The sequence below is a fragment of the Lampris incognitus genome, chromosome 14 (genome assembly GCF_029633865.1).
Source record: "Lampris incognitus isolate fLamInc1 chromosome 14, fLamInc1.hap2, whole genome shotgun sequence".
Taxonomy (NCBI): Eukaryota; Metazoa; Chordata; class Actinopteri; order Lampriformes; family Lampridae; genus Lampris; species Lampris incognitus.
The window spans coordinates 29,722,793-29,794,881 of NC_079224.1; the positions used below are offsets into that span (position 1 = coordinate 29,722,793).

The window sequence follows — 72,089 nt, forward strand, 5'->3', positions numbered from 1 at the left end:
GTCAAGCATCCTGAGCTAGACAACACTGACTGGCTCCTGCAGTTTCACTATCTCGTGGACATAACTGGCCATCTGAACCAGCTCAATGTGAAAATGCAAGGTATTGGAAATACAATCTCATCCCTTCAACAAGCAGTGTTTGCATTTGAAAGTAAGCTGGAAGTCTTTCTCAGGGACATTGAAACAGGTCGTCTTCTGCACTTTGAAAGACTGCAACAATTTAGAGATGCATGCTTAGCAAGTGACTCCACTCAACATCTGGATCTCCAGCAGCTAGCTGGCTTTACGTCCAATCTCCTGCAGTCATTCAAAGCACGTTTTGGAGAATTTCGTGCGCGCACTGGTCTTTTCAAGTTCATCACTCATCCACATGAGTGTGCAGTGGACAAAATCGACCTGACATGCATCCCCGGGGTCTCTTGGAAAGTCTTGGGCGACAGCGAACAGAGATGGCGAGGGAACACAAGCGGACAGAAATGAAAAATCTTCAACCTGAAGACCAGCTGATTCTTAAAACTTGGAACGAGCTTCCTGTGACATACCACACAATGCAGCGTGTGAGTATTGCCGTATTGACCATGTTTGGCTCTACATATGCATGTGAGCAGTCATTCTCGCATATGAGGAACATTAAGACCAACCTACGCTCACGTTTAACTGATGGAAGCCTCAACGCCTGCATGAAGCTCAACCTCACCACGTATGAACCAGACTACAAGGCCATCAGCAAAACCATGCAGCACCAGAAGTCGCATTAAAAGTAAGACATATTTAATTTATTATACGTTAAAAATACTATATGGCTCTCAATGAAATATATTTAGAAATATTTGGCTTTTATGGCTCTCCCAGTCAAAAAGGTTCCTGACCCCTGCTCTAGTTAATGGTCACACCCATATTTGGATATGAAACTGGTCGTTGGTTTCGGTCGTTATGCCACTGTATTGTTTATAAGGATGGAGATACCTGCAGTCAGTTTAGACTGAAAGGGTCACTTAGATGGGTGATGAAACATAGTATCTGTCAACGAAGTTGTATCCAGATGAACTGATTCAGCCTTCTTTGATTTTCTTACCTGGATTACTGAGCATGCATCAAGACATTCCACTAGATACTAACTAACTACACAGCTGGTAACTATGCTTATTATTGATAGCTGTCCGGGAAGCAACGGGGGTAAAATGGTTTCACTATTTCCTCCGATAACAAGGCAACCTGCTGCTTCTCCTAAACTCTGGCCCCCAACTGGGAGGGAGGAAGGGGAGTCACAGTTTGTTTAGACCTTATTCACACAGAGAAGCTGACCTATGTCTGGATGTTGCTGGACCAGGTTCACCCTGTTCCCACTGGCTTCATTTCACTTAAAAAATACCCCAATATTTTACTACAGAGGTTGCAGAATGAGCTGTGTTCATCTGATTTTACTGCTGTATTATGGGAAACTTCTTGGGTTTTCCACTACTGAGATGCAATTTGGACCGATTACATTTTTGTTTTGTTTTTTTTGTTTGTTTTTTTTTGAGGCAGGGTGGCCTAGATGTTAGAGGCGCCACCTTGTCTCAGAGAGATTATGGGTTGTCGCGGGAACAGCAAATATATATAAATATATATATATATATATATGTGTGTGTGTGTCTCCACCATCAGCCATGTGGTGCTGCTGAAGTGTCCTTGTACAAGACCTTGAACTCTAACCTTCTTACTCATCCAGGTTTCAGTTATTTGGAAACCCCCCTAAAGCAGTTTCCATAATATCATTTTTAAAAATACCGAGAGCATACAGCAGAATGACACCCTACAGTCTGGACTGCTTTTCACAATGAGACTAAAATAACCATAAATGGCTTAAGAACCAACAATGTCAACAGTGATGCTATTCACACACACCTTTAACATGTTAACTGTATTGCACATTAACTGTGTTGTATGTCTGCTTTTTTATATATATTATTTTCTATATATCTTTATTATATTTTTCTAAATTATTTGTATATTCTGTATATATTTTCTTGTTTGTTTGCTCTTGTTGTTCTTGTATTGTATATTAACTATGTTGTATGTTTATTTTATTTTATAATCCTAGGACGCCTAACAACATCAGGCAAAGGGACTGCCGATAGAAACTAGCCTAGCAGGTAACTAAGGTACATTTACATTTGTTTTGAATGTTGATTAATGTACACTGTTCCTTCCCAAATAAACGTCTAAACTACCTAAGGAAAAAAAGCATTGTAAAGCTCCATTCAAAATGACATCGAAATGAAAGCTCTAAACCAAATGCGACCCAACATAGAACAAGCCATATGAGAGGGCCTCGAGGTAAGCCTCCGAATGAATCTGATATGGTTCATTCTTTTCATGATGATGTGACTGCCAAGTTATTAAAAAAAAAATTTTTTTTTAAATCAACCAAACAAAAAGTAACAAGAAACAAGAATGTGTAAAACAACAAGTTTCATTAATGTGCCTCTTAAAAAGTATCACAGTGTTGGCAGTTGAGAGCACTAGTGTGAGCGTGTGTGTGTGTGTGTGGGGGGGTGATGGTGGGGGGGGTAAGAACACATGAAATTGAGAACAACACCATAGGGCAGAATGAAAAGCAGTAGAAAGGAGAAGTGAATTTGGTAAGCAGCCAAATCTGAAACATCTGTTAGCTCTTCCCCAGTGTGTGCATGTGTCAATGCAAAACAAGAGGGGCTCGCATGTGTGACACTGACTGTGCATGTGCAAGGGTTTGTGTCTGCATTTCAGAAGACAGGCTTGTGCGTGTTTATGTCTCTCTCCCGTGTGTGTGTGTGTGTGTGTGTGTGTGTGTGTGTGTCTCCTGCAGAGGGTTTAAATCTCCAGCTGCTAGTGTGTGTTTGTGTGCGTTAGTGTGTCTCTGTGTGTGTGCATCCGGCACAGCGTGCATGACAGCTGCCCTCTCAGTCAGTTGGACGGTCAGTAAGAAGACTCAAACCACACACTCCAACATGCACCTGCTTCCACTGAAACCAAAGGTAGATTGCTCTCACTTTCTGTGTATGTGTGTGTGTGTGTGTGTGTGTGTGTGTGTGTGTGTGTGTGTGGACAGCTGACCTCTTCCCAACTCGTTGCACACATGCAAGTACAAATACTTGCACATGCACCAAAATATTAGCACATGCAAGACTAAGGCACTCACACCACACACACACACACACACACACACACACACACACACACACACACACACACACACACACACACACACACACACACACGCAAAAACAAAAAACTCTGCAGGAAAGAGGCTGTGGTTGAATGGGTGACTGTTTGGGAACTTGCTGGACTATTGTGAATAGACCAGGCCTGAGGCTAAATGACTTTGAGGTTAGCACATTTTTACGAAACCATTAAGTGAATACGACAAAAGCCTCCTCCTAATGTCTGACGTTACACTATGAAGAAACTTTATGAAAATACAATTCATACAATTCAATTCATGTTCCACTGAATGTCCAAATTCAGTAAATATAGCAAGTTAAAATTCTTCTATATTTGTTGTTATAAATTAAGGGTGCCATTTAGAGATTTAAAATGTAATTCTTAACAGTAGCTCTGAATGAGAAAAAAACAAAATCGGAACACCTTTATTGAGATTTTGGCCCTGTCCCAGTAAACCTCTGTATGCCATATGATCAGTAAAATTTTCAAATAAGGTCACAATTTTGATATTGTTTGGTGAATTTGTATGAAATTTAAAGAGACATTAAGCCTTCAATTAGATTTTTGGAGCTAAAAATTTGTTTTTTTTCCCTGGGTGGTAAAATTCTGCCCCAGTGATGAATTCAATGAAAATGTGGTGCTATTCACTGCTGCTTTGAGGAAGAAAGTCCATATTGTCTTTTTCACACATCGTAGTCAATCTAGTTGATTTGCTTAAATCATATGAAGGCAATCATATGATACCCCATACTGCAGTGCCAACACACATGGGGTGTTTCGTGTTAGCCCACTAAAATATGAGTTGAGTAAAAAGACCAATGAGGCGTTTGCCAACTACTGCTGCCTTCAGTCTAATCCACACCACCATCACGGTCTTCTATAGCTACACCCCATGTTCAGGGATGGATAGTAATGGATTACTTGTAATTGGGATTACATAATCAGATTACAAAAATAAGTAACTGTTTCTCTCCCACATGCTACGTCCTCCCGGCGAAAATTCTCACTGTCAGGTGAAAAGAAGCAGCTGGCAACTCCACATGTATTGGAGGAGGCATGTGGTAGTCTGCTGTCCACCCCAGATCGGTAGAGGTGGTGGCGAAGCGATCGGGACTGCTCAGAAGAGTTGGGAAATTGACCAGTTACAATTGGGGAGAAAAGGGGGAGGGGGAATCTTAAAAAGAAAAGAAAAAGTAACAGCCAAGATCTCATCTCATCAACAGCCGCTTCTCTGGGGTCAGGTCATTGGGGACAACCAAGATTACATTTGAAAAAATGTGTAATTAGATTATAGTTACATTGTCAAGTATTACTTGATTACATTTTTGATTCTGTCTTTAAAATATGCCAATTTTAAAATTATGAAAATTATGAAGCTTTTTTTATGACAGCCAACACTCTACTAACTCATGAACATGGATTACATAATCAGATTACAAAAACAAGTAACTGTAATCGGCGAAGATTACATTTGAAAAATATGTAATTAGATTATAGTTACATTGTCAAGGATTACTTGATTACATTTTCGATTACCTCTTTAAAATAAGGCAATTTTGAAATTATGAAACTTTTTTCCATGATACCCAATACTCTTATTAACTCATGAAAAGGGCGTCTGACATTCGGGGTTGCTTTGACAAGTGCTCCACTTTGTGGTAGTGATGGGCAGCGCAGCTCTTCTCAGTGTACTGAATAATTAGAATCAGTTTAATAAAATGATTAATTCAAAAGATTTGTTCACCAAATCATTCAGTGCTTGACTGCAGCTCAATCTGTGTAGTCGCACTCACTGAACTTAAACACGGCTGAACATTTTGAACAAGTGCTCCTCTTGCCTCTCTATAGTATAACTCCTCTCTGTGGCCTTTGATTAAAAAACATCAGCAACAAAACATTTTTTTGTGGACCCCCCCCCCCCTCTTCTCCGGCCAACTACTCCACTCTTCCAAGCTGTCCCGGTCGCTGCTCCACCCCCTCTGCCGATCCGGGGAGGGCTGCAGACTACCACATGCCTCCTCCGATACATGTGGAGTCACCAGCCGCTTCTTTTCACCTGACAGTGAGGAGTTTCGCAAGGGGGACGTAGCACATGGGAGGATCATGCTGTTCCCCCCAGTTCCCCCTCCCCCCGAACAGGCACCCGGAGCGACCAGAGGAGGTGCTAGTGCAGCGACCAGGACACATACCCACATCCGGCTTCCCACCCACAGACACGGCCTGTAGGGATGCCCGACCAAGACGGAGGTAACACAGGGATTCGAACGCCGAACACCTGCAGACATTTATGCCAGCATATTTTTGTAAGGGTTATTTGATTTGACCAATTCTAAATGCCAAATATGTTCTACTGTATATCAAAGTAAGTTACTCCTCTCAGGTTGCCAGTGTTGTTAATGGTGACTTAACTAATATTTGTTTTTGTTTTTTAATGATAATTTATGGATAATAGAGTTTCTAATCCTTTTTGTTTATATTGAAAATGGAAGATGAACATTTTGAGCAAGTGCTCCTCTTGCGTTACAAGAGCAAAGTCCCCAATGTGGCCTATGATTAAAAACACCAGCATCAAAAAACAGACACAAAAGAAACAGCAGTTCCACATGTTGTAGAATACACACAGTGCACATATAGCTTGTGCCAGTACTGTTTGTAAGGGTAATTTGACTTGACCAACTTTAAATGGTGAATATGCAAAATGCATTTTATTTGCACTGAAAATGGTTTGAGATGTTAAAAGAGAAAGACGAATATTTGTGGAACTCAAATGTTTGTGGCTGCATCCATTTTTTTAGTATAAGGTGCAATATTTTCAATGTTTGGTTTTGGAGTAATCCAAAAGTATCCAGATTAATTAATTTTTTGTAATCAAATGGATTATGTTACCAATTACAAAAATTGCGGTATAATTTGTATTCAGCAACTGACTACATTTAAAAGTAATCTGACCCAACCCTGCCTGTGTTTAATCCTTTTTCTAAGTGTGCATGGGAGGAGACTGGATAAAATTGATTATTCACTTGCTCTGTTCTTTATAATATCATTTTTTCCCCCACAAAGATAATCTATTGTAAGTTATAAAAAAATCATATTAACTCGTGGCCCAGATTTTAAGTTCTGGGACACAGGGTGAACTGAATATGTTTCAGTTCACCCTGTTCCTGAAACATAATTCCCCTAGTCCATAAATCATCACATAATAAAGAAACTGCTACATCTAGATCTTTTCTGCAACATGGCTGGAAGAAGAGTTCTCTCATCACATTTACTCTGTTTTCACAGAAATTTCAGTATTCAGCCATTCAATCCTGTTGCCAAAATTATAATTGCAAAAAAAGATAATCAAATCTTTTTTCCATTTATAGAAAAGACACGTTTAGCAGTATCTACTATGCAACATGTGGTCTCAAGCTAGCTAGTCCCTCAGTAAGAGCTAATTTGAGGCTAAATCTGCAACTCGGTCATACATTTTAGGGAAACCGGGTGCAATGCGACACGATCAAAATCTCAAATGTGAAATATCAACCTTGCTAGATTGCACGACTGGCAGAAATTCTGATAACACTGTGTTGGACTTGAAGCTGCGCCAGCTGACAGAGATGCAGTGCAAAGGGGGTGTGTCGCTTACAAGTAATGCTTTTAGACAACAACAAGCTTTTACTGTGACACTGGCAAGGTTGTGTACAACCCCCCCCCCCCAAAAAAAACAAACAAAAAATAAACAAGTAAATTAAAAACGCTTGTGTTTACAATCATATTACCAGCCCCATGCAGGCATGCTGTCTTTTCTATGTGATGCTCAAAACTGTTTAGTCACTGGGATTGGCCCAGTAACACCACACATGCAAGTCCAAAAAAAATCTGCAACTGTGAGCTCTCTGTCACAGCCCATAGACGGACATAATCCTATCAAGAAGACATGCAACATAGTTAAAAAAAAAAAAATTCCCCCTTTTTCTCCCCCAATTGTACTCTGCCAATTGCCCCACTCTTCCGAGCCGTTCCGGTCACTGCTCCACCGCCACGCTGATCCGGGGAGGGCTGCAGACTACCACGTCTCCTCCGATACATGTGGAGTCACCAGCCGCTTCTTTTCACCTGTCAGTGAGGAGTTTCACCAGGGGGATGTAGCACATGGGAGGATCATGCTATTCCCCCCAGTCCCCCCCCCCAAAAAACAGGTGCCCCAAGCGACCAGAGGAGGTGCTAGTGCAGCGACCAGGACACATTATCCACATCCAGCTTCCCACCAGCAGACACAGCCAATCGTGTCTGTAGGGATGCCCGACCAAGCTGGAGGTAACACTAGGATTTGAACCGGCAAGCCCCATGTTGGTAGGCAACGGAATAGACTGCACGCCACCCGGACGCCTCACATGCAAGATATCTGTCTGTGTTGCAAAACCATGACGGTTAAAATCATTAAAGACCCCCCTCCAATGAATATCGAGTTTTTAACCTTGTTAGCATGTACTACATGTGTTGTTGTGTAATGTTACAAGACATATCAGGAGCAAAATAATCAGTCAACATCTGCTTTGAAACTGCCGTGTACCAAGGACAGCTGCCGATTTAAAGGACAAACCACACAAAAAGGAATATAGTATATCTGTCTGAAAGAACTTGAAAAGGCAAACAACGTACCAGCGATTTCGACGGTGTCCTTACAGAACGCATCGATACTGATTCCACATTTGCAGACCAGCTAAAAGAAGTCGATCAACATGTGACCTCACTCCAGTTTGAGCCGCTAAGGTGAAAATGTCCACAGTATACTGGGCATCATGGTCGTGGGATGGTCTGTTAGCATGAGAGACTGTCCAGCAGCCCAAAGGCTATAGATTAAAAAATGCCCACAACTGCTAATGTGCCCTTGAGCAAGACACATTCAAGTGAGTTATCACACTTGATGGATTATGGGGGCTGCTCCAAACATCCTATATTCTAGGGGGGGGCATTCACACTGTATACAAATCACTTACAACCATGTGACTCAGAGCCCTGAGACTGCAGCTTCTGTTAGAAAACCGAGAGAGAGAGAGAAGGAAACGGAAAGAGAGAGAGAGAGGGAGTCACTCAGCAAGAGAAAGAATGAGAGAACAGAAAGTCAGAGGGAAGGGTGAGAGAGACAGAGCGATAAGGAGGGAGAGAGGACAGATAGAAAGCGATTCAGAAACACATTGAAAGATTAAGGGATGGATAGACAGAAATGCAAAGTAAAGAGAGACCAAAAACAATGCAAAAGAAAAAAGAAACCTCTCTCTCTCTCGGGAGACTGCTCAGAAGTTCTAACTCTACAGCTGTTTGACTGCATTGCTTTTCCTCTTCATTTGACTGACAGACACTGGAGGAAGACAGACTTCGGCCCTCCCTGCTTGAATCAGATCAGATCTGGACAACACAAGCCTGGACCAAGCCTTTTGATGCAAGACCACGTCGACAGATTCGAGGTCAGCGTATCTTGCTCCCCTCGATGTATTCCTTTCGCTAGACCCAGTTTTGTCATCTCAGATGGATCGTTTTACTGTAAAACAATAACCATGGGCGACAGTAAGGTGGTCTTTGATAAGTTATTACATGCAGGCTCTCTCTCTCTCTCTCTCTCTCTCTCACACACACACACACACATACACACACACACACACACAGATATGGATTGAGGGAGAGCGAGAGTAGGCGATTGGGTGGAGACAAAGAGAGGGAGACCTACTTCCTGACTATGATTAATTTGTGTTACTAAGCAACCCGATGGTAACAGAATGATCTGCAGCCCCCCCCCCCCACACACACACAGCCCTCTACGGTCAGTCACTATAACCACCGGGGCTCCCTGTTCGTTCAGTCTGCCCTCCTGCTGCAGGCTCGCCACAACCTCACAGTCTTTTCAGGAATCAACACACATCCTCATACATGGATGATGCTATACCTTCGGCAGCTGCTGAAAAAAATAACCACGCCATTTTCTGTTTTTTCCCCCCCACTGTTAAAACGCTACTAACAACTGTTGATGAAGGCTGAGAACAATGGACGCCGTGACAAAGCGCGCTACTGTTGATATATGGTGAAATTTAAAAAACTAGTACCGCACAAGCCCGTTCTTCACACGAAAGTCATATTTCTATTAATCAATAAATCTTCAGCCATTAAAAACAAGCTAAGTTTTCAATTGAAGGTTTTATCTCTGCTGTCTATTGATGCGGAGGCAGCTTTGTTTACTGTGATTCGAGTAAAATTAAACTCTAAATCATTTTCTGTCCACATGCCTTACAACTGATGAAACCTATCAATACTGGACAGGATTGCAAGTTTGGCCAAGATAACTTCACCAAACCACTTTCAATGGGAAAAAGTTATGCTACCCTCTTTCAGTTGGGGTTTTCTCCCCTGCCAGCACACTGCCACTTGGTGATGCATTACAGAGAATCTCAACATAATCTAACATCAGCAAGCAGAAACCGAAATAAGATTAAACCCTGTCAGAGTCAGACACCCCCACCCCCCATTTTCAGAGGCCCGCCTCACGCCAAAGATCGTCAGTTTTTTCAAAACTACTGGGGGGAGACAAGCTGAAATCATGTCCTTACCCTTTAAATTGAAGGCGCAGGATAGTTTTTTTCCTCAGTAGCTATTCAACAGGGCTAGACTGACAGCGGGACCGGAATGGATGAGAGTTTCACATGGACTACGAGGCTGTGAAGGTTTCTGCACCAGTGGGGATTTCACTAAAGTGAATCACTACTGTATTGACATCTGACCAGGGATCAGGAACACTACGTCGTTTCATTTCACGTACTTGCATACATGAAAGGAAACAAAATATTGTTTCCCCCAGCCCACAGAAGTGCAACACAAAGGCAAAAACACATATCCAAAAATGACAAAAACACATATATCAAACTACAAAAAAAAAAAAAAAAATCACTGTCCAAGAGAACGAACGCAGGATGACTGTCGGAACTGCCGGTCTGCATGGGCTAGCAGTTAGCTTAGCCTGCCCCGCTTCCACGTCCTGCCAGAGCGCCCTCTGTGTTACCGCTTCGGGCACAGCTCCGGGCAGGGCCGTGGTACCTGGGCCCACAGGACGCAGCACACCAAGTTCTCCCAGCCAATCCAGCGCTAGTTCTCCCAGCCATCAAACGAAGACACAAACTTAGACAAAGACACTGTATGGACAGTACTGGGTGAGGCTGCCACAAACGTGAATTCGCACCGCCATTTTGCCACACCGGAAGCGGATGGGCTATGAAAATTTAAAAAAACATTAATTAAAAATAACACAAGTTAAAAACAAATTAAATTTGATTGCACAGCATGTAACCAGATTTGCACATGGTGCCAATCGACTACAATCACACACTCTGGTTAGTCAGCTGATATGAACTTAGCCTCAACTAATGAGACCATGGAAGTTTTATGATATGACCTGGATGACAAACTTTTATTTTCAACATTTTGTTTCTCTTTTCAAAACGGTAACATGACAAAACACAACTGAATGTGACCAACAAACGGAAAGTAGATAGAGAGAAATTTCCTCACAGCACTTCAACAATCGATTACATTCATGGCCTGTCCGTCTCGTTCATACTTATAAGTCCATTTACAAACGAGGTCAAAGGTCAGGGGACAAAGACGAGCAGTGCTCCCAGAAGTAGGTTAAGGTTTTATTCAACGAGGCGTCAGCTGTTTCAGTTTTCAACTTCTGACCTCCTGTTGCTACGATCTAACGCTATGATAAAGGCCTCATTTCCATCTCATGAGCAAGTGAAAATGTGGAAATCTTGACTGCACTTTTCACCTCTGGTAGTGGGGGACCGCACACACGACCGCACACACACTCACCCCCGGACAGGCAGCATGGCCGGGGCATTACTGAGGTTATCCAGGGGACTTGGGTTCAATTCCTGTACTGCCACATCTGTCAAAACATCTGTCAAAACATCTAAAGTGAAATGCTTAATTCTACCTGCTACACCTGCCCAATACTGTTTTAAGTGAGTTAATAAAGGATATCAAAATTGAATAACTGAAAAAAGTTATCTCTGTGAGGTTTCACTTGATGTGGACTGTGAGACAGAAATGAGAGCTCATGCGATATTTACTACCTGTTTGTTCTACCAAGGTTCTGCAGATTTGAGATAGGGGCACAAACGAATCTTCACTAGAAAGAATGTTTACCAATTTTTAAATTACTATAATTAAGGCAAAGTGGCCTAGAATATCAATACATTTTAATGTAGACATCAACATTTTTTTCTGCCTCTTGATTGAAGTCTCCAATTCATTTTCTTTTTAATCTTACTAAATTCACTCACCTACAGCTTCCATTTCAAATGGAAAGTTTTGGTCTAAGGGCTGAAAGTGGGGATGAAATTGCAAAGCTTTCCATTTCCTTCCCAAAGGAGGGATCCCACCTCTGTTGCTCTTGCTGAGGTTTATCCCAGGTACATGAACTTCTGCACTTGAGAGCAGGAAGCCCTGTTACGTTAGTTACAGTAATGTACTTCCAGAGACCAGATTTAGCAAGGAAAAGTCATTTTAAACTTGATGGAAAGCAAGGTTTCTCACTCTTTTTTCATTTGAACATATCAAACTACACATAACTGCACTGTAAGAGCCCCGTATTAGAAAAAGACATCACAGTTTTTAAAGGCTTAAACGACTGCCCCATTGGACTGTGTTGAAACTTAGGAAGTTTTTGTCACTACTGTTAATGAAAACAAACATATTATTAATACTAAAATGGTAATTATTACTTTTGCTCTTTCTGGGGTTTTTCCCTTTTTTTCCTGATATGGTTTTTCCTTATCTGAGTGATGGGTCTAAGGATAGGGCATGTCATACATTGTACAGATTGTAGTTGCCATCTTTAACCCTTCTGGGCCAAACTTGGGATTTGGGGCTTTACAAATAACCTTGACTTGACATTGTGATTTTTAAATTTTTTATTTAACCTTTATTTAACAAGGAAAAGACTCATTGAGATTAAAAATATTTTACAAGTGTCCTGCTGAAAACAGCCAGTAGCACAGTTGACAGGGTTGCAGACACAAACATGTAACAATTTACAATAAAAATGAAAAAAATACAGAATCATAAAACATCAAAAATATTCATACAAGTCATCAACATCAGGGACCATACAGGGGCAATGTAAATCAGTCAAAACATCTGCAGCCAGATGTGCCAGCCTCCAAATCATTACTTTAAATGCATACATTGAGACCAGTTCATGAAGATTCAGGTCATTTTGCAACTGATCCCAGGCAGAGGTAATAGTATACTTAAACGCCCTTTTTCCCAATTCAGTATGGGCTTTAGAGACTGATAGTACCGGGAGCAGATACAATAATGTGCCGTGCTTTTCTGAAGGATGTAGATCTGTAGGTAAAATGGAAGCAAACCAAGAACAGCCTTATAAATAAAAATGTGCCAATGGTTTTCTACGAGTGAACAAGGCAGACCATCCAACCCGAGCAAGGAACAATGGTGAATAAGGGCTTTTAAATTTGTAATAAACATCAGTGCTCCAATGGTAGACAGTATCCAGCGAATGTAGGCATTGTGGAGATGCATGCATGTACATAACATTGCCATAGTCCAGCACAGAAAAAAGTGACAGCAACAAGTCTCATTTTAGCCTCAAAGAAAAAGCCAGACTTGTTTCTAAAATACTACTACTACTACTTTCGGCTGCTCCCGTTAGGGGTCACCACAGCAGATCATCCGTTTCCATTTCTTCCTGTCTTCTGCATCTTCCTCTGTCACACCAGCCACCTGCATGTCCTCTCTCACCACATCTATAAACCTCCTCTTTATCCTTCCTCTTTTTCTCTTCCCTGGCAGCTCCACATTCAGCATCCTTCTCCCAATATACCCAGCATCTCTCCTCCATACATGTCCAAGCCATCTCAATCTTGCCCTTGTTTCTAAAATAAAAACCCAAATTTCAACTTCAGTTGCTGAATGTGAGGCTTAAAAGAGAGCGAATCATCAATTATGATTCCTAGGTATTTGTTTTGAGGTACAAATGGAATGTCAGAGCCCTGAAAAGTGGTGATAGATGGAAGGCTCAGCGGTTTTGTCTTTGCATTTGAAAACCTCAGTTCAGTTTTGTCAGCATTCAAAACAAGTTTTAAATCATACAGGGTGATTTGTACAGTATTGAAAGCAAGTTGTAGGTGACAAAGAGCCTGGTTTGGTGAAGATGCAGAGCAGTATATCACAGTGTCATCGACATAAGTGGAAATTTGCGCTGGAAATGTTTCGATCAAGACAGTTGATGTATATAGTGAATAGGAGTGGTCCCAGGACCAATTCTTGGGGCATGCCCTTGAATACACTAAGGGTGCTAGAGGTGATACCTTCAGCCAGCACACACTGAGATCCGCCTGATAGATAATTTTCATACCAACAGTTTGTTCTGACAGTCCTACACCAAAAGACTTTGCTTCAATATTGCATGATCCACAGTATCAAAAGCTTTAGATAAGTCAATGAAAAAGGCTGCAGAGTGTGCTTATTGTCTAAAGATTCAATAAAATCATTAACTACTTTTAAGGCCACTGTAGTTGTGCTGGGCCTTTTCCTAAAACCTGATTGAAAATCAGATAAAATGTTGTTGGCAAATAAGACCTCTTTCAGTTGTTCGCTCACAAGGAATTCCAGAACCTTAATCAGAACAAACAATTTGGACACAGGCCTACAATTGTTTAAAGCTGTAGGACCTACCCCTTTTAACAGGGGGAGACCAAAGGCGAATTTCCTTATCAGAGAATTTTCGTTAGTGTCCAGGGAGAGATTAAAAAAATGTGTCAGAGGTGGTGCGATAAAATCAGCTGCTAGTTTTAGAAAGTAAGGTTCCAAGTTCAGGCCCTGCTGATTTTCTAGTGTCTATGCCAATGACAAGGAGGCTTCGGAGGCTGCGTAGATCCAGGTGAGGAGAGCTGGAGGAGAGCAGTAGTGCGGTTCACCAACAGCCGCGAGCAGAAGCATGCATGGGCGGTCACAGCAGCTTCGGTGGAGGAGGTAGGGACAAGTTTAATCCAAATCAAATGAATGATGATTTCAATGCACACAGTGTTTGAAGACGCTCTGATCAATATATAGATGTCATAGATTGCAGCAACGCACCTTAAACAAGTACAACACAGCAACAGGGTGATGGCAATATATTGCAATACTTTCACTGCACATTATTAAAGAGAGCAATTAGCAGACACAGATTTAAAAAACTGTAATCACAAAAAGACTGACACGTTGTCACACACAGACTGACGTGCTGCCATCTTGGATTGGTGGATCAATCATAAATCAAACTCTTTAGATGGAAGGTACGTGAAACAAATGTATACTTTAGTGTTCACCGCTTTAAAGAGCACACTTACAGAACTTAAAACCGAACGTCATCTTTATTCTCGATTGTTGTCAGCCACAGCCACATCGTACAGACCACCGTTATCACGACAACCCACTGGTCGTCTCCCCCCAGAACGAAAAACGACCCCCTGGCGAAACTCCTCACTGTCAGGTGAAAAGAAGCGGCTGGCGACTCCACATATATCGGAGGAGACATGTGGTAGTCTGCAGCCCTCCCCGGATCAGCAGAGGGGGTGGAGCAGCAACCGGAATGGCTCGGAAGAGTGGGGTAATTGGCCAAATTCAATTGAGTAGAAAAAAAAAGGGGGGGGGACAAAAAACAACGAAACCAATCAGTAACCAGCTCTCCCCCCCTCTGCTCCACCAACCACAGGCACGCACACTGACCGACATCAGATGCATTCCCGTGACTGGCAGAGAGCAAGGGGACGACAGACCGACTCTGCTAATCAGCACTCCCAACAGCACAGGGTCGCTACAATATGTTACTGCAGCCCGCGTTTTTTTATTGAGGTCCATTTAGAAAACTGGTGACCATTTGGTTGAATAACATTCAAAAAAAAAATCCTCGTTCCACCAACAAAACTTGGGCAGAACACCGTAACAATTAGCACCCATCGTGGCCCCAGTTCTGCGAAAGCTTGTTATGTTATTAGCCTGTATTACCTCGCGTGCTGCGCTCTCTCTCCCACTCTGATTCCCCCTGTCGCAGAACCGCAGCCAACGCCAGCTAACCAAATTAGCACTTGTTATGCAACCTGCCTGGACTTGGCTCGGGGCTCTGCTGGATAAATTCTGCTCAGCCTCCACTATGGTTTACACACAGTGAGGGCTACACACACACACACACACACACACACACACACACACACACACACACACACACACCTGGTTTGTTTTTAATACATTTGTTTTGCTCCTCTTATTTCACACCGCTTTGTGAAAAGAACATATAAAAGGTACTTAACCATCATGTTCTGTTCACTAATGAATGTGTTTTTCGCCAGTCACATTAATCCAGGCCACCTTCGGATTTTACAGCAATAGAATTGTCAAATCTGTTTGAAAATACTCAATATATCTCGTCTTCATTGTGAGTATTAATAATATAAACAATATTTACAGTCAATAGTTATCTGAAACGGGTCATTTTGACCTGCCAGAACTCAAGGGTGAAAGGATAGATTAACTATTTTTGAACTCAGTCCTCATTAAACCATCATGAGACACCATTTACAATAGCACAGACTAAAATTTTAATAATCCTTCAGTATTGAGAAACTTAACACTTTGCAGATTTTTCAACCTGGCTTGCAATACAGTCCAATGGCGCAATCGTTTAAGCCTAAAAAAACCCCAAAACAAAACATGAATATATCTCCTTTTTGAAAACAGGAAGCTCGCAGTACAGTCACGTGTGTCTTCATTTATCTTGTTCATTCAGTATGTTTTGAATAGCAGAAGAGGGCTAGGAAATCCAATAGTTGTTTGGATGATTTGGAGCGTTTTATTGTTGGCACGGTACGGCCGAACCATTTGTGAATTTCCATACTTGAGGGCAGGAAGCCCTGTTACGTTACTTACAGTAATGTACTTCCAGAAACCAGATTTAGCAAGGGAAAAGTAATTTTAAACTTGATGGATAGCATGGTTTCTAACTTTTTTTTATCTGACCCTATCAAAATACACACAACTGCGCCGTAAGATTCCCATCTCGGAAAAAGACAAGGTTTTTGAGGGTTTTAAAACGATTGGACCATTGGACTGTGTTAAAACTTAGGAAGTTTTTGTCTGTACAACTAAATAAAACCCAATGTTTTAATGAAGTCTAGTTAATTAAAAGCAAACCTGTATATTCCTACTAGGCAGAAGATTTGTTTGATACTTATCGACAAGTCATCTCACTTGACTGTGTTATTATTATGTGATTTATTATACAACAATCTTTTAGGTCCTGCTTATCATATTGCCTTTTGTAGTAGTTGCATTGTTATTTGTTTTTTGTTTTTTTTTCTTGCGGGGTTTAAATTACAATTTCATTTCATTTAGGACATACGTCCGAGAGTTGACACAACACAAGCAAGGATCTAGTCAGGGGGCAACAATGCAAGTAAGTGTCAAAAAAACTAGGCTCAAGTCCAATAGGACATAGGTGTCAACAGGCAGTGCACAAAGGCAATGCATAGGGTGCATAGAAGTGAATATTTTTTTTCTAAGACCATCAGGTGTGGAGGTGTTCGAGAAAGAGCTGGGTCTTTAGCTTCTTCTTAAAGATGGAGAGGGACTCCGGATTGAATGGAGTTTGGTAACTCGTTCCACTACCAGGGAACTACAGAAGAGAAGAGTCTGGCTAGTGACTTAGGGCCCCGTTGTGGTGGAAGTGCCAGGCGCCTTTCATTGGCAGGAGCGGGACTGAGTGTAGACCTGAATGAGGGAGTTCAGGTAGGCAGGAGCTGTTTTTGTTGCTGTTTTGTAAGCAAGCATTAAGGTTTTGAATTTGATGTGGGCAGCAACTGGGAGCCAGTGGAGGGATATGAAAAGCGGAGTGACATGTACTGTTTTGGGTTGGTTGAAGACCAGACATGGTGCCACGTTTTGGATCATTTGCAGAGGTTTGAAAGTGCATGCAGGGAGACCTGCCAGTAAGGAGCTGCAGTAGTCAATGCGTGATATAACAAGAGCCTGTACAAGGAGTTGTGCTGTATGCTCAGACACATAGGGTATAATTTTCCTGATGTTGTACAGGGAAAATTAGCACGACTGAGCAATCAAGGCTATGTGAACCTTAAAGGTTAGTTGGTCATCAATCATGACACCCAGGTTTCAGGCAGACTCTGTGAGCTGGATTTTGATCTGTTGTTGTTAGGATGGACTGGCTGAGATGACAAGGAGCTCAGTCTTAGATAGGTTAAGTTGAAGGCGTTCTTTCATCCATGCAGAGTTATCAGCAAGGCATGACGATATCTGTGCCGAGACTGTGTGGTTATCTGGCAGGATTGATAGGAAGAGCTGGGTATTGTCAGCATAGCAATGGTATGAGAAACCATGGGGGTGGATGATTGCACCAAGTGAGGAGCAGTATATTGAGAAGAGGAGGGGACCAAGCACTCACCCTTGAGGTACTCTTGTGGATAAGCCATGCGGTTTGGACACTTTTCCCCTCCAAGATACTCTAAAAGATCTCCCCAAGAGGTAGGACTTGAACCAGCGGAGGGCAGATCCTGAAATACCAAGCTCAATGAGCGTGGAGAGGAGGATTCGGTGGTTAACCATGTTTAAGGCAGCTGACAGATCAGGCAGCAGTAAAGCTGAGGACTGACCAGCAGCTCTAGCCAAACAGTGATTCTATTACCGACAGGAGTGCAGTCTCAGTAGAGTGACCCCACTTATAGCCAGACTAATTTGGATCATACAGATTGTTCTCAGAATGGAATTCAGAGACTTGGTTAAGACTGTACGCTCAAGTATTTTTGAAAGAAAGGGTAGGAGTAAAACCGATCTGTAGTTTTCAATCTGGGCTGGGATGAGTGTAGGTTTTTTAAGCAGTAGAGTGACCCGAGCTTGCATAAATGCGGTGGGGAACACACCTGTTGTAAGTGAGGAGTTGATGATGTGTATGACTACAGGGTTAAGTGCGGGGGAAATGGTCTGTAGGAGGTTGGATGGTATCCGGTTCAGTGGACAGATAGTGGGACGGGAGTCCAGCAGAAACTTGGAGACTTCCTCCCTGGTCAAGAGGGAGAATGAGGTGAGTGAGGCACTGTTAGCTGGTAGCGGCAGATAGAGTTCGTCAGGCCCAGAGAACTGGTTACTGATGGCAGAAACTTTATCAGTAAAGTACGAGGTGAAACATGTCAGGAGTGAGCAGAGAGGAGGTCGGAGGAGGAGGCGGACTGAGGAGTGAGTTAAAAGCAAAAAACATTTTTCGGGCATCAGTGGCGCTACAGATCTTGTTCTGACAGTAAATGGTCTTAGCTGTTTTTAAGCTGGAGGAGAATGATGCTAGGAGATGCTGATAGTCACTAAGGTCAGTGAACTCTCTATTTTTATCACATTTTCTCTCTGCCGCTCTGAACCCCGCCCTTTGCTCTCTGATGACCTCAGTAAGCCATAGACTACAGGGGGCAGTACGAGCAGGTTTGGATGCTAGAGGGTTAAGAGAGGAGGCTAGTGAGGAACAGAGTGTGTCTGTAGCTTTGTTGACAGGGAGTGAAGAGAATTCATTATGAGGAGGCATGGAAGCCAAGACATCACCGGGGAGCTGGGTCAGTGTAGGGGACCGGAAGTTTCAGCGGAAGGAGATCCTTTGTGGAGGAATATGAGGATGTTCCAGTAAGGAGGCTGTAAATTGAATAAAGAAGTGGTCTGACAGATGTAGGGGGCTGACAGTTAGATTTGCTGTTGAGCAGTTCCAAGTCAAGATCAGATCAAGAGTATTGCCCGGTTTGTGTGTGGGAGGGGTAGGGACCTGTCTGAGGTCAAAGAAGGACAGAAAAGACAGGAGGTCAGTCGCTTGGGTTTTTTCAGTAAGGATATTCATGTCTCTCATGGCAATCAGTGGTGTGTCATCGTCAGGAATGGCTGAGAGTAACAAATAAATCTGCAATGTTGCACTATTTTCAGTCTGCTTGCTGCTGCATAATACAATATTCTTGCAGGGATAAATCTAGTTTACCTCAACTTTAAAAAGGGTAATATCAACAATCTGTCGTACTGACTGAGTGACCACAGCAATGAAAAGTTGAATATGTATGTTGAGAAACATGCGTTAACTACCGTCCACTGTCTCTCTGCCCCACTGCTCCGTAAGGGAGGGCTGGTTGGCCTTTCACCATGTGCAACTACATGTGGTGCAACTCTTCAAGCTGTCTGGATATCTCTCTATCAAACGTAGTGTTAATGATCGATTCATTCAAAATGTGTTCACATGTCTATTTGGTGCCATTTACTCTTGACACACCATTTACACATCTGCATCCAGATGCAACTTATCTACATTGTCTTTTTTGTTTTTACACCTGTTATTACATACATCTCTGATGATCAGAAAACCGATTACATTGCTCAAGCTCAATTTTGTGAAATATAAAATTCTGTCTTCTGTTTGTAGCCTAATTTTGACCCATCTTTGTTGGGACTGCTAACTAGATCAGCGTTTCTCAAACCTATCCTGGCGGACCACTTGTCCTGCATGTTTTAGATCTCTCCCTGCTCTAACACAGCTGATTCAAATGATCAACTCGTTATGAGCTCCCGAAGCTGCCTAATAACAAAACTGATCATTTAAATCAGCTGTGTTGGAGCAGGGAGAGATCTAAAACATGCAGGACAAGTGGTCCGCCAGGAGAGGTTTGAGAAATGCTGAACTAGATGACCCGAGTGCATGACAAAACAAGGGGTAAATGGAGTAAACGGGGGTCTTGGTGCATGGCTAAAGCTTAACTCCAACACGTCTCCAGGTCTATGAAAGTACTGTCACTGCAGCCGACATCTGAGGAGAGGCAGCACGGGTCATCCTCTGACAGCCTCTAAAACAAAGCTGAAAATTTCAGATGTAAGACAGAAACATAAAATGAAATCTCTGCTTTCTGGTGAGTGCCTCTGAGGACAACACAAGAGTAGATCTCTCCAGGTTTATGCCTAGTCCACAAGTACACGAGTATTTTTAAAAACATATCACAGAAAGTTGAATCAGTTCATCTGGACACAACGTTTACTGTAAAATGGTGACAGATGTACTCTTAGCCCCCCCCCTCCCAGTTCAGGGATGGTCGTTCCCTCTTTACACAGATGGCCTCTTTGACTCCCTGTTCAAACTAGCGTTCCTCCCTACAATCCTTCCATCGTACAATGCTGTGATTGCAACTATTCCCCAATCCTCTGTGAATAGTACATATGGCCATTGAAACTCTAGTTAATGCTCACGACAATTTGCATATGAAACCGATTGTTGGTTTCAGTCGTTATGCCACTGTATTGTTTATAAGGGTGGGGATGCCTGCAGTCAATTTAGACTGAAGAGGTCACTTAGATGAGTGATGAAACGTTACCCTCGCAATAAACGCTATGTCCAGATGAACTGATTCAACTATCAGTGATACGTTTTCAAAAATACCCGTGCACATGTGTACTATGCATTAGAGTAAGGAGTTTTGGTGCAGGTCTGCAGCTTTCTGTGTCTCTTCCACTTTGCATCTACCATCTATATCTCCACTGTCCTTCATGATAAAGTAGAGAAAGAAACATGCTCACAATACACACAGGAAAAATAAAAAAAGACAATCAATGTGTCCTTGAGCAAGACGCTGTTCCAATACTGTTTCTCTTACTGCGATCAGTTCCTTTTAAGAACAGCCACACAACGTGTTAAAGTCCATGAGCTAGTCTTTTACTTTAAAATGTGAAATATAAATAGATACAGGTGAATCAGCATGGGAACAGACTGGGCCTTGTTGGGGCCCGTACAGAGTGGCTAATAGTCTACTTAGTAAGAAGAATGTTCATTAAATGTAAAACCTTACTGTAATACAAGGAAGTCAAATCTGTCAAAACGTAATGATTTTTTTGCTCGTTTGCTTGTTTCTTCATATGAAAATGAAGAAACTGAACTATCATCATATCTTTCTAACCCCGATATGCGGCCTCCAAATTATGTTTGTTTCGAAGTGACTGAATATCTTTGTTTGACATTCCTGAAATAAAAAGAATGCATATATATCCTTGGATAAATGAATAAAATCACATTCATGCTTTCAAAGTCATGTTTTAAAAGTGTCGCTTATTTCCCCAAAAGTTGGAGAATTCATGTTAGGACAACATACTTTGCTCATAGAATGATACTCCATTACTTACACTTGTAATGACTGCAGTGGCAGGTGAGGTGACGCAGAGAGGCTTTAAGAAGAGTGGCAACATGCCTGTGTGTGTGTGTGTGTTTGGTAGTTAATCAGCACTTCGTCACAGGAGGATCAGACCCTTAAGAAGAATTCCTCTGCTACGTCACAGAAAGCCAGATGGCAGCCATACACAGATGAGCCAAAACATTATGACCACCTGCCAAATATGCAGTTGGTCCTCTGTGCGCCGCCAAAACAGAGCTGACCTGTCGAGGCATGGACTCTCCAAGACCCCTGAAGGGGCCCTGTGGTATTTGGCACCAAAACATTAGCAGCAGGTCTTTCAAGTCCTGTAAGTTGTGAGGTAGAGCCACCGTGGATCGTACTTGTCAGTCCAGAACATCTCATAGATGCTCAATCAGATTGAGATCTGGAGAATCTGAAGGCCAGAGCAACAACTTGAACACTTCATAATGTTCTTCAAATTATTCCCGAACAATGTGTGTAGTGTGGCAGGGCGCATTATCCCGCTGAAAGAGGCCACTGTCATCAGGGAATACCATTGCCATGAAGGGGTATACCTGGTCTGCAATGATGCTTAGGTAGGTGGCACATGACAAATTGACATCCATATGAATGGCCGGACCCAGGGCTTCCCAGCAGAACATTGCCCAGAGCATCACACTCCCTCCACCGGCTTGTTGTCTTCCTACAGTGCATCCTAGTGTCATGGCTTCCCCAGGTAATCGGTGCACACCTACACAGCCATCCTCGTGATCTAAAAACAGGACTCATCAGACCAGCCGACCTTCTTCCACTGCTCCAAGGTCCAGTTCCAATGCTCATGTGCCCATTACAGACAGTTTTGGTGGTGGACAGGGGACATCATGGACACTGACCAGTCTTCGGCTACGCAGCTCCATACACAGCAGGGTGTCATGCACTGTGTGTTGTGACACATTCCTCCCATAACCATCATTAAAATGTTCTGTGACTTGAGCCACAGTAGACCCTCTGTCGGTTCATGTGCGCTTGTGCATGTGTGTGTGTGTGTGTGTGTGTGTGTGTGTGTGTGAACTTTGTAAGCGGTGGCAGTGAGCAAGCCAGATATACAATCAACAAACTGGCAGAGGAAAAAAAAAAGCTCAAATATAACACCCACACACATACACCTCCCATTACTAACATTAAATTCACAAAGGAATCAACAGGAATGTAAACAAAACTGCAAAGAGCCGAGGGAAATTAAAAAAAAACAAATTCAATCCTACAGATGAAAAAAAGAAACTGAAAGCAGCGTGTTACTGCACAGGACTGTCTGAGGTTACTATCTATATGTGTTGGCACCAACAGGTTTTGCTACTGCAGACTTGTCATTATCTCAAAACAAACTTCACTGACACCGTCTAGTACTTGCACTAATTTCTGCACACAGAAATTCAGCATGCAATAAACAGAGAACATCAACCTAATTTATTACAGTTCATTACTTTGGACCCCCCCTGCCAAAGAGTTCATATTTCAACTGTTTTGTTCGTTTGTCCGTCAGCGAGATATTTCAAAATTGGATGAATGGGTTACCATGCAAAACCAACCATAACAAAAAACTGGCCAGAGAAATGAATGGTGAAATTGGAATCCCCAAGAGTGAAGAGGACTGATGATGTTGCAATTCAGCTATCAGCGAAACGTCTCAGCTATCAGCGTTAGCGCATTGCTCAAAACCAGTGGTTCTCAAATTGTGGTAGGTGTACCAGCGGTGGTACACCAGATAACTGGAACTTCTGGACGTTCACTACATAATCTCTGAAAATTGGCAAAGGAAAAAAAATGTTGGTAAAAGATTGGCTACATAAATGTAATGATTATTATTATCATTATTATTAAAGCCTAATCAGAACCATTAAAATATTTGAAAATTCCATATTTGTGATTTAATGAACCAGTATAATCATAGTGTTCCCATAGTGTTGGAGGTGTGATTATATTTGTCAACAAAGAAATGCATTTACTTGTGTCCTTTTCTTCTTTCGTCATGATGAGAGATTGTAGTCCGTTGGAAGTGTGTGTGTGTGTGTGTGTGTGTGTGTGTGTGTGTGTGTGTGTGTGTGTGTGTGTGTGTGTATACGCACGCGCGCGCACATGCTCATGTTGGCCATTGAGATTTTTCTGTAACTTCCTGTTCATGGTCCAAAAGACTGAGAGCCACTGCTCTGAACATTAAGATACAGAGGAACACACCACCCCTCTATGCTACACTTTGAGTTATAATAGGATAACGCTTTCTTTTTTAAAAAAAAATAATGAATCTGGGTGTTGTTTTCATAGTTTTTGCCATCATGCATGTAGTTCATAATTTTATGCACTGGCTTTGACGTGGAGATCTGGGACATGGGACCTCCACCCGACAGCTTTACAACGGAGACAGACTCAGTCCAGTTTGACCCAATTATAAAAACCACACATTTGGAAGTGAAAATGGAAGTAAAATAAAAGTGCAAGTTCCAATTTATTGCCCGAAGTGTCCAATATCATTAACAATGGTCCATCCTATCACTGGTAGGTAGTCGTGTCCATCAATAAACTACCTGGCTAGCACAACTGAGAAGTCATAGATAATGGGAAGTCGTGTACACACACAGTCTAACGGAGGCACTAGGTTTTCTTGTGGTTGTTGTTGTTTTTGTCACTGTTGTTGAGAGGGCAGGTTTAAGTTTTGCATTCCAATACTCCTTAAGACACTGTTGCGAAACCCCGCTTAGCTATGGTCCTATGTCCAAAATGAAGCCATAAAAATGACATCATAACCAACATGCATGATGTTAAAAACTACAAAACTAAAGCCCAGGTTGTTAAAAAAAAATACAGACTTATCCTTTAACACACAGACTGTTGACAAAGCCAATAGACACAAAGTCGTCCTTTGTCAAGCAAAAGTCGTATGTATTCTCTACTGTTGAGGATTTGCCTCCTAACATCCCCTTGAGCTGTTTGAGGTCCTGTTGGTTCTGTGCCATATCTGTTGCTTTGTCCTGGGAAACTGTAATATGCCAATGGATCTCTGCACCACTGCAACCAAGACATCAACGCCTGTACACTTAATCCAATCTGTGATTAAAAACGATTCTTGAGTAAACCTTTGATTAATTGCATTATTATACCAGGCCTTTTGATTAGCTTTAGTGGGAAGCATGAGTCAATATTGGGAACGGAGCGGGGATCTGCTCTGCGGTCTTCCTTGCAACCGGCATAGGTTTCCCTCTTTAATGTGGATTTGGGGGCTGGGGATAAGTTGAAGAGGACCACAGAACTGCACAGTCAAGCCTCTGCCTGCCACCCTCCTCCTCCTCTCCTCCCCCTCCTCCTCCTCCTGTCATTGGTCAGGGCATGATCCCCACCCTCACGTGACAGGGCTAAACAAGGCTCCCTCTCTGGGCCAGTTGCCAATCTCCTGTTAAGATCTTAGTGTTAAGTACATTCCTGCACTCTTGTTGCAGCTCTGTAAGGCAGCCACACAATGGCAGGACTTTCACTGGACAGCCACCCCCCCCTTACGCCACCCCCCTTACCCCACTCCCCAGTGTTGTTTGAAATATATTGGGGGGGGGGGGTAAACCTCTTGTGAAAAACGCTTAACGCAAGACATGCACAAGTTATAAGCCAAGAATGATATACGCCACAATGGGAGGGGGGGGGTCGGATCCACATTTTTTAAACCCACTCTTCACATGCATGCATGAGTATTAAAAATGATCAAATACAGAAGAAAACATATGAGCTTGTACAATGTTGGTGCGGTGATGTTAAGAGTGTCGTGTCTGCAAAACAAAAATACACACACATGGAAAACAGCCTCAGCAGTATAAAAAAAAGCAGACAATACAAAAAAACTCTTGCCTTTTCTATCATTCCACTTGCCTAAAGGAATTAGCCTCCAAAGCAGCGGGATTAATAATACACGGCCTGGCAACTCGGCGCGAGTGTCGCAATTCCTCTCAAAGTTCACTTTGAGGCGCAGAGAACAGCAAATAATCTTTTAAAAGCCGAAAACATCACGCTGCGAGTCCCGAAAGATAACATTTGCATAAGAGTTATGGGGCCATGTTGCTATACACCTGTCACGTAGCGAACGTATCGGCTCTGCCTCCCTCTGACCGGCCCAACGCATCGGACGTGCAAATGAGGGGAAATTCTTTCACATTTACGTGCAGCCGGGCATGTGACAAGTGTTTGTTTTTGTTATGAATTGATTGTGTCTGTACACGGATATGTGTGTGTGTGTGTGTGTGTGTGTGTTTAATTAACGAAACAAAAACAAACATTACATATCCTTAACGGCAAAGTGTCGGTCGTGCCGATGCCGACCGCCTGATGACGTCACCGCCCAGAGCCGATGGAGCGTTTTAGTTGAGGAAGTCCGAATAACACAATATTATTTCCCTCGGATAGAAAACGCACAAACCAATAACCCCCCCCCCTCCTCCTCCCCCTAAGGTGAAAGAAACGGAAGTGCCGAAACCACACTGACGTGTGCGTCTCCCAGCGACCGCGAAAATGTTCGTTTGCGTGTCAAGAGGAGAGTGGAGTCGACCCGACGTCAAAGTTAAAAACACTTGTCCGACTACCTGCGGTGCCGGAGCCGGACCCGTGGGCGGACCGGCCGGACCGCGTTGGACAGATACACACACAGGTTTGAACGCTACGCTAACCCCCCATACCCCCCCCATGCAGTAGCCCTGCAAATGATGCAGGGACGGACACAGCGGATTAGACACGACTGAAGCATGGAAGCAGAAGCCTCCACCGAATCAGCCGTGTCATCAAATGGAAAGTAACGCAGTCAGTCAAGCCCGTTTGGAGACGCCGCTCGCTGTGGCTCGCAGCGGATAAAACATGTGTTTGGAAACAAAACAAGACCAAAAAAAGTAAAAGGTAAACAAAAAAAATAAATAGAAACCTAAAAACACCGGTGACAATCTGAAAATAACCCAGCACGGTTAGTTTGATACGAGTCGTGCTTATGTCACATGCAAGGGGAAAATGGCTCCTATATAAAAACAACAACAACTTACCCCCCCAAGCTCAAGTCCCGTTTAGTTGCTGGTCTGCGAAGTCAGGAGCTTCGGAAACGCTGATAGGCAACGTTCACAGCCGCCGCCGCCATATTCCTCAGGCTGAGTGGGTACTCGGTTGTTTATCTTTACCAATGGTCCTCCCCCACGCAGGCATGACATTAGCACTCATCTTATTACCACAATAGACTTGGCTGCCTCTCTCTCTCTCTCTCTCTCTCTTTCGCGCGCGCGCACACAGACACAGACACACAGACACAGACACAGACACAGACACACACACACACACACACACACACACACAGACACACAGACACACACACGGGAAAACCGTAGTGATGACAGCGCAGGCTCCTGGCAGCACGGAGATTTACACATCAGCCCGCGCGGATGTTTTGACAGTTCTGAAAACATCCAAAAGTCTGCGAAAACGCTCGTGATGTCAACACGTCAGCGCGGGCTTCGATGGAGAAGTCAATGGAAGTGGTGGGCGGAGGACGAGTAGCTGCTGGCGATGTAATAGAGCCCAATGACTTTAGTCAGTTTTAAAAAACGCTGTCATACATGAGAAATGACTGGTTTTTGTGATATACTTAGTAAAAAACAAAACAAACAAAAAGCGCCAGTGTGAGGGTTACATCCCAAAGCTGTTACTTACACAATCAACTGTGGTCGGACATGTTCTGCTGTAACGTACAGGTCAAATATGTACTTCGCAAAAAAATAATAATCATATATTGATCAGTTCTACGCATATGGGGTCATGTTGTTTTTATTCTGTTACTTGGATTATGTGCACCTGTCAAATCGCCTCTAGTCTCAATCAAATAATCGACCATCGTCTTCATCAGCGTCACTATCTAAACTTAAACCTTGGCCGATATTGCCACCTAGTGACAACATAATAACGTAGTAGACCACAAACTTGGGGGGGGGGCTGTCGATGCATTTTTCAATTCAATTCAATTCAATTCAATTCAATTTTATTGTCATTAAAAACAATGCGCAGGCACATGTTAAAAATGAAAGTGCCCTCATTTAATCAACCTTATTCTATATTCATATCACAAATCTCTCGAATAACTAGATTTTCATTATTCCAATTTGAACATCAAGACAGAAAGGGAATGCACAAAATGCAAGGGTGGACGACCGTTTTCTCTTTGAATCCAGATTGACGTCAACCCCTTCAGACACGACGGAAGGATGTAGATAAAAGGGAACGATTAAAGGATTTTAAAAGTCAAGCCAAGTCAAGTAAATTTTATTTGTATAACCAATTATCACAAATTTGCCTCAGGGGGCTTTACAGCAATACAACATCCTGTCCTTAGACCTTCGCATTGGATAAGGAACAACTCCCTAAAAAAACTCTTAACAGGGAGAAAAAATAGGACGAAACCTCAGGGAGAGCAACAGAGGAGGGATCTCTCCCCAGGATGGACAACGTGCAACGGATGCTGTGTGTACACAATTTACAGAATACAACACTGAAAGAAGATAACAGAATTATAATGCAATTATAAGATATATGAAGAATATGATGAGGAAGAACCCTGCAAAGGGTCCGTAATGTTTTATACATTCAATGGAAGGGCTTGAAGCAGCCAAGCTCAACTGCCGGGGGCCAGTATGTAAGAGCAACATCCTCCATTCTCTGTCATCAGATTTCGTTGCCAAATCACAGGCACTCTACATACAGAGCATAGGGAATGTTGGTAACTCTAGCATGAAATATTGAAATCTGACAGGTGAACAAATATCCACTATCCTGGTCAAATCAAGTCCATCTAGTCGACGCTTTCGTCGGGTTTCAGTCAACATCAGAGTTTACACTTCCATCGGTTGAGGTGTGAGGAGTCGCCTACTGCAAAGAAACCAAAGGAGGTGTGTAAACATGTTGAGCATGCTTGGATTGCTTATGTTGTTCCCCTCTTCAGAGGGCCTTGACAGTGCCAAAAACATATATGTACAGAGTGAAATTATTGTAAATCCAATCCTTGACCCCCCAGAACGACTTAATTCACCACAATGTACGATAAACGTAAGCCCATAGGGCTTAGTCCTCGGGAGCCCAAAGTACTGCTGATTTTCCAGTCTGCCAGTTAATTAATTATGTTCACCTTTTGTGTCAGGTACTCAGTTCCTTAAAGTCGGACGTTGTTAGACCTGCCACAGAAGGCGAACACGATTAACACCAACGGAATAGAAATGCAGCGTTACTGTGGGGGGGGGGGGGGCTGTGGGAAATGGAGTTGAGAAGCACTGATTTGAGAATTGGACTTACATTTATTGTACATGGGGATGAAGTTATTCTGGGGATTAATCTACAAGATGAAACAGGCTTTTATGAGGGCTAAATTTAAAGGAGTCGATCTCAACTCCAGTCCTCAGGTCCCCTTAACCCTAACGTTTAGAAACATCGTGCATGCCGACTACAATAAACGTAGGTTAACTATACCAGGTTTTGGTCTGCTACACCTCCAGTAAACACAACAGGAGACACAAGAGATGACATACCCAGTGTGATCTTCTCCTCCCTCTCCAGTTTTTTCAGGTGATGGGTCAGGTTCACTTCTGCTGCTTTGTGTAGGTGCTCGGGGGTCTCCTGGAAGAGAAGAGATACGTTTCAGTTGCAGGATGCAAGACTACTTGTTCTTCAAAAGCCAGGTATGTGTCAAAAACCCCATCTAGGATCTATCTTCAAAACACTCCTCATGGCCAACAAACCACTCCATGGCAGTGCTTCATCTTGATTTAAGCCCCCTCCTGCAGCCATATCCAAAAGTTAGCTCTTAAACTGGGGATGACATCTGGTGTCTTGGATGTCTGCCAGCCCTCCCCACACACAGCCCTGGGATGCTCCTGCACTCCCTGAAGACTTTTACTTACGAGGCCAAATTTCAAAGTTTTATGTGTGGGTAACTTCTGAGATATTCTTTGAAAAGTTGTTCCAAACGCGTTTGTTTCCTTCCTCTAGGGATGAAAAAATGGAAACAACGGGTAAATTTTTAGAGAAATATGTGAGACAGAGAAAATAATACTACTGCTGTTATTTGTTACTGTTTATCTACTACTACTACTACTACTACTATTTCTTTCAGCTGCTCCCGTTAGGGGTCGCCACAGCGGATCATCCGTTTCCATCTCTTCCTGTCCTCTGCATCTTCCTCTGTCACATCAGTCACCTGCATGTCCTCTCTCACCACATCCATAAACCTCCTCTTTGGCCTTCCTCTTTTCCTCTTCCCTGGCAGCTCCATATTCAGCATCCTTCTCCCAATATACCCAGCATCTCTCCTCCACACATGTCCGAGCCATCTCAATCTTGCCTCTCTTGCTTTGTCTCCAAACCATCCAACCTGAGCTGTCCCTCTAATATAACTGTTCCTAATCCTGTCCTTCTTCGTCACTCCCAAAGAAAATCTTAGCATCTTCAACTCTGCCACCTCCAGCTCCGCCTCCGGTCTTTTCATCAGTGCCACTGTTTCCAAACCATATAACATAGCTGGTCTCACTACCATCTTGTAAACCTTCCCTTTAACTCTTGCTGGTACCCTTCTGTCACAAATCACTCCTGACACTCTTCTCCACCCACTCCACCCTGCCTGCACTCCCTGTTACTTTGGACAGTTGACCCCAAGTATTTAAACTCATACGCCTTCGTCAACTCCACTCCTTGCATCCTCACCATTCCACTGTCCTCCCTCTCATTCACGAATAGGTATTCCGTCTTGCTCCTACTGACTTTCATTCCTCTTCACTCCAGTGCATACCTCCACCTCTCCAGGCTCTCCTGAACTTGCACCCTACTCTTGCTACAGATCACAGATTATTTGTTACTATTTATAATCATAATAATTAACAGTAGTAGGGGCATCCAGGTAGCGTGGCAGTCTATTCCGTTGCGTACCAGCAGGATCTTCGGTTCGAATCCCCATATTACCTCCGGCTTGGTCGGGCATCCCTACTGTGGGTGGGAACCCGGATGTGGGTATGTGTCCTGGTCGCTGCACTAGTGCCTCTTCTGGTCGGTCAGAGTGCCTGTTCAGGGGGGGAGGGGGAACTGGGGGGAACAGCATGATCCTCCCACGCGCTACGTCCCCTTGGCAAAACTCCTCACTGTCAGGTGAAAAGAAGTGACTGGCGACTCAACATGTATCGGAGGAGGCATGTGGTAGTCTGCAGCCCTCCCTGGATCGGCAGAGGGGGTGGAGCAGTGACCGGGGCATCTCGGAAGAGTAGGGTAATTGGCCGGGTACAATTGGGGAGAAAAAGGGGAGAAATCAAAATAAATAAATAAAAATGATCTGTAGTAGTAGTAGTAGTAGTAGTAGACACAACTGGTCCCATTACTTCAGACTGGCCTAGTATTTACTCGACTTTCACATGTACACTGTGGATTTCCTCAACAGACACACTGGTTTCAGCGACAACTCACAAGATGTATGCCGACGAAGAAGAGCTGATGAAGGTTTGCCCTCACCTTGTAAACAACTTTGACCAGCTCCATGGATGAGAGGCTCCGCCCATCAGCGGCCTGGATGACGGACAGGATCTGTTGCTCTCTCTGCTTCCTGTGGTTGATGTATTCTCTGATCTTAGAGGCCGCGCTGAGCACAACGGGTCCGTGACCTGTAGGACGAACCCGGCAAGACCGAAACAGGCTTGAGCATCGAGACTGTGGTCGTACTGGGGATCTCTCGTCAAATCGTACGCAACTCTTTAAATGTAAAGCAGCACATTAGTGAGAAGAGAGTATAAATATAAATAGAAATAATAACAGTTTTTGTAAACCATACATAAAAAAGGAACAGCAAACTCTTCCCGGGATAAATAAAAGTTTGAAAATATTTTTGCTGTTTTCTGCCTCATAATGTCTTTGTTAGTAAGAAAATTTATTACCTCTTATAGCTTTTCTTTTGCACTTTCTTACAAGTTCATGTTATGTTTAAGTGTCACATGTGAGCGCCCCCCCATCCCCAAGTCGACTTCCTGATACTTGCTTGACACTTTAAAAACTTATGTAATAAAAAAGATTCTAGTTCAGAATGAGTCTTGGCACAAAGTATTTCCTACTCCAGTTCTAGGAGATCTCAGACTGATATATAAGAGGTCAGTTGTAGTCTAACAAAGGTTTTCTTGGCTATTAACATTTCACAAAATAAAGCACCTAACTTACACAGGAAGTTGAATTTGGACAGTTGACGATAAGTGATTTTTTGCAACCAGCTAGTGTGTATGAGCAGAAATTTTAAAAACAACGAATTGATCTACATTAGGTCAGTTAAAAAATGTAGCATATCTACAATACCGTAGGTCTCAGAAATTAATGATCAGGGTGTATTCATTCAATTATAAAATATAATTATGTATCTATGCACACTAGTTTCAAAATCAATGATGCATATATATATATACACATACACACGTGTATATATATATATATATATGACAATAAATTGAATTGAATATGAGTATATGTCTATATATATGTATATGTGTGTATATATACTATATGTGTGTGTGTGTGTGTGTGTGTGTGTGTGTGTGTATATAAGGGTGGGGATAGTATATATCGTATATATCAAACACTACGGTTTGGAGATAACTGACCAGGGTATATGAGGTCGGCTCTGTGGTCCAGCAGTCTCTGCAATGAATTCATGTAGTCATAGAGGTCCTCGAACACGGCCGTGCCCTCCCCCAGAATGCAGTCTCCAGAGAAGATGGTCTTCTCCTCCTCCAGGATCAGGGCCATGTGGTCATCTGTGTGGCCTGGTGTGAACAGGACCCTGGGAATGAGAGTTTTCCCTCATTTGAATTTCGGATCTCAAGATAGACAGTGTCATCTGTTGTAGTGTATTGTACCTGCCTGCTCTTCACTGTGTGAATGTGAACCCTATGAGACTTTTACTGTGAGTTTGGGCTGTTAAAGTCAACTTGCCTTGCCTCATACATGTGTGTGTGGGTCTGCAAGGTGCCTACACACACACACACACACACACACACACACACACACACACACACACACACACACACACACACACACACACACACACACACAGTTGAAAGTCCTATTTCCCTGACTTTGTGATGTAATTGCTCTGTGTCTCGTTATCCTTGCCTCTATCTAATACAATGGGGTTTTTTGGGGGGACGGGTGGCATTTTCTGTATAGCCGCTTATAAAAATCCCATTTGTTGAGACCTGCTGTTCAAACATGAACTCGACTTTGATTCAACTTGACTGAAAGATGAACTGACTTCAGCGTGGCCCCCTCAGTCTGGATGATGTCTCCGTCCTTTAGATAGGTATACGTCTTGTCTCCAAGCTTTTCCTCGGCGCGGTCTGAGCGAGGGAGCTTGCTGACTTGGACCTGTGAACCTGCAGGAAGAAGACAGACAGACAGACACACACACACACACACACACACACACACACACACACACACACACACACACACACACACACACACGGATACAATTGCATGTCGTAAAGCTCCCACAGTGAGAGACTAGCAGCTGGTGTGATTTCCTTTACTCTTATTTGTCTGTGAATGTTCTCATTCATCCAGGTCATGGTTATCCAAAGGAACTGAATCGAGTGCAACTGGACTTGGTATATATCCATGAAGACGTTTTGCCTCTCATCCAAGAGGCTTCATCAGTTCGTGCCTTTCTGACTAGACCAAGCTAGTCTGACTGGCTGGTGATGAAACTCAGATATTTATCCTCTTTGGAGTCGTTATCAGAGCTATTGATGTCCATGGCTCTTTGTGGCATGGACACATGGCACATCAATAGCTCTGATAACGATGGGCGTGGCTAAACATCGGAACACAAAAGAGCCACGCATATCAATAGCTCTGATAACGACGGGCGTTGCTAACATCCGAACACAAAGAGCCATGGACATCAATAGCTCTGATAACGACTCCAAAGAGGATAAATATCTGAGTCTCATCACCAGCCAGTCAGACTAGCTTGGTCTAGTCAGAAAGGCACGAACTGATGAAGCCTCTTGGATGAGAGGCGGAACGTCTTCACGGATATATACCAAGTCCAGTTGCACTCGATTCAATTCCTTTGGACTTTACTCTTATTATTCCCACGGTTCTATCACCCGGCAAGTTGCGTGATCCATTTTTTTGTACAATTGTACTTCACTGTTTTTGCTGCTCGTCTTGCCCAGGACACATATGGAAGAGACATTTTTGATCTTTTCTGATTCAATAAAGAATAGATAAAAAATTCAGTTCATTCAGCCAGCACTGACCCCTGTGAGCACGGAGCTGCTCCTAAGAGGATAAGGGGGAGCGCTTTAGACAGGCATGGAGACAGTGGGTTGGACTGGGTTCATCAGGGTGGAGGGCCCCGTGTCACGTCTTATCATCAGACCCAGAATTCCTAGCCCCCCCAGCCGGTGTGCTTTCAACTAAGGACCATTCTGCATCTTCTCTGTTGAGTATTATGTAAATGATAACAGGCAGTAGGCGTATTATCATTATTATTAAAATCTAACCTTGCCTGTGATTCTTAAAGCCTTATTTATTCATTCATTTATTTATTTATAGGACCCCCCCCCTTTCTCCCCAATTGTACTTGGCCTCCTGCGATACATGTGGAGTCGCCAGCCATTTCTTTTCACCTGACAGTGAGACGTTTCGCCAGGGGGACGTAGCGTGTGGGAGGATCACGCTATTCCCCCCAGTCCCCCCCCCCCGAACAGGCACCCCGACAGACCAGAGGAGGCGCTAGTGCAGCGATCAGGACACATACCCACATCCGGCTCCCCACCCGCAGACACGGCCAATTGTGTTTGCTGGGACACCCGATCAAGCTGGAGGTAACACAGGGATTCGAACCGGCGATTCCCGTGTTGGTAGGCAACGGAATAGACTGCTACACCACCCGGATGCCCTCTTCAAGCCTTATTGACAAATTTTCTCACAAATGCCATAACCCTCCCTTGTATTCAAATACCTCATGAACACAAATATAGCACAGAAAGCTACAGTATCTGAACAGAGAATTTTGGAGATGTTGCAGTGAATCTAGAGAAACTGTGGCATCTTATCCCAACTCTGCAATGCGTTTTTGTTTTTACAACAATTTTGTCAGACTAACTTCAAATGTCAGTCGAAATAATACTCTTGTAAGAGCGAGGAAGGAATGCTTATTTTCTCATTGATTCCGTTTAAAACATGATACAAACAGTATTTGAAAAAAAAGTTTCGAAACCCCGGTTGTCCCAAAAGTAGCGTGACACTTAAATGACCACAAAACTCCCAAGTGCCATTAAGGATATCCCCAAAACTACACTTATGCAATTGTTTAATGGTTGTCCTCAGGTATCGTCACACTCACCGGTGATGTCCCGGCAGATATCTGTGACGCCGCCTGTGTGGTCATGATGCCAGTGGGTGACGATGATCTCCTGGATGGCTGTGCTGAACTGGCTCAGTGCCTGTTTCAGACTGCTGATGTACTCGGGCACAGCAGGCTCCCCTGTGTCAATCAATACACGCCTGGAAAACATGAAGACAAACATAACAGAAGCCAGGTGGACACTGTTATATTCTTTTTTATTCTGAAAAATAGTAAATAAATAAATGACTGGTTTTGACATTTTGCACGTTTTTCCCCAATTGTATCTGGCCAATTACCCCACTCTTGCGAGCCGCCCCGGTTGCTGCTCCACCCCCTCTGCTGATCTGGGGAGGGCTGCAGACCACCACATGGTTCCTCCGATACATGTGGAGTCACCAGCCGCTTCCTTTCACCTGACAGAGAGGAGTTTCGCCAGGGGGACGTAGCATGTGGGAGGATCACACTATTCCCCCTACTTCCCCCTCCACCATGAACAGGCGCCCCAACCGACCAGAGGAGGCGCTAGTACAGCGACCAGGACACACACTCACATCCAGCTTCCCACCCGCAGACATGGCCAATTGTATCTGTAGGGACGCCCGACCAAGCCGGAGGTAACACAGGGATTTGAACCGGCAATCCCTGTGTTGGTAGGCAACAGAATAGACCACTACGCTACCCGGATGCCCCCATTTTGCACTTTTACCAGTGCGTCATTAAGAAAATTCGACAATCACGTTCATGATGTTATTAATGATTAAAAAAAATCCAGGTAAAACAACCCCATCCCTAACTGAAATACTGCAGCAAGTTCTCCCATCCTGGCCAGGATGTGGGGCTGTGGGCATGCAAACAAGTACACCTGCCATAGTACCCTGCATCTAGTAAGATCAGTTAAACCCCCGGCCACTGCACGGCAGCTGCCCACTGCTCCTAGCTACACAGCTAGGGTGGGTTAAATGCAGAAAAAGAATTGCCCAACGGGGATTAATAAAGTAGTAATAAAAAAAAAAGAAATGCTGGTTATTGTTGATTATGGGGTTTGGTGGTGCAGTGCTTGCACTGTTGTCTCAGCAACAAGGTCCTAGGTTCGATTCTCGTCTGGGGTAGGTTGACACTGGGGGAGTTGCATGTTCTCCCCAGGCCTTTCGGTGTACAGCGGCTGTCTGTGTGTACTCTGCATGTTCTCCCTGTGCTTCAGGTGGGTTGTCTCTCGACTACGGGCCTTTCTGTGCGGAGTCTGAATGTTCTCCCTGTGCTCACATGGCTTTCCTCCAACGTCGAAAAGAACCACAATAAAAGAAAAAGAAAAAAAAACATGCATAATGCTTTCCTGTCCAGGATATCCATCTGGAATTGGTCCCCGGGCGCTGAAGGAAAGCCCTGGCTGCCCCTGGAGGAAGAACAGCAGGATGGGAAAAATGCAGAAGGAACATTTCTTCAGCCACCACTGTGTGTGTGTGTGTGTGTGTGTGTGTGTGTGTGTGTGTGTGTGTGTGTGTGTGTGTGTGTGTGTGTGTATGTGTGTGTGTAGCTGTAAGCCGAATACAGTCCCTCTTCTCTTCCCCTCACTATAATATAGATACTTTGGGAGGTAGCATCACCATTTGGATATCAAACTATACTGAATATCTAATTCCCTGGTAAATTAGTGGAAGTTCCTGTTGAGTTTTGGGATGCATAAGCCACTGAGTTATGGAAAAATATGTCTGCTTTGTGATTTTACATGGCGAAAGATAATTGATGTGCATCGCATGCTACGCCTTTAAAATAAAAGTTCACTAACTGAGATCAATGTAAATTATTGATCAGGGTAGGCTGGTTAGCTAAACCCCTGAAATGCATTGAAAGCGTTTCATTCCAAAACGCTATTGCTCATTGTAAATTTGGAATAGCTCCTGATGTACATTGTTCAGTATCATAAGGAAAGTTCAGATGATTATAACCTCAAGAAACTTGCCATTTTCAAAATACAGGGCAAGGGCCCCTTTCTTTATAGGTTGAATGATATTCAATAATAGATTTATCTGCAACACTCTCATGCTAGCAATTATACTTAGTCATGGGCAGTTTGTTCTTTAGGGCGGTCAGGCAATGTACCAACACAGGCGAAAAAGGAGAGAATTTCTCTATCATATTCTACCACAGTATTATGCTAGCTGTGACTGTTCTAGACAGTTTGTCCTGTGTCTGAAGATCATCGTCCAATCAGCGTCAAGTCATGTTCCGTGGAGGACCACCCCTTTGGGGCAATTTCGGTCTGGTTGAAAATCGCCCAGATCACTCCGATAGACTTTCATGGTAAGGCCTTTTTTCTTTTTTTTTCGAACCGCAGACACTACAATGCGATCTCTATGGGTTCCGGGAGGGCTGGCACTAACTTATTTTTATCATATGTAACCAGGGAAGCCAACCTTGATTGGTCAATGCTGTATGTTGCCGCTATGCATCTGCGTGGTTGCCATATTGGGGCAGTTAAGATCCGCTAGTAAACAAATGCAGTGTGTATTGAGAGATGCAGACTTCACTACGAAATCTGCTGTAACTCGCTTAATTCTGAACAGATTTTCATGAAATTTGGCTTATTATTTTACGATTCGAAGATACATCCTAGATAGATAGAAGATAGAAGATACATGCACTGGGGCACATCATCAGTGATTTTTCCTGAGGTCCTCAGGTGTTTCAGTTCTTTCAACATCATACACCCTTGCTCAGGCGACCCAGCCAGGTTTGATCAGGCCTTGGCTTGTGTCCCAGCAGCATTGGCCCACAGATCACTCCTTCTGATCCAAAGCCATCTGGAGGCCCTCCCTGCAGCCTCCATGGTAGACTTGATGGCTTTCCTTTTTGCAGCCCCAGTGATGCCAAGTAGAGTGTAGAGCTTGCACAGTGAGTGGCCAGCAAAGCCTCTACACCCCACTTCAATGGGCCAACAACGCGCCTTCCAGCCTCTCCTTCGGCACTGATCCACCAACTCTTGGTACTTGAACTGCTTCCGCTCATTTGCCTCTTCCATCCGGTTCTCCCAGGGAACTGTCAGCTCTATAAGGAGCACCTGCTTTGAAGAGGCTGATGATAGTAATATGTCTGGTCTCAACGAAGTTGTCATAACATGGCCCAGGAACCTGAGTTGCCCCCCCAAGTCGACTCGCAGCTCCCAGTCTGATGCAGAGGTGAAGAGACCAGCTGCTGATCTGGGCTGTGACTGAGGCTGCTCACCAACCCTGACAAAGGCAATGTTCCTCTGTCCGCGGGCTTGCTTGTTGTTGGCCACAGCTTTGGAGATGGCCTCTGTGACTGTCTTCGGCACCTACTCATGTCGCCAGCGGTATCGGCCCCTCCCCCAGAGCTGATGGGCAGCTGCTGAGGATGTGCTCGAGGTTGCTGATTATTTATTGGAATTAAATTCAGTTACTGGGAGCGAATCTATCAACTCTATCCCAAAACATTAATCTTGTGAATAGCCACAACTTCCTCTGAGACATGCAGGCTTCAGTCTATGAATAGGCAACATCAAGAGTAAATTATTTAGAATTTCAGCTTTTGTGAGTTTCTCCAAAAATGTAGATTTCTATATCTTTTATATTGTTATAAAGCCACCTGGTTGCTTGGAAAACAACGGGTGACACCGACATGCATCATCTCTCAGAGAAGGTGAAAAAGCATGAAACATTGAAGATGCATATGGACAGTTGCCTGAAACTTTTGGCCTTCGGGAGGGTCAGCATTGCCACACAGTTGGATGAGAGCTACAGAGGATAGCTGTGTGTCGTCACAACGACGAGGTGAGCAAGAACTGCCACATTCTAGTCCATCTTGTCGACTGTGTGACGTTTTGTGGAAATTTAATCAGATTATTATGAGAGTGAAGCCCTTACTCAATTTTATTTGATTAAAGGTGAAGCAGGTCTCTCTCTCCTCACATTCAAAGGTATGTGTGAGGGCAAACTGATAGATGACAATTTATCTGTTGATGACCACAGTGGATTTTTCAGTCATTGTAGAGCCAATATGATTTTATTCAAGCCATTTACAATGATTTCCTGGATGTAATTGTCCACAAATACTGTACACCGGTGATTCCAAACGTTTGGAATTGCCTACCTGTAGGTACTGCAGGTAGGCAATTTTGTAATAGTTTGAAATTACCATAAAATATTTATGATTGAATATTTGCATTTAAAATTTCAATTGTTCACATAGAATTGTTCTCTTTATGAAATAAAAATATATAGGAAAATATTTAATCTTAATCTCGTTTGTTGATCAAATTGGGATTAAAGGGTTGGGTGGACCACGGAGGATTTTCAGATTTCACATTGTGCCGCGGCATTCTTAAACGTGGGAATGGCTGCTGCGCAGAATGTCGCCTCGGGAACAACCCTTGTCTGATGTTGCCATCTAGTGGTGTTTGGTGGTATTACTACGTGAGGTGACCAGAAAAAAAATCGACAATGTCAAGTTAACTAGCTGATTTTTCTTAATTTACCCATTGAACGGGTCACTTTAGCCATCATCACAACTGACCACTTGAATGATGTGGCAGCAGCTGCCACTGTTGGTACTGCATACGAACTTCATAACTGGCATCATTCTCTTACAAACAGCCTGGATGATGTCGAGCTGTATTTTTTAAACGGTATTTAAATCACTATCGAATAAAAAGGCTCAGGTGTGAACTGTACTGAGAAAAGTTCATGCCTACGTTTTACCGGTGCCAACCAAATAGGTGTTGGTCCCTTGCAGGGTCATTGGTCCCGGATTACATCCCAAAATCCGCACAACTCTGGAGGACAGCCGCTCGATCTGTGGTAGGACGGTACTCATGTCTGAAAAAAACGTATTAAATAATAAACATTTCCCGAAAACTGGAAAAAAAATCAGACGACGTTGAGACGCGACATTAACATATGGGGAAATGAGGTTTGAACTTGGATCGATCCCGGAACCCCATGTAAACAAAGATCACTTCCGGTATGACGTATCGTCTTCAAAATAAAGGCTCTTTTGGTCCGTCGCCTAAAAAACAGGTTTACATTAGATCCTGCATTTATATATGAATCCTGCGCTTTTTCGTCGTAACTTAAGTTTTCATTTAGTGACTCACTGAGTGGTTGCTGTAAATCTGTTACTGTTCATCTACCCTACCAACTCAGCACCTAATGCATGTCTGTCTATCTCGGAAAAGGATCTTCTCCTGCTCCTCCTCCCACTTTTTATCTTGGTGGTCTGTCTTCTTGTATTTTGTTTTGTTTATTTATTAATTTCCAAACCTACAGTCCAAGATTAGGGAGTGTCCACACCCTGCACCTATTCTATTATCTATCGGATAAAGTTATGTGATTAAATGTTTTACAAAGGCCTCTGGGACTTAATTATGATTGAAGGTTACGCAAATACAATTTGACTTGACTTGAGATACTAAAATTACACGAAAGACTGAGAATGAAATACACGAGAATAAAAATAGTCCCCGACCCCATATACAGTTTCGTGTCACAATATAATGCACCCCATAACTGTAGTAACTATTTGTGAACGCTTGGTAGTGCCATTGTCAAACCTTCGAATTGCTGCTTGTGTCGTCTATTACAACGCCTGCGGCACTTCACGCGTCAAAAAGGTGTGAATGCCTTATCAATTAAAGACAAGTCAATTTCATTTGCATAGCCCAACATAACATCTTATTAATAAGAGTTATTATTAAATATTATTTCTACATTGAACAGTTTCACAGAAAGAAATCATTTCTGAGAAGGAAAATAAGATCACACTTCAGTCCTCACGTTGAACGTTTCGGGTAACAATTGCGGGCGCCCTCTTTAGTATTTGGAGCAGATTATTTCCCAGTCCAATTAACTTTGCCGTTTTCATTTGTTCAAATTACCTCGTAGACACTCTGTAAATCTTCTGTCTTTTAAAAGGGGGGCGTCCCCGCTACCAAAATTGTCTGTGTGTAGCTTGGGATATGCGATTGTTATTAAGCCTAAACTGGTTCGTTAGTGTCAATATAAAACCTTATTATGGTGAACACATACGGACGCTGGAAGAACCCAGCATCCTTGTCTGTCTGTAAACGTGTCTGTCTCCACATGTGCATATGTGAGCAGAGAGAGAGAGAGAGAGAGAGAGAGAGAGAGAGAGAGAGAGAGATGAAAGAGAGGGAGACAGAAAGAGATCATGATCAGATAACCCGAGAGACATTTTCCCCCTCTAACCTCCTGAAGGGGCAGACTCGTTCTTCTCCAGGTTGTGTTCAGAGGAGGAGCAGCTGTCAGGTGCTCAAGCCTTCTCACAACAGCAATACATTTTCAACATGCTGCAAGTGTTAAGGCTTTAATTTGCAAACACATTGTTAAGTCCCGTCCATTGTACGCTGTTTAGTCAGAAACACACACACACACACACACACACACACACACACACACACACACACACACACACACACACACACACCTAGCTCTTCCAGTGTTATCCTGCCTCTCGGGGACTACCTTCAGCATGTATTAAAAATGACGTTTTCTGCCCCCCCCCCCCCAAGTGGCTTGTGGAGAAACAGCGAGGACACGGTGATCCTTCCCGAGGCTGCGGGGCGGCGAGGCCATAGATCATATCCGATCCATTTGTCCCATGTCAGTACATGACGAGTAATCCTACATGCATTACAATACGAGATCTATAGAGTCAAATGAAGCCATAAAACGGATAGAAATGTGTTGGTAAATCGCCCAGCTGGGGCCCATACATCCCGCTTAATGCCTTGTTTGATATTTGTCTCCAATAAATCGTGACCTATAAAAACGGGGGCGGCTCTATATAATATTTACAGGTAGAATAGGTCGGTGGCGGAGCGTGGGAGCAGAAACATTTCCCTAAATGAAATAGATCCCACCATCTGGGCATCTAGAGGCCCTCATTCCCTCCTCTCCTCCTCTCTCTCCCTTTGTAATTACACGACATAATGGCAGCGCAGTCGTCCCGTAATCTCACATTATAATCAGTCTCCGCTTTTTCTCGCACTCCACCACTGCTTCTAATTTAATATAAATGTAAATGACTGTTAGGGGGGAGGGGGAGGGGGAGAGGGGGGAGGAGAGGGAGAGAGAGGGGAGAAGTGGGGGAGAGGGGGAGGAGCGGGAGAAAGGGTGATGTGGAGAGGGGGGGGGGAGAAGGGGAGGAGGGGAGGGGAGAGGGGGGAGCGGGGGGGAGTAAAAGGGGGTATGAAGAGAGCGGAAGGGGACAAGAAAGACGGTGGGGGTAGTGGGGGAGAGAGAACGAGAGAGGGAAAAGGAAGAAGGGAAACAGAAAAGAAAGAGGTATAGGTGTGTGAAACAAAGGAAGGGCATAAGGAGAGAAAGAGGGATGAAAGAAGTGAAAGGAGAGGGGGCTATGGGGACAGAGTGGGAGAGAGAGAGAGTGTTGGGAGAGAAAGAGAGAAATGTCAAACCCTCCTACTAATTTACACGATCACAATAAAGCGTCCTTCTAGGGTGGGTTTGTGTTGGTGGATCTCCTGGTAAGTATTTGATTTAAGAATAATATAGATGTGACATCATCTTCGCTGGAGAGGGAACCTGTCTGGGCCATGAGGCGGCTTTTCCCTTACAAATAAAAACAGCTGCCTTTACTCACAGAAAGTTGAATCAGTTCATCTGGACACAGCGTTTATTGGCAGACGCGTTTCATCACTCAGCTAAGTAACCTCTTCAGTCTCCACTGACTGCAGGTACCCCTACCCTTATAACCCTTACTGTGGCATAACGACCGAAAACAACGCTTCCTATGCAAATATGGACGGGACCATTAACTAGAGCCTCAGTGGCCATGTGTACTGTTCACAGAGGATTGGGGAATAGTTGCAATCACAGTATTGTAAGATGGCGACAGATGTACTCTTAGCACACACCCCCCCCCACCCCGGTTCAGGGATGGTCGTTCCCTCTTCACATAGATGGCCTCTCTGACTACCCATTTAAACCAGCGTCCCTCCCTATCAAGGATGTGCACATCCTCATCCTTGAGAGAGTGGCCCCTGGCCTGTAGATGGGTGTAGACTGCAGAGTCCTGGCCTGACGTGTTAGCTCTCCTGTGTTGTGCCATCCTTTTGGCCAGCGTCTGTTTAGTTTCTCCAATGTACAAGTCACGGCAATCCTTCTGGCACTTAACAGCGTACACTGTATTGCTCTGTTTGTGCCGGGGGACCCGATCCTTGGGGTGGACCAGTTTCCAGCGCAGTACGTATTGGGGTTTGAAAGCAACTGAGCTGTGTTTACCGCACATTCAGCTGTAAAACGTGTGTGAATAAGCCAAGCTTTATGTTTCATTTGGTCTTGAGAAAGATTTGCCACTGCTGTAGTGTTCCTAATGGGAAAACCTGCACTGGTATTTTCAGATTACATACGTACTGACGGGTGAAAAATTAAAGGAAAAAAACTGAATGCTTGACCCCTACAGTGAGGGGGTGTGAGGGCTGTTATGCTGTGGGGGGCATTTTCCTGACATGGTTTGGGTCCATTTGTCCCCTTAGAGGGAAGGGTCACAGCAAATCAATACAAAGTTATTCTGGGTGATCACCTTTATCCTATGATGACACATCTCTATCCTGATGGGAGTCGTCTCTTCCAGGATGACAATGCCCCCATCCACAGGGCACGAGGATGAAAATGATATAAATCATATGCTGTGGCCTTCACAGTCACCACATCTCAACCCAGTTGAACACTTATGGGAGATTTTGGACCAACGTGTCAGACAGCGCTCTCCACCACCAGCATCAAAACACCAAATGAGGTAATATCTTTTGGGAGAATGGTGTCCATCCCTCCAGTAGAGTTCAGAGACTTGTAGAATCTATAACAAGGAACATTGAAGCTGGTCTGGAGGCTCATGGTGGACCAACACCTTACTAAGACACTTTAACTGCTAGCCCGTGTAGACCGACAGTTCCGATAACACCGAGGGCGGTCTGGCGGCGACCTCACCTGGCGTTGACTGTGGTGTTTTTGATGTCGTTGTGTGGAGTGCGGGGAGGTGTGTCAAGGGTGTCTGGCTGGGAGAGCTTGGTCTGCTTTGTCCGGTGGGCCCATAGACCACGGCCCATGCCTGGAGCTGCGCACAAGCAGGAAACACAGAGGGCGACCTGACAGGATGCGGAAGCGGGGCGGGCTAAGCTAACTGGTAGCCCATGCAGACTGGCAGTTCTGTCAGTCATCCTGTCGGGCGTGCGTTCCCTTGGACGGTGATTTTTGTTTTTGTTTAGTCTGGATATATGTGTTAGTTTGGATATGTGTATTCTTGTAGTATTTGGTTGTGTTTTTGTCTTTGTGTTGCACTGCTGTGGGGAAATGGCGCAAGTACATGAAATGAAATGACAAATAAAGTGTTCCTGATTCCTGATTGTGTTGGTTTGTCCTTTGATTTGTGATCCATCTGTATAAATCTGCTGTTAATGTATGCTCTGAGAAGAAACACATAGTCAATAGTTTCAATTTTGCTTTTTAACCCGATTTTTATTTTTTTATCTGAAGCTGATTGAGCAGGTTTCTCTTTTATCAACAATACCTTATAACATTACTGCACCCCCATTGCTGTACCCCCATATGCACCCCCATATGTACATTCACACCCTGGAGCTTCCCAGTACAATCACACTCTTCAAGTGTTGGCTACTGGGAGCTGCCAAGTTCAACCACTATCTCTCCCATTACTGGTGACTGAAGCAGTCAAGTGCCTTGTTAAAACGCAGTGGGACATTTACTATCACCAACCACTTCAAGGATTTCAACTGGCGACCCCGGGGTCGCCTTCTCTAACAACGAGGCTACAGCTGTCTGACCCAGAGATTCCCACACTTTCCCATGTCGTGGCCCACCTGCGGACCCACTTTCTGGCTCAGCAACCAGCAGACAGGTTTTTTTGTTTGCTGGTTTTTTTTGCAGTAAAATCAGCGATAAATTCTCATTAGCTGTCAAAAGGCGAGGGAATAAACACCCCTATCTATTTTACTCATCAATATTCTATTCCCCTTTTCAGTATTCAGTCATAGCCTGCTGATGATGGAGTGAAACAGACAAGGCGTGTCGACTTTAAGCACTATTTAAGTGATATTTTGGAATGCAATTAGATCATTGCAACACGCAGTATACAGTATGAAATATGCAAATAACGTCCAAAGACAAAGACACACCTACACACCTGCAGGTGGGTCTTCGCCTTTCCGTTGTGTTTATGGTCACTGTTTGATTTAAAACTGTAATGAGCTGCACATATTTTGCTCTTAGTTGAAACAAATTCAATTTTTCAGTTCTAGCCACAGAAGGTGCCAGAAGTTGGTCATTACCTGTGAAATTCAGTGAACTTTTAATGTGAGGCGCAGCATCCTTTTCTGACACTTTCCCAAAAAAAGTTTTTTTCATTGCGAAATTAGACGTGTAGAAAATCAGGCATCATTTAAAAAACAGTTGCTGAAAAACAAAAACTGCCACCTATTCTTGAAATGGACACACCGCCTTGTAGGAAAAGCCCCTGTCAGGCAACTTCTGATTACGTGTCAACTGAACAATCATGTTAACTAAGTATTACAGGTTTTCAGGGTAAACCTCTCATGTGTTTTTAGGATTATTGGCCAATATGTAGGGTTGAAATCAATTGAAATCACTTCAAATGTGAACCTGATATCAATGATGGGCAACTCGCTCAACAAATTAACCCGGTGAAGATGACACTTTTAATACGTGCCGAGGAGCACAGGGAAAAATCCCACCCCATCGTCAGTGAGGAATAAAGCCATAATTTACTAATGGTATTCAAATTCATAATTGGAAATGGTGCACATCCAGGTGTAATGAACTTTCTCCTCTGGAACCTACATTTGCCCAAGAATTAAACAGAGAGAGCGAGAGAGAGAGGGGGGGGGGGGGAGAGAGAGAGAGAGAGAGAGAGAGAGAGAGAGAGAGAGAGAGAGAGAGAGAGAGAGAGAGAGAGAGAGAGAGAGAGATGAAAGAGAGGGAGACAGAAAGAGAGGGAGAGAGAGGGAGAGAGAGAGACAGAGACAGAGAGAGCTGGGGAGAGAGAGCGAGAGAGCGAGAGAATAACGGACAGAGAGTGAAAGAGAAGAACAGAGTGAGAGGAGATGAGAGAAGAAAAGAAGGATGAGAGACCGAACGAGTGAGGGGCGGGCCACTGGAGCGAGACACCTGCCCTTAATTATGTATGTCAGGCCAGGTGCTGCAGGATGAGAGTGTAAAATATGAATCAGAGATAACAGCCATTTTGGTGATGGAGCCGTGATGTGTAATCTCTCTGGCCGTCCTTCAGTGCGCCGCCTCAATCTGGGCCAATGAATCTTTTATGCTAACAGTCAGTGATGCTGAGTCAGAGCTCGCTTCCCAATATCCACTTTGACTTGGTTAGCGTAGCATGCTAAAGCCCGCTAACGTCCCCCTGTGGGAGCCTTTGAGGTTTATCTCTGTTTTCACTTCCGCCTCATACTCAGAGCTCCTTTTTTTCATGTAAAGCAGATGGAAAGGAAAGAGAAAAAAAGGGGTGGGGCAAAGAAAAGGGGAGGAAGGGAAGAGCGGAAGGGAGTGATGAATAGATGAAGGAAGGAAGGAAGGAAAAGAATGTAAGAGATTAGGAAAGATAACCAGAAGAAGGAAGGAAAGGGATAGCAATGGGTGGAGGAGAGGATTAGAATAGGATATAAATAAAAGATGGAAGGAGAAGAGGAAAAGGGAAGAGAGGGAGGGGGTATGTAGGAAAGAGGGATGTTAGAAAAAGAGAGGGAGCAAGGTAAGGAGGAGGAGAAGGACCCGGATGAGGAGAAGGACCTGGATGAGGAAGGAATGAAAAGGAAGACAAAGGATGGGAGCAAGTAAGGAAGGCGGGAAGGATGCTGGAAAGAGATAAAGAAGGGATCAGCAGAGGGAAGGATGAGGGGTTGGAAAGGAGAAGGAATGAGAGACAGGGAGAGAAATAAAAGGAACAAGGGTAGGAGGGAAGTAATAAAGAATTAATTAATCATAATTAATTATTATTAATTAATTATTCAAGAATTAATAAAGAAAATTTATTTGAGGGAAGGAGTGGAAAAAAAGAAAAATGAGAAAGGAAATAAGGTGATAAGGATGACAGGAAATGTGTAAGCAGGTTGAGGGACAGTAAAAGGATGGAAGCAAGACAAGAATGTGAGGTAAAAAGAAGTAAAAGAATGAATGACCATCAACTAAATGAAAATGCTGCATGGTTAAATGCTACGCCTTTCAGCAAGAACAATTATTTTATCATTCGTCATTCAGATCCTTCATCCTCCACTCAACTATTTCCTCAAAGTGCTGACCAAACACAGGAAACCAAGAGTCCTCGAAGTAGTAGTACTCTAAGACAGTGGTTCTCAACCTTTTTGGGGTCCTGGACCCCCTGCGTATTTTTGATCTACCCTGAGGACCCCTCCACCTGATCTTGGGGGAGGGGGGTTGCAATTTGATGAACAGTAGAAACTGCATTTTAAATTGCATTATAGCATTTATTCACTCTTTGGGGCAAAAATAAGAGCTTTCAGTTGTAACTTAGATATAGCTAACAAAACAGAATTCTTATGCAGTAACTTTCAGATATATGTAACAAAACAGAATATGTATTCAGTAACTTTCAGATATATGTAACAAAACAGAATATGTATTCAGTAACTTTCAGATATATGTAACAAAACAGAATATGTATTCAGTAACTTTCAGATAGATGTAACAACAGAATTTTTATGCAGTAACTTTTAACAATGCAAACGGGAGCGAGAGCTCTTATTAAAATACAATAAATTACACTTGTGAAACAGATGTAATTAGAGAAAAAAGTCCTGTTACCCTTTATAGTTTAGGTAGATAAAGGTCTCAGTCACATTTGAGTACAATAATCCTATTTCTATAAATGTCATAGATATTTTATTTTCACGGACCCCTTGCAATTACACCACGGACCACTAGGGGTCCGCGGACCCCCGGTTGAGAAACACTGCTCTAAGACAAACCTGGATGAGCGAACCTTACCAAACATGGAAGTATGGATGTGACATGCATCTAGGGCTGTGTCGAATACCCTTTTTTTGGTGGTGGTGGTGGCTTCGAATATTCGGCAGCAAGTATTTGAAGGCATTCAAAGCTTCACTGTGGGAGTCTCTTAATAACTATCGACCAGTTTCTAATCTTCCATTCTTTTCTAACATACTAGAGAGAGTTGTGTATCAACAACTTTAGACCCATATAAGAGAAAACCATCTATATGAACCTTTTCAATCGGCTTTCAGGCCGTGTCACTCCACTGAAACTGTGGTGAATGATCTTTTACTAGCTATGGACTCTGATTCCACTTCTGTACTTCCTACTACTGGACCTCAGTGCAGCCTTTGTCACCACTGATCACTGTATACTATTAGACAGACTAAATTGTAATTTTGGTGTCTCTGGCTTAGCTCTCTCTTGGCTTAAGTCCTACTTATCTGGAAGAACACATTGTGTCTGCTATAGTAATATTACATCAAAATTCTCTGACATTAAATATGGTGTACCTCAGGGCTTAGTTCTTGGCCCTCTACTTTTCTCTCTTTATATTTCACCTGCTGGCCAAATTATACACAGCTTTGGAATACTTTTCTATTGCTATGTTGACGATACTCAGCTGCATGTGCCTATAACGGCTGATGATCATACTCAAATGACTAATTTAGAGGCCTGCTTGGCTGCTGTGAATAACTGGATGTCACTAAACTTTCTGCTTTTAAATTCAGATAAAGCCGAGATGCTGGTCATTGGCCCTGCTAGACACCGACACCAATTTGATCAAGTAACGATAACAATCGACAACTCTGTGATTTCACAAAGTGTGGCAGCCAAAAATCTTGGTGTGACATTTGATCCCTGCCTGTCCTTTGATAAGCACATTAAAGAAATCACCAAGACTTCCTTTTTTCACTTACATAACATAGCTAAAATTCAGTATTTTCTCTCCATGGCTGACGCAGAGACCCTTAATACATGCATTTGTTTCATCCAGACATGATTACTGCAATGTTCTGTTTTCAGGTCTGCCACATGCTGGTGCTAAAAGTCTTCAGATGGTTCAGAATGCTGCAGCTAGAATCCTAGCTAAATCTAGGAAATTTGACCAAAGTACACCAATTCTTACCTCCCTTCATTGGCTTCCTATCCATGTTAGATCAGAATACAAGGTGCTTCTGCTGACTTATAAAATCCTAAATGGGCTTTCCCCATCTCACCTGTCTGATCTCCTTAAACCGTAAATTCCATCTCGAGCTCTTCGCTCTCGAAATACAGGGCTCCTGTGTGTACCCCACGTTAAAAAGAAGTCAGCTGGTGGCAGGGCCTTTTCCTATCGGCCCCGTTCTTTTGGAATAACCTGCCTGCTGCCATCAGACAATCAGAGTCTGTTGAGTCCTTTAAACCCAAACTTAAAACTCATCTTTTTGCCTTAGCCTACAATTAGTTGCCTTTAAGTTGATTGCTTCGCAACATGTACTGCATGGCGGGTCGGTTTCTGTCTCAATGAATTTACCAAGCACTGTTCTGACAACGAGATTACAGTTTATAGATTATTGACTCTTGCAAACTGTTCTCTTCTCTCACATGTTTTTTCTCTCTCTGACTGATGTCTTCTCCTTTCTCTTCTTCTGTGTGTGAATGGTGTCATGTGAGTCTCCCTTGTGTGCACGTGCAGTCGGTCCTCCTCCCAGGTCTCCGTGGTGACGGTGTGTGACAATTTTTTTTTTAACATGGTGATGCTGGTCGCGCGGCTTGGATTCTGGGCTGTGTGGGTGGCGTCTGGACACTGCATGGCCTCCTGCTCATAATATTCTTGATACATTTTATAATTCCATTATAATTCTGTTATCCTCTTTCAATGTTGTATTCTGTAAATTGTGTAAACACGACATCCATTGCACGTTGTCCGTCTTGGGAGAGAGATCCCTCCTCTGTTGCTCTCCCTGGAGTTTCTTCCTATTTTTTCTCCCTGTTAAAGTTTTTTTTTTTAAGGGAGTTGTTCCTTATCCGATGCGAGGGTCTAAGGACAGGATGCTGTGTTGCTGTAAAGCCACTTGAGGCAAATTTACAATTTGTGATATTGGGCTAAACAACTAAAATTGACTTGACTTGACTCGACTTGAGAGACAAAAGCACAGTCGGACCTCAAGGTATTTCCTTTTTATTGAAACTAGTGCAGTGTCCGCTCAGATGTAATCCCCCATCCGACCACAGCATTGGTTGCAAAGGCAGTGTGGCGCTGTTTGTCCGGTCGCCACGGGAAAAAACGGCGTGTGCGCGCGTGTGTGTGCGTGTGTGTGTGTGTGTGAGTGTGTGTGTGTCTCTGTGTGTGTGTGTGTGTGTCCGTCCTCCGATTTTCTCGACAACTGCTCATCCAAAGAACCTCACACTCACGCTTGGGTCCTCAGCATACACCTGCCAAGCGTTGACGTCAGTCGGCTGAACGGTTGTCAAGAAAATCGAAGATTGACAGACAGTCAGAGCCATTTTAAGGTAGATAAACAGGCTACCAACGCTTTCAAAGTGAAATCGGTTGCTCATGAAAAGAAAATAGAAAAAAATTTCGTTTTTTTTTGGTCAGTGTAGACATGTACATTAAATCTTAGATAATTAACGGCATGCTACGTTCAAGCGGACACCGTTTTTCACGTGTTTCCCGTGTCGTACTGCCGTTTACCAGCCCCCCTCGCCCCCCCCCCCAAAAACCATTCGAATGCTGATTTTGCCATCGATCACTCTGGCAGTGATCGAAGTTTCGAAGCATTTGGGTCAGCTCTACACGCATCAGGCACTTCAAGCTTTCATCTGCCATGAAAGAAGAAAGATAATAAAAATACTGTAACGTGCATGGATAAGGAGACACGCTGGTCCTAGACTAACGGGTCGGAGCCTTTAGTCGACTGGTTAACGTTGTCGCTTGCGGAATGGGAGACACGAGTTCGCGTCCCGGCTGTGGCGACGGTTCCCGGGCTGCCCCCAAATTCACTTGTATCGAATTTAGGGAATCAGCCCGATTAGTCAAGTACCAACGTGTCTACTTATCCATGCACGCTACAATACGTTACCTCAGACAATCAGCCTAAACCACAAACAAGTGGACCACCAACTAAATTAGTCCACTTGTTTTCTTTACGCTTACTGACTTATGACTATGACGGTAACTGCATTGGTGTCTGGCAACTCCCAATCTTGGAAATCAACTGAAGATGAAGCTGTTGTCAGTTACAGGGTTGTACTACTTCAGTATGGACTCGGTCTCCAGTCGGACTTTACAGCATGATGACTCAGATGTGACTTGGTCTTGGATAGCATGGACACATGATCATTTTTCAAGACCGGTTAAGCACAATGATCAATGGTATATTTCGAACGTAAAAAAAAAAATTAAAATGTATAATAAAAGAAAACAAAAGACAAAAAAAGCACAAAAAAAGCAAGCAATATCATCATCAAACTTCTGTTTTAAATCTCGGCAGTTGGAAAAGGAGTAGGCAGAAGTTAAAAAAAAACCTTTCCAGTCCTACCCCCTTTTTCTATTTTAGTATTTCAACAGTGAACTTAAATGAAAACTCAATCATCTACCACCAGTGACCATGACGTCCATCTAGTAAACCACACAAAGATCATTCATTCAACACAACAAGAACAAAGCAAGTGCAGAGCAACACCAAAACTCAAGAACAACTCACACAAGATGTCTGAAACTCCATCCCATACCTGTTCAACATATTATTTCTAAAGAGTCTTTTAAATTTGTTTATTGAGTCACATGTTTTCATATCATCACTGCAATTATTCAATATCTGCACACCCTTGGTTGTGACACAATGATATTTTGCGTTTGTCCTTACTGGGTTTTGTTTAAACGTACATATTCCTCTCAGATCATAATTACTTTCCCTCAGCTGGAACAGCCCCTGGATACTGTTGGGTACTTTATGATTTAACACTTTGTACATGATCTGAGCAGTTTTAAAGTCCACCAGATCTTTGAATTTTAGTGTTTTTAGTTTGATAAAGAGTTGGTTTGTTGGTTCTCTGCAGTTGGCTTTGTTTACTATGGCTCTTTTTTGAATAATTAAGATTGAATCGGTGTTGGTTTTATATGTGTTCCCCCACACTTCAACACAGTAGGTGATGTATGGAAGTATGAGGGAACAGTTCAAGGTGTAAAGTTAAGTTTGATTTAGAAGATCTTTGACTCTGAATAATATTGCAATTGATTTGGATACTTTAGCCTTGGTATAATTTATATGTGGTTTCCAACATAATTTATTGTCCACTATTACCCCAAGAAATTTAATTTCAGTCACTCTTTCTATTTCTACATTGTTAATCATGAGTTTCTTGATTGAGTTAATTTTACGGTTACCAAAGATTATAAATGTCGTTTTACTCAAATTCAATTTTAGTTTGTTAGCATCAAACCATGTCTTTAACTTCATCAGTTCCTTTTCCAATATATCCAAGAGTTGATACAGATGATCCCCACAGAAAAATAAATTTGTGTCATCAGCAAATAAAATGGCTTTCAGAGATTCAGACACTTCACAAATATTGTTTATATACAGAATAAACAGTAATGGTCCTAACACTGAGCCCTGGGGGACCCCACATGTGACTTTCAGTAAGTGAGACTTGAAGTTTTGTATATGTATGTGTGTGTATATATATATATATATACAGTGCATCCGAAAAGTATTCACACCCCTTCATTTTCCCCACATTTTTGTTATGTTACAGCCTTATCCCAAAATGGATTAAATTAATTTTTTCTCATCAATCTACATACAATACCCTATAATGGCAAAGCGAAAAAGGTTTTGTAGAAATTTTTGCAAATTTATTAAAGATAAAGAACTGAAATATTGCATGTACATAAGTATTCACACCCTTTACTCAGTACTTGGTTGAGGCATCCTTGGCAGCGATTACAGCCTCAAGTCTTCTTGGGTATGAAGCTACAAGCTTGGCACACCTATATTTGGGGTATTTCTCCCATTCTTCTCTGCAGATCCTCTCGAGCTCTGTAAGGTTAGATGGGGAGCGTCGCTGCACAGCTATTTTCAGTTCTTTCCAGAGATGTTCAATGGGGTTCAAGTCTGGGCTCTGGCTGGGCCACTCAAGGACATTCACAGACTTGTCCTGAAGCCACTCCTTCGTTGTCTTGGCTGTGTGCTTAGGGTCGTTGTCGTGTTGAAAGGTAAACCTTCGCCCCAGTCTGAGGTCCTGAGCGCTCTGGAGCAGATTTTCATCACGGATCTCTCTGTACTTTACTGCATTCATCTTTCCCTCGATCCTGACTAGTCTCCCAGTTCCTGTCGCTGAAGAACATCCCCACAGCATGATGCTGCCACCACCTTGCTTCACTGTAGGGATGGTATTAGCAAGGTGATGAGAGGTGCCTGGTTTCCTCCAAACGTGACGTTTGGCATTCAGGCCAAAGAGTTCAATCTTGGTTTCATCAGACCAGAGAATCTTGTTTCTCATGGTCTGAGAGTCCTTTATGTGCTTTCTGGCAAACTCCAAGCGGGCTGTCATGTGCTTTTTACTGAGCAGAGGCTTCCGTCTGGCCACTCTACCATAAAGGCCTGATTGGTGGAGTGCTGCAGAGATGGTTGTCCTTCTGGAAGCTTCTCCCATCTCCACAGAGGAATGCTGGAGCTCTGTCAGAGTGACCATCGGGTTCTTGGTCACCTCCCTGACCAAGGCCCTTCTCCCCAGATTGCTCAGTTTGGCTGGGCGGCCAGCTCTAGGAAGAGTCCTGGTGGATCCAAACTTCTTCAATTTACGAATGATGGAGACCACTGTGCTCTTCGGGACCTTCAAAGCTGTAGACATTTTTTTGTACCCTTCCCCAGATCTGTGCCTCGATACAATCCTGTCTCGGAGGTCCACAGACAATTCCTTTGACTTCATGGCTTGGTTTCTGCTCTGACATGCACTGTCAACAGTGGGACCTTATATAGACAGGTGTGTGCCTTTCCAAATCATGTCCAGTCAATTGAATTTACTACAGGTGGACTCCAATCAAGATGTAGAAACATCTCAAGGATGATCAGTGGAAACAGGGTAAACGTTAGCTCAATTTTGAGTGTCATAGCAAAGGGTGTGAATACTTATGTACATGCAATATTTCAGTTTTTTATTTTTAATACATTTGCAAAAATTTCTACAAAACCTTTTTCCCTTTGTCATTATGGCGTATTGTGTGTAGATTGATGAGGAAAAAAAGGGAATTTAATCCATTTTGGAATAAGGCTGTAACATAACAAAATGTGGGGAAAGTGAAGGGTTGTGAATACTTTCCGGATTCACTGTATATATATATATATACTATATATTTTACTTTTTTTTTCAAACTTCCCCTGAGGAGATCAACAAGGTGTAATCTATTCTTCTTTTTTATTATTATCTCTATTTTTATTTAATCTATGTTTCTGAAACATTGGAAAACTGAAATATGAAATATTTCCTCCCCGGCAAAGAAAAAACCCTCGCCCAAACAAATATTACAGTGTTGTGAAATTAGGACTCTTACTGCAATTATAGACTACTACAGTTACAGTCATGTTACTTATTGGACTTGAACTACTTTTGTGTCAATCTTTTCATAAGTTTTGGCCCCATTGGTCTTCAGTCGGACGTTTCACCTTAAAATCTTGGACTCAACTCAGATTCACCAGCCAAAAGACCTGGGACTTGGTCTCACCTTACGTGGTCTCGACTACAAGGCTAACATTTGCCAGTCTGTACCCAACACAGCTCTTACGGCGGGGCTCAGCCGGACTGTTTGTCCCAGTTGTACTTCCACGGCTACCGCCGCGAGGTTCGTCCCCCCGGTCCAAGAGCTCGGTGTGTACCTTGCGGCGCTTCCCGGAAGACATTTTCTCAAAATCCTCGCACGCTGAAGCGCACGCTTACAAAACCCCAAACCTTTCTCCTCAAAGCAAGGGCCGAACTCCCGACTGGTGATTACCGAACCCAGCCGCGGGATCCGTCACCTACCCATCCGTACACCCCACTACCAACGGGGTTTTCGGGTCCGCCCAGCCCAGTCAGTTCAGCCGGGCTCGGCGATACGAGGCTACCTGGGTGATCCTGCCAGTAGCATATGCTTGTCTCAAAGATCAAACCATGCAAGTCTAATGTAGCCGGGTGGTAAATCTGTTAAATATGTTAAATGATTTTCCACTTAAATTTAGTATAGTTTAACTGTTAATATATGTAATTGTTACACTGTCAAGCCATGTAAAATGTCATTTGATGTACTTAAATTGTGAAGCAGATTGTGAGTGTATTTTTATAGTTTTTTGTTGTCATTGCATGTTTTGACCAGTAAGTGGCAGTGTTGCGGACTTTATTGTAATTCCGTGCAAGTTATCCAAGTGCATCTTGGGTACTCTTTCTTTTTTACGTGTGAACCACCTGGAGATTGCGGTGTGACGGTGCTCTGACTCCGTAGTAAGTAGGTGTAAATATCTTGTGAAATATACCTGTAACATTATTCCAAACAATATTATACGTCGGTAATTTGACAAGATGGTTTGATTTAGACGCTACTGGAGTTGATGTTCGGTGATTTTGGGCGCGAGCCGTCGACCACTGTTCGCCATTGCAGGCATGACAAGGTAATGTTGGCGTGCATAAAGCCACACCATGCCATTGTATTTGGGTAGTAAGGGAAATGTAAAGGTTTTATATGCATTTTAATTCTGTTTAAAGGTAACTGACAGAGTGAGAAGTTGCACAATCTTCAGGAAGTTCCACATGCCTTTGTTAAACCCTGTTTAACATACATAGTCCACTGCCGTATTTTGCACCGTATTTTGTATTTATTATTTTCCTTTTAAAATCTTTTCTGTTAAACTTGCCACATCTGTGAACATTTATGAGCTGTTTGCTCGAAAGACACAGGAATTTATGCACTCAGTAAAACGATCTGCATTCGAAGGTTCAAACAATAAAATTAAAGCTACAAGAACCCCGAAAGTAATTGTGTCCTGTGTGGTATCTAATTCCACGGGCTACACTAAGTACACACGGCCCGTACAGTGGAACTGCGAATGGCTATATACACAATTATTAATATGTTATTTTTCACACTCAAAGAAGATCCTCAAGTATCAGTCAACTCGGTGGACTGGATTGAAGAGGTTCTGTTTACGTCTCGTTCGCACCTGGGTATGACATCACGGAGTGGGGCGTGGGGTGCAGCGGCTCATTTGCATCAAATTAGCATATGCTCAATCCGAGTAATTTGAATAGGAGGTCAACAGAGGGGTATAGAAGCATGCTAGAACGCTTAATTTGAGTGGTATTTTCAGCAAAAATACTCAAAGACATGTTTTGGGGACCCCAAAGGCTTATATTAAATTGTTGAAAAATAGCATAATAAAAATAAATAGCACAATAAAATGGCATAATAGCACAATATTTTGCCTGAATTCTGCTGCACACTAAAGTCAGAGCAATTCTTCACCTTTCGAAAACCGGTTGCAGTAAAATGGAGCAATTTCCCCACCTTGCTGAAGCCGAAGGACAAAAAGAAAGAAAGAAAGAAAGAAAGCCTCTGGGGGATTGATATTTTACAGCAGAAATGAGAGGACCTGAAGATACGAAGCCGTTTTCTATCTTAGCTGCACAGCTTTGTCAATACCGGCCGCCAGAATCAATAGCTTTCTTTAACAAGACTTGGCACGAGGAAAGGAGCGATAGGCAAACCGGTAGAAGGAAGAATGGAGGGAGGAGTGCATTGTTTTCAGAGAGGCGAAGGGCAGGAAGTGCGTGTGTGTGCGTGCGCGCGTGCGTGTGTGGGGGTGCGTATGTGTTGACACCGTGGTGCATATGTTGTTTTTTAAAATGTCTTATAATCAGTAATGCTATATTATTAGTTTAGCTGTTATTCTTTTAACTATATTTTCAGTTGTTCTTGGAAAGTTATGGCAATACTGCATCCAAAAATAATGCCGATAAAGCCATTTAACCTGAAATTAAAATTGACATGGACAGAAGGGGGAGAAAGAGAGCGGGAAAGACAAAGTATGACCAGGGAAGAAGAGATGAAGAAGAGGTGTTTGAGAGAAGAAGAGAAGACGGCGTTTGAGTGCGTGTGAAAGAGAGACAGAGAGCATGTCTGTGCGATAGTCAGCTAGAGAGAGCGAGTGAGAGGAAGAGAGAGAGAGAGGGACAGTGGGAGAGACAGAAAAAGACAAAGAGGGTTTGGGTTTATCCAGAGATAGTGTGTGTGCGAGAGAGGGGTCTCTGGATCATGGATAAACAGGGTGACAGACACACCGTGAGACAGACAAAAACACATACAGAGACAGACGCGTTCTCCGTGTTGCTTTTCGCATCGCTCCTAGCCATCGACTGGAGTGGGAGAACTAAATGTGATTAATTAGTTTTATCAGAAAGAAGACACTGAATCTGCTCGCCCCAGCAGACAATGAGACCCTCTTGTAAAACATATTCAAGTATACTGATTTTCCCAGCTGAATAAAATATCTCTGATTAGCCCAGAGGCTGATTTGGACGCTAAAGACCTTGGTGCGTCTGAGTTAGCATGTCCACGTGGCGCTGCTTCTACAAATCAGCGCACAGTGTAATCAGTAATGGGAACAAACTGTTAGCGAATGATTCTTCTTTTTTTTTTTAATCTATTGGTGATTTTTTATTTTATTTCCCCCCTTTTCCTCCCCAATTGTAGGTTCCAGCATCCCTGCGACCCTGAGAGCAGGATAAGTGGTTTGGATAATGGATGGATGGATGTACTTGGCCAATTACCCTACACTTCCGTGGACGTTATTGCGGGATGTCACGTGGACGTTACAGGGACAAGTCTTCTAGACATCCCCGGGACGGCACGTGGACGTTATTGCGGGACGTCCCCGGGCCGTCCCAAGGACCTTACAGGGACATTAGGGGAAAGTCCTCTAGACGTCCCCCGGACGTCACGTGGACGTTATTGCGGGACGTCCCGGGGACGTCACGTGGACGTTATTGCCCAAGGACCTTACAGGGAGGTTAGGGGAAAGTTTTCTAGATGTCCCGGGACGTCACAGGGACGTTAGGGGAAAGTCCCGGAGACGTCACGTCTATTGCGGGCCATCCGCGGGCCGTCCCAAGGACCTGGGATGTTAGGGGAAAGTCCTCTAGACGTCCTCGGGGCGTCACATGGACGTTACAAGGAGAAGACTTCTTGACGTCCCCGGGACGTTACAGGGACAAGTCTTCTAGACGTCCCCGGGACGTCACGTGGGCGTTATTGCGAGATGTCATATGGACGTTATTGTGGAACGTCCAGAGGACATTACAGCGACGTTAGGGGAAAGTCTTCTAGACGTCCCCGGGACGTCACAGGAACGTTATAGGGACAAGTCTTCTAGACATCCCCGTGGACGTTATTGCGGGACGCCCCCCGGACGTACCAAGGAAAAGTATTCTAGGTGTCCTCGGGACGTCACGTGGACGTTATTGCGAGATGTCTCTGCTCCAACCCTTCTGCCGATCCGGGGAGGGCTGCAGACTACCACATGCCTCCTCCAATACATGTGGAGTCGCTAGCAGCTTCTTTTCACGTGACAGCAAGGGGTTTCGCCAGGGGGACGTAGCGCGTGGGAGGATCACGCTATCCCCCTTCCCCCGAACAGGCGCCCCGACCGAACAGAGGAGGCACTAGTGCAGCGACCAGGATACATACCCACATCCAGCTTCCCACCCGAAGACACAGCCAATTATGTCTGTGGGGACACCCGACCAAGCCGGAGGTAACACAAGGATTCGAACTGGCGATCCCCGTGTTGGTATGCAACGGAATAGACCGCTACGCCACCCGCCTATTTGTCATGTTTTCTCTTAAGCTCATCTGTTTCGCTCTTCCCTGTTTCCAGCTAAAGGGAAAGTACATGCCTGGCGAAATTGCCAGTTAGCAAGATAAGATTATGATATAAACCAACAATTCACCCAAAAGGTTGAAACTAAAGAGCTCATACAACTGAGATATTTGTCTCAAAATTCAGTTTTATCAGAATTCCCACATCGTGGATGATTTCACGGATGCCCCCATCAGAGAAATCTCTCGGCTCGCTTGCACAAGTGCTCTGACGTCAGTCCCTGGTGTCAACTGTGTTTTGACACCATTTTCTTGCGCTAAAGGACACTGTAATTCATTCTGTCTTCCAAATCGTTTTACGACTTTGTGTCTGTGGATGCTGATCTCATATTATACCTTTTGCCCCTTCTGTACTGATCATTTCCTCAAATGAAGTTTCAGTATTGGATCTATGTAACGGTCGTATCCCCTCCAGCGGGCAACATGGCGCCTCCTAGTGGCACTACAACAGCGATACAAAACACTCGCAGCTTGATCATATATGGTCAAACATGGCTGAAACATCTCTTACAAGCTTTCAATACAAGCTACTAACCCATGAATACAATTACTTTACATTTTCAATGCCTTTAACACCTGCCAGGTTGATATATCTCAACATGGGCCTGAATGCCACCTCAGGTTCCTCAGAACAGCCTCTTCTTACTCTCCACAGATAAACCTTTATGGCCAGGGGTGATCAGGCCTTTGCTGTCAGGGCCCCTTGACTTTGCAATGCTCTTCCTGGGGAGCTCTTGCTCTCAAATTATGTGCTTGAAGGTAATGTTCTTCACACTCTGAGACCTCATTGTTATGATCAGTAGAGACGGACCCAAACGCAGACACAGACAATGGAATTGTGTGATGTAAAAGGGGTTTATTGTAGGAATAAAGGAGAATGAGGATGGCAGGCAAAGCATAAAGTAGAGAAGCGATGGTGGATGGCTGAGCTGAGCAAGAAAGATGGATGAGGAACTAAGCATGGCAGGCTGAGAATAAGTGAGCAAGTAGGGGGAACCGGAGAGCAGTGATCTTGGAAGCACAAGGAGACACTGGTAACGCAAACAACACAAGGACCAACTCTGAGAAAACTGGAGTAGATGTACTATATTTAAAATGGCAAACCGGAGTAGATATACTGCTGAGTTAACAGAAGGCAGGTGTGCAGGCTGGACAGGTAAGGTGAATGAGCCACAAATTAGGAGGGAGCCGGAGACTGGCAGGGAAGGAAGCCAAGCCCCCCCCCCCCACACACACACACACACACGCGCAGATAGACAGGGAAAAACAGGAGACACCGGGAGAAAAAAAGGAAAACAGAAACACAAGTGAAACAATTGGAGACACAGTCGGGGCCGTGACACCCACCTGGGCCACCCTGATACATGCGATGCCCATCTCACGTTCACCACAACATGATCAGTGAATGGCCAGCAGGGTACAGCACTTCAGAGAGAAAATACGATTGGCTGTGCAGTATGTGGGGGAGGATCCAGGGCTTTGATCTGTCAGTCTGATTGGCTGATAATCAGCAGCAGTATGGAGGGATCAAAGCTTATGTGAAGGAGAGTCACGCTGCTTTGGTTTTCGCAAGTAGAAAACCAGTGCTCGCCGTCTGAACAATTTAACTGTGTGTGTGTGTGTGTGTGTGTGTGTGTGTGTGTGTGTGTGTGTAAAAGTGCATTTGTGAATGGTGTGTATGCGTAAAAATTGTGTGTGTGTGTGTGTGTGTGTGTGTAAAAGTGCATTTGTGAATGCTGTGTACACAGAAGAAAATTGTGTGTGTGCGCATGTATGCGTGTGTGTGTGTGTGTGTGCGTGTGTGTATGTGTGTGTGCGCGTGTGTGTGTGTGTGTGTGTGTGTGTGTGTGTGTGTGTGTGTGTGTGGGGTGTATGCTTGCTGGCATGCAGACAGAACCTCCTAATGAAAGACAGTCAGCGGAGACAGGTTCCCTCAGGGCTACATTAGAGACACAGCCTTTTCACCAATATGCTGACTCATGATAGACAGACAGATAAACAGAGAGACAGACGGGTTTGCAGAAAGATGGACAGGCAGACAGATAGGCGAAGAGGAAGGCAGACAGACAGAAGGACAGGCAGACAGAGAGTCAAATAGACGTGTAGATGAAAAGACAGGCAGACAGATCATGAGGAAGACAGGCAGGCAAACATACGTAGAAACAGACAGGCATGGAGGAAGACAGACAGACTGATAGGCAGACAGACAGATAGGCAGATGGAGGCAGACGAACACAGGTAGGAAAACAGGGGAGCCAAGCAGACAGACAGGCAAGAACATAGACAGGAAGGTAGGCAATCAGAGAGGCGGGTAAAGAGAAGAGGAGGTAGACAGACAGGCATCAATGTACAGGTAGGCAGACAGACAGGTAGACGGATGAGCCTGGTTAGGGAGCCAGTGTCTAACTCTCTGATTTGGAGGCCTGCAAACTGGGGGAAAACTGTCAGACGTCAGGAAGCTGCTGATTAAACTGAACAGCCAGAGAGAAAAACAATTCTGACAGACTGAGACAGACGCAGAGAGAGAGAGAGAGAGAGAGAGAGAGAGTGTGTGTGTTTTGTGTTTGTGTGTGTATGAGAAAGAACGTGATACAGAGAGAGAATAAAAGGAAAGCTGTGTACAGTAGAGGATGGAGCGGTGCGGGGCAAAAGGGAGACTGAAGAGGAGAGAGGAGGGAAATGAGGAAGAGGAGGGAGAACAGATTTTAGAAAGGGAGAGCTTATTTCACAGAAGACAGCCATGGGAGAGCAGGATGACTGAGCTGGACAGAGAGAGAGAAAGGGAGCTGTGAAAAAGAGAGAGTGAATGGTGGAGAGTGAAAGAGAGAGAATGAGAGAGCGATATAGAGATGAAGAGATGAAGGGGGGGAGTGAGAGACGGGGTACAGAGACGAAGAAAAAGAGAGGGACAAAGTGTGAGGGAGAGAGAGAGGAGAGGAGAGGAGAGGATGGGGAAGAGAGAGAGAGAGAGAGAGCGAGTGAAAAAAGGAGCTAAACCAGGAGATTCCTGGAAAAGAAATCACAGCGTGCGATATTTGCTTTAACAGTTCATAATGGAGCAGACATGTAGCGTGGGTTTCGAACAGGAAGCCTGGTGCTCCGGGCTTCCGGCACAAGGAACAACACTCCCAACATTTGGTCTGCAGCCAAGCTAGCACCCATGCCTGCATCTACGGACGCGTACTGCCGTCACGCCAGGAAAAGGAAAAGGGATCAGCATCACGTTATAACATGAAGCGTTTACTGTTATAACAGAAGGTGTTTCGCATTATATCAAGATATTTTCACGTTATAAAGTGGTAACTTACTATTATAACACAAAACGGCCCCCATTATAGAGAGATAACTTATATTGTTATTTATTTACCCTCCCCCCTTTCTCCCCAGTTGTACCTGGCCAATTACCCCACTTTTTCGAGCTGTCCCGGTTGCTGCTCCACCCCCTCTGCTGATCCGGGGAGGGCTGCAGACTACCACATGCCTCCTCCAATACATGTGGAGTCGCCAGCCGCTTCCTATCACCTGACAGTGAGGAGTTTCGCCAGGGGAACGTAGCGCGTGGGAGTATCACACTATTCCCCCCAGTCCCCCCCCCCGAACAGGCGCCCCGACCAACCAGAGGAGGTGCTAGTGCAGCAACCAGGCCACATACCCACATCCGGCTTCCCACACGGTCAGTTGTGTCTGTAGGGACACGCGAATAAGCCGGAGGTAACACAGGGATTCGAACCGGCGATCCTCATGTTGGTAGGCAATGGAATAGACCGCTACACTACCCGGACTCCCCACTTACATTGTTATAACGTGAAATGTTTCACGTTCCACGTTATAACGTGGTGATAACTTACATTGTTATAACACGAAACTCGTGTGCAGAGAATGGATAAATTAAGGAATATGGCTCAGTCACATTACTTGATGAAATTCTACGTCATGCTCGGGTTTGTCGTGGCTACTGGGTCCATGCCACCCAGTTTTCCCTATGTCTCCCTGTATTCATGGGCACGCCCCCCTCCCGCCCCCACTCATCCACACCTGTTGTCGTCCCTCAAGTTCATCAACCCCTGCAGGATAGCTACCCGCCCAGGTCTTCACCCACTCATGGCCAGATCGTTGTCTCAGCTACAGTTGGTAGTGAAACGCTTCAGGCCTCTCCAATTATCTAGAGATTACTCCTCGCTCTTTGTTTACCTGTTTTTCTCGTGTTATCCTGTGCTAATCGTTGTCTCCCCTCCTGTAGCCAGGATAATCTCTAACCTGCTTATTTGCCTGCCTGGCTGCTTGCCTTCCTTTGCCAGCCATCTTCCCTCTTCTTTTTGCCACCATTCCCCACGTCCTTTTGTTAATAGATCCACCTCATCTGTTTACCCTCAAGTCTGTGTCTGCGCTTGGGTCCACTCTGCAAATCACGGCAAGGTTGAGACATGGAGAGATTCTGCTCGCCATAGATACACACACTCTAAAAATTGCTGGTTTGAGGCTGCTCGACCATATTTTGGGTTATTTCAACTCATTCCTGGTTGTTTTCTGTGACCCAGCTGCTGGGTCACAGAAAACTACCCAGAATGAGTGGTTGAAGACAGTGTCCCTCCACTCCTCCACCCAATGTGACGTAATCTACCCAGCGACTGGCTCACTTTAACTCAGTTGTTTCATTGAACTGAACAACTTAAAAACTAGTCTTCCAACCGTACTGGCCAGTAGTTTTCAAAATGCATCAGAAAACGGAGTGAAATAAACAACTCGTTTGGGTGGATCCACAGAGTGGCCATGATAGCAGCAGCAGGCCAGTTGCATTGTTGGTTCGTGCGGCGCTGTGGTAGTGACAACACGAAGCGGAGGAGCTTGACAGACAGACACAACACGTCGGTTTCAGACTGCTTGCTTGCCTTTCGTTTCGTCAAATAAACCCAGCAAATAGGTCAATATAGACCAGTAATGGGTTGATATGTCAAACCAAATTTCCGGGTCATTTTAACCCAGCATCATTGTCAGAATGAACCAATATTTGGTCTGGTTGAGAAATCCAGCTTCTGGGTGGAATTAATGACCCATCTTGTCTGGTTCTTTTAACCCAACGTGTGTTCTGTCCAATAGTTAACCAGCACCTGGGTTAAAAACAACCCAATTTGGGTTGTTTTTAACCCAGCATTTTTTAGAGTGTATATAGATTAATTAGACAGACAGACAGACAGACAGACAGACAGACAGACAGATAGATAGATAGATATAGACTGATAGACAGACAGACAGACAGACAGACAGATAGACAGATAGATAGATAGATAGATAGATAGATAGATAGATAGATAGACAGATAGAGCAGCCCAGACAGGCTTTCATCACTAACATTTCTTTCACCTCTGTGACCTTCGGAAAATCACATCCTGGGCCGGCAACACAGAAACACTTAGAAACGAATTGCCAGTCAATGGCGCAACGGAAGCAGCAAAAAGTGATTGCATATTTGCAAGTCAGATTCAAATCACCTCGGCCAGAGAGAAGTTTTAAATATTAAATATCCATGAGCACAAATGTGATTCAGGTTGATTGCATTGCATGTCAATGGCAAGTTCGCCTTAATTATTTTTTTAATGTACCTGCAGTGAGTCATTCGCCCTCATATAGACCTATTCTGAAGTGCGCTGCAGGAGTCCACCTGTCGTCGGCTTGCTGTCGCTCTCTGATCTTGATCTAAATGAGCAGTGTGCTATTCTGCATGTCACGCACATTGAGGTTTTAATGGTGTCTGCCCACACATACCCACATGTCAATGCACACCTGCAAACACGCGTTTTCACACATACACTTGCATTCATATACTTGTGTAGACGTCATGTAGATATCCATGCATGCACACGAACACTTACTGAGAGGTACACACACACACACCTTTTTATCTCCTCACACTGCAAGAGAAATAATTCTGAAACTGAATTTGCAGGGCTTTGATGAAGGGAAGATAAAAATGTTTGCCACCTTCTGATGTTAATGTCTCTGTGTGTCTTTAAGGTTGTGGATGTTGCAAAGATCTGGCATGGAACATAGATCACAATAAGAAGTTTCTTCAAGATGATTATTCCCCTGTTTTGAAGAAATAGTAAAAGTAAGAAGAAATAAATTGCCATTTCACCTTAGTAATTGTGTCTTATTTCTTTTCCTGTCTTTTTTTCTGTCATATATGATCATCTGGTCCTGTGATGGACTGGCAGCCTGTCCAGGGTGTCTCCCCGCCTGCCGCCCAATGACTGCTGGAATAGGCTCCAGCATCCCCGCGACCCTGAGAGCAGGATAAGCGGTTTAGACAATGAATGGATGGATATGATCATCTGATGTACACAGGAATAATTGGTGTACGCCCCCCCCCTTTTTCCCCAATTGTATCCGGCCAACCCTGCTCTTCTGAGCCGTCCCGGTCCCTGCTCCACCCCCTCTGCTGATCCGGGGAGGGCAGCAGATTACCACGTCTCCTCCGATACATGTGGAGTCGCTAGCCTGACAGTGAGGAGTTTCGCCAAGGGGACGTACCGCGTGAGAGGATCACGCTATTCCCCCCAGTCCCCCCCCCCCCGAACAGGCGCCCTGACTGACCAGAAGAGAAGCTAGGGCAGCGACCAGGACACATACCCACACCCGGCTTCCCACTCAGACACGGACAGTTGTGTTTGTAGGGACGCCCGACCAAGCCGGAGGTAACACGGGGATTCGATCTGGGGATTTGGTGTATGTTTTTATACCTATTGTCAAAACTTGCCATTCATAACTGGAGTTCTGCACAATGCACTGCTGTAAACTGTTTTTTTTTATACATTTATAAGAATTTAGACTGTTAGGGGTCCTTGGTTCTTTGTTCCTGTGTGAGTCAATATATGCTGGTCTGTGTATTCACAACACCACCCATAAAATGCCTATACATTTATTGCTCTGGGAGATAACGGAGATTTAACAAGTTGAGGTATTCATAAACCAAATCAAGCCGTCATTAAACCACATGACATCTGGGTTGATATAAAAATGACAATGGCGCAAAGTTACAAAGAGCCTCTTCTTATCCTCTTATCGAGGATGAGGAAGACATCTCAGTTGAAAGGCCCTTCTGTCTTGGTTTGGAGATTGCCCGGCGGTGAATGGCGAATGAGCTGCGTCAGCCTCACAGAGAGGCAGGTAGGTTAAGCCTCCCCTTTCATTCTTCCATTTAAGCCCAGGGAATGAATCTCCAGATAATAGCCCCACCTTTGGCCCTGGGAATTGAAAAGCCCCCCCGTGCGCCTGCCTGATGCAAAGCCATATTGGATCGAGTGAGGAGAAGAAGCTCAGGCCACATTGCAGCTCATTTAAAGTTAAAGATGGGGCTTCTTTTTTTCTTTTTTCTTCTTTTTTCAGCCCTGGGGCGCATAGAATCTCCCTGGCATGCAAGACTGATACTAGCCTAAGCTGATGGACAGATAAAGAGAGCGTTGATCGGGGTAAAGTCTTTCAAACCAAACACACACACACACACACACACACACACACACACACACACACACACACACACACACACACACACACACACACACACACACACACACACACACACACACACGTGCTATATTTCTACATACAAAAAACACAGGAGCTGAGCCGGGAGATTGATTTTATTGTTGTTTGAAGGCACACAATGCCCTGCCCTCCAAAAGACTTGGCTTACACTTGCAGTCAACGCAGCGATATTAGCCATATCATTATTATCAGCAAACTGAAATATACCGTAGGCATTCAAAAATGGTAGATGTCAGCAAACGGGCTGGATATAATGTGCTACCTTTCTATTTGAATTTGCTTGTCTTGTCTACTTTGATTTATTGTTGTTGTTCAGATCGCTGTGCAATAAAGGATTGCACTTGGGATTTTCAGAAATTCCAGATATCCCCTTTAAAGCTAAAATCCTGAAGAGTGTCACTTCCTGTTTAAAGTCACACTATGCAAGTTTTGCACAGCAGCGATGCGTGATGGCTGAGTGGTACTTCCTTGGTGCTTTCAATAGATATTGCAAGGCTGCAGTGGCATACAGCAGAGGTGGGACCAAGTCATTGTTTTGCAAGTCACAAGTAAGTCTCAAGTGTTTGCCCTCAAGTCCCGAGTCAAGTCCCGAGTCAAGACAGGCAAGACCCGAGTCAAGTCCCAAGTCAAGACCGACAAGTCTCAAGTCAAGTCCCAAGTCCTACCGTTTGAGTTTCGAGTCCTTTCGAGTCCTTTTAACAACAGAGAAATAATATTTACACAGATCATGTATGCTTTTAAGATCTGTATTTATTTATCAAACCTTTTTTTGCAAGAAGATTGTTCAAACACTTTTGAAAGAAACAAATGCAAATGTAATTTGCACAAAAAGTGCTGACATTGTATTTCCATAGCATATTGTTCTATAACTAGTTGCACAGCAGTTTCTGTCCTGTATTGTATTGATCTCATATCATATTGCAAAACCGTTTTCACCTTCAACTAGACAGGTCTTTTTGACTCCTTTCAAAACTTAAATCTAGCCTTAACCTTTTCCAAACATGTCATCACTTAAAAAAAAAAAAATCCTCACTCCCCAAAAAAATTATCTGAATTATCACTTCTGAAAAACTGCACCGACTTTCTGGAAGTGTCTTCACTTTTGAAAAATTTCCTTAAGATTCAAGTGTCCTGACTTTCCAAAAGTGTTTGTTTCTGTCTCAAAATATCCTCATTTTTGTATAACAGTCTTCACCTTAAAACTTAAATCTAGCCTTAAACTAAAAACCATGTCTTCACCCTCAAACAGGTATTTAGATGAAGTGAGGATCACAAAAACAGTCCTCCAAAAAATGTTACTTTTCCAAATGTGTCACCACTTTCTAAAAAATGTTTCAGTCTTTTTAACTCCTTTCAAAACCTAAGTGTAACTGTAACCTTTTCAAACATGGCACCACTTTATAAAAGATATCCTCACTCCCAAAAAATGATCTGCATTCTATTAAAGTTTCCTGACTCTTCAAAAGTGTTCGTCTTCATCACAAAATATCCTCAGTTTTGCAAAACAGTCCTAATTTTTTTAGTTTTCAAAAATTTTCTCTAAAAATGTCTCCACATCTTCAACATATCCACACTTTCCAAAAACTCTCCTTCCACTCCAGCGTGTTCACATCCTCCGTTACCGTCCTCACAGATATAGAAACACGCACAAACATAAATCTACATGTAATATATTCACGCCTCTATCAGTTCCTGTTGCTCCCTTGATAAAAATCTTTGTGTATATATGTATATATATACACTCATGGAGGCTAAACCGCTAAAATAATTGGTACGCATCCATAGAGAGACTGAGACTGGTGTTTGTGTGTATGAGTGTGAGTGTGTGTGTGTGTGAGAGAGAGAGAGAGAGAGAGAGAGAGAGAGAGAGAGAGAGAGAGAGAGAGAGAGAGAGAGAGAGAGAGAGAGAGAGAGAGAGAGAGAGAGAGAGAGAGAGAGAGAGAGAGAGAGAGAGAGAGAGAGAGAGAGAGAGAGAGAGAGAGAGAGAGAGATTGGAAGGGGGGGGCGGAGGGCAAATACATGAACATAACAATGAGCAGGGTTGTGCTTTTCTATGTCAGGGCCTTATGCTGCATTGCATTTGCAAAAGATCAAATTGGCCAAAAGTCTGTCAGTCATTTGTGCACGATGGGGATGTAGTATGATGCCACCATGGCTGAAAACTCGCTCCACTGGAGCACTAGAGGCAGGCACCGCCAAGACTCTGATGGCCACTCGGAAGAGTGAAGGAAGAGTCTTCATGTTCAGTGCCCAGAACAAAAGGGCTATGTCAAGGTAGTGACTTAGCTGTAGTGCTGGAGTGGTCCCAACATCCTTCTTCTGCCTCTTATGGTATGCAGCAAACAGCCCTTCTCCTTCTCCAAGATCTTCTTGCTCTTCTTCATCAACCAGAGGCACAGGTTGCTCAGTCTCTGCAGCATCTTGCAGGATCAATTCTGGCAAAACATGTAACAGCAACAGCAGAAACAAAAGAGCCCTTATTACCATTGATGTTGGTGATAGTGTTAGACTGAAAAATTTAATTATTGTTGCAGTCAATTAGATCAGATTATGAGGAAAAAATTTGCATTAAAGTCAATAATATTTACCTTTAACTTGTTGTGCCACCTCTGCCTTGATGTCACGATTGACCAGCACATGGGGCTCCACCCACAGCAGAGAAAAGGCTGGATCCAAGGCGGCTGCTTTGAGGTAGACTGGGTCTGAAAAGGGGGCAGTGATCCCATCTTGAGTCCTGGCCATTTTCACGTTAATGAAGATCCCAAGAAATCTTTTTTTCAGGGATACCTGGAGACTTCTGACCAGGCCGCTCAGGAAACGAACTTGAGACTTCAGCTTCTCAAGGTGGTGATTGAGGGACAAGACAGATGGAACAACTGCACTGATTGTGATGACCTTCACCCCCTGTGTCAAATCAGTTGCTTCTCCAAACGGCTTCAAGATGTCCACCAACTCCTTCAACAGAGTCCACTCTCGTGGTGTGAATGACAACTCCTTATGCCCAGCCTTTTCTAGAACAGCACAGAGCTTTAGATGATCACACTGGAGAACTGCCTTCACTTGCCTCAGTGTTGAGTTCCATCTTGTGTTGACTGCAGCAGGGATGCCTTTCTGTTCCCCAAATTCACTATCAAACACATCTTTGAATGTTGTGCTTGTGTGCTGCAGTGAGCTAAGTTTAGATAACTTGGAAAGACAAGGACATACCACTTTTGTTTCTTTCAAACCGTCTCCCACCACCAGTTGAAGAGTGTGCGCAAAACACTGCAGGCGCTGTTTCTTTGCAATAGCAGCATCTACCGTTTGCTGATCTTCCAGGGTTAAGTCACACCAGAGCTCAGGGTCATCAAGATGATCTACGTCATCATCATCCTCTTGTTCACTGGGGAAGCACACAGTGCAGCATTGTCACTTATAATGAAGTCCAATTTATCTTTGACGTTGTATTCATCACATATTGACTCAAATTGGTCACAGATTCGTTCAGCTGTGTGTGAGCCTTTGAAGCGGTTGCAGGCCAAGAGATTAGTCTTTAGCTGTATCCTCTCTGCCTCTTTCTCTATCCAGTGGACAGTGACACCAAGGAATCCCCTCATCTTTCGGTCAGACCAAATGTCCACAGTGACTGAAACATGGTCAGTGTTGCTCAATTGAGTTTTTAATTTTGAACGTCTCTCCTCAGCGAGGCTCTCTGTTTTTGATGTCAACATTCTGCGACACACTGGGCTGTACTTACTGTCAAGTACCGTCAGAAAGTGCCGGAAACTCTTGTTTTCCACAATAGACAGGGGAAAGTTGCAATCAATAATCAAGTCGGACAGTATTGCATTGGTGATAGCTCTACGCTGTGGATGACTCATGCTGTAATGCCCTACATGACGGTCCAGGAATTGTGAGATTGAAGGCTGTTGTGGTTCATTTATGATGCTTTTGTTCATCTGGTATTCTTCAAATCTGTAACAGGTAAGCATATGAAACAGATGTCAGAAAATCCCTTATAGCCACACATGAATTGTATTTGAAACTACTCTTTACTCATATATCAATCGTAAAATTATGTTACTATTAATTTTGTGTTAATATTAATTGTATACTGTATTAGTGTGTGTGTTGTAACATTACATTAATAAAATCAATTTCATTGTCATTGTACGCTATATTCATAATATTTTCACTGCTTTACCTTGCCATCAAACGGCCCTTTCCGTCAGGAAACAGAAGTTTTATGCTTGTTAATTCACTCTCTCCTGCACACCAGATTCCATTGACAAAAACAACAATTTTACCTCGCGTCACACCTCAACGAGGCCGCAGTAAACAAGCAACTCCCGTGTGCTGCAAAGTAAAATGGCTGTTTTTGTCAGTGGAATCTGGTGCGCTGCAGAGAGTAAGATATACTTCGCTTTCCTGTGGGAAAAACTCGTCTGGCAGCAAGCTAAAATGGTAACGTACACATATTCTTAACATAGAGTACATTTAAACTTACCTTGACTTGATTAAGTTTGCTTATGTTTTACTGCTGACAGCAGTCTACTGTGTGTGTGATACACTGACTAAGCACCTTATACAATCCTGCTTCAAACCTCCCAAACTGTCCTGTTACAACATAATAAGTAGGAGTAAGGGAATGAACCCGCAGTGGATGCAGATTACCGTGTTTGCAAGGTGACGTTAACAGTGAGGTTACACTCTCATTGATTTAACTATGCAGCTAGCAATGACGTTACTTAGCCGGTAAGCTAGTGTTAGCTTTCATTCAAAACTTACCGTTCTTTGTGCAACTTCAAATGTCGAGCGAAGTTCCAAGTTGTGGCGTCTCCGTCCGTAATCTTCGACCCGCATGTTTTACATACTGCAATTCGTTATTTGTTGACCACCTCGTAATTTTTATACCCAAACGAAACTATCTTTGGTATCATTTTGCTAACTGGCGCGTTGTTATCTGTTATTCGTCATTGGTTGTCCTGTAATTTGATTGGTTGGATGCTGTCGGCTCAAAACAACGTGGATCTAATTTGATTGGATGTCGTACCGACAGCACGCCATCTCTCACACACACACACACACACACACGCAGATGCACACGTGTATGTACAAAGAGAGATAGAGCGGTCCATGTCAACATACTTTTTAATCTTTGGGTTTGGGGGAAGTAGCAAGTCTTTTCAAGTCAAAAGCGTCAAGTCCAAGTGAAGTCACGAGTTACTGATGTTAAAGTCCAAGTCAAGTTGCAAGTCTCTTTACATTTTGTCAAGTCGAGTCTAAAGTCATCAAATTCATGACTCGAGTCTGACTCGAGTCCAAGTCATGTGACTCGAGTCCACACCTCTGGCATACAGTACCAAAGGCTTACAACCAGGGACGGCTGGTATAAATGGGCTAACAGGACTAAGCCCTCCCTATCTTTTACAATAAAGATGAGAAAATTATTGTTAAAAACCTTAGAACAGATTATTTTACATTTTGGTGGAACCTGAGAGCAGCAACAGCACTAAATAGTCACAAGAAAAACACAAAATACATATAAATGGGCTCATTTTTTACAGCCCAAACACAATTGCATTAGCATTCATTCATCTTCGTGTTGCGTGAGTGAAAGGTGTCTTGGCACGCCCCCTTGATTTGCTGATCAGTTGGGCTAAATTCAATCAGCCCACTGACTTTTGACCAATGACAGCACAGACAGTACATACAGTACATACAGTGAAGCGCTACTTTTGTGAGAGTGGGAAGGGAGAAAAGTGAGCGACCAT

The 72,089-nt window shown here is 43.7% G+C and overlaps 1 protein-coding gene across 1 annotated transcript; it reads right to left on the reverse strand.

Annotated features, from left to right (window-relative positions):
- Positions 1-27,726: 27,726 nt before the first annotated feature.
- On the reverse strand, positions 27,727-39,788 carry lactb2 (lactamase, beta 2). Its single transcript, XM_056293481.1, has 7 exons — positions 39,554-39,788; positions 34,843-35,003; positions 32,740-32,860; positions 32,090-32,268; positions 30,960-31,108; positions 28,994-29,081; positions 27,727-28,340 (listed from the first exon to the last, which is right to left on the reverse strand). The coding sequence occupies exons 1-7, from the start codon at positions 39,673-39,675 to the stop codon at positions 28,297-28,299; spliced, it is 864 nt and encodes a 287-aa protein (XP_056149456.1). The 5' UTR covers positions 39,676-39,788; the 3' UTR covers positions 27,727-28,296.
- Between the last annotated feature and the right edge of the window lie 32,301 nt (positions 39,789-72,089).

Excerpts from the sequence above, each read along its gene's own strand:
- lactb2 (XM_056293481.1), bottom strand. The coding sequence starts at position 39,675 with ATGAGTACCGTCCTACCACAGATCGAGCGGCTGTCCTCCAGAGTTGTG. Across the intron at positions 32,269-32,739 it reads ACTGAGGGGGCCACGCTGAA|GGTCCTGTTCACACCAGGCC; the intron begins GTCAGTTCATCT and ends TCTCATTCCCAG. Across the intron at positions 28,341-28,993 it reads GGAGGAGAAGATCACACTGG|TAGGCGACTCCTCACACCTC; the intron begins GTATGTCATCTC and ends GTTTCTTTGCAG.